General features: G+C 38.6%; 3 protein-coding genes and 1 long non-coding RNA gene across 8 annotated transcripts; 2 read left to right on the forward strand and 2 right to left on the reverse strand.

The window, feature by feature from the left end:
* Positions 1–19,800: 19,800 nt before the first annotated feature.
* On the reverse strand, positions 19,801–29,943 carry LOC126614530 (uncharacterized). 3 transcript variants are annotated; one of them, XR_007620412.1, is made up of 5 exons: positions 29,701–29,943; positions 29,451–29,516; positions 28,255–28,362; positions 27,052–27,090; positions 19,801–20,098 (listed from the first exon to the last, which is right to left on the reverse strand). It is a non-coding gene; the product is annotated as an uncharacterized LOC126614530 (long non-coding RNA). The 3 variants fall into 3 exon arrangements; XR_007620411.1 differs by lacking the exons at positions 19,801–20,098; positions 27,052–27,090 and adding an exon at positions 27,098–27,398 and having other exon boundaries at positions 27,769–28,362; XR_007620410.1 differs by lacking the exons at positions 19,801–20,098; positions 27,052–27,090 and having other exon boundaries at positions 27,098–28,362; positions 29,701–29,936.
* Positions 29,944–31,502: 1,559 nt separating this feature from the next.
* On the forward strand, positions 31,503–35,586 carry LOC126614376 (uncharacterized). Of its 2 annotated transcripts, XM_050282034.1 has the most exons (8): positions 31,504–31,992; positions 33,207–33,313; positions 33,409–33,501; positions 33,761–33,859; positions 34,047–34,145; positions 34,262–34,336; positions 34,434–34,641; positions 35,334–35,586. In XM_050282034.1, exons 1-8 carry the CDS (start codon positions 31,872–31,874, stop codon positions 35,366–35,368), a joined length of 837 nt encoding a protein of 278 aa, XP_050137991.1. In that variant the 5' UTR covers positions 31,504–31,871; the 3' UTR covers positions 35,369–35,586. The 2 variants fall into 2 exon arrangements, with proteins under 2 accessions (XP_050137989.1, XP_050137991.1); XM_050282032.1 differs by lacking the exons at positions 33,761–33,859; positions 35,334–35,586 and having other exon boundaries at positions 31,503–31,992; positions 34,434–35,120.
* A 3,599-nt stretch (positions 35,587–39,185) lies between these two features.
* LOC126616475 (OVARIAN TUMOR DOMAIN-containing deubiquitinating enzyme 2-like) lies at positions 39,186–40,928 on the forward strand. Of its 2 annotated transcripts, XM_050284537.1 has the most exons (4): positions 39,189–39,630; positions 39,732–39,777; positions 39,937–40,045; positions 40,644–40,928. In XM_050284537.1, the coding sequence occupies exons 1-4, from the start codon at positions 39,566–39,568 to the stop codon at positions 40,676–40,678; spliced, it is 255 nt and encodes an 84-aa protein (XP_050140494.1). In that variant the 5' UTR covers positions 39,189–39,565; the 3' UTR covers positions 40,679–40,928. The 2 variants fall into 2 exon arrangements, with proteins under 2 accessions (XP_050140493.1, XP_050140494.1); XM_050284536.1 differs by lacking the exon at positions 40,644–40,928 and having other exon boundaries at positions 39,186–39,630; positions 39,937–40,404.
* Positions 40,929–41,004: 76 nt separating this feature from the next.
* On the reverse strand, positions 41,005–45,506 carry LOC126616474 (uncharacterized). The gene is made up of 3 exons (XM_050284535.1): positions 44,901–45,506; positions 44,012–44,134; positions 41,005–42,866 (listed from the first exon to the last, which is right to left on the reverse strand). Exons 1-3 carry the CDS (start codon positions 45,300–45,302, stop codon positions 41,328–41,330), a joined length of 2,064 nt encoding a protein of 687 aa, XP_050140492.1. The 5' UTR covers positions 45,303–45,506; the 3' UTR covers positions 41,005–41,327.
* Positions 45,507–72,089: the final 26,583 nt, after the last annotated feature.

Genomic DNA, 72,089 nt, shown 5'->3' on the forward strand with positions numbered 1-72,089 from the left:
CATGCCCCCGGCCCAGCCCGTTTCTAACTTGAGGTAATTGGTTGGGATTTTATGATTATCAAGTCATACACTCTCCATTGTTGATTGGAAGTTTTCATTCATCTCACAGACTCAAAGTTTGAGTCTCAGACTGTCACGCTCCGATCCCAACATACATCCAGGATCGACACGTGATGACACCAATACCCGTATATCTAACATACCCCGCCTCTAGGATATGGTACAAAGCACAACTCGAGAATCGAATCGCATAGTAGTTTTTCGTATACTTTATGGCTACATCTAACCTCCTCGTTAGACTGCCTACGTACCCTCATTAGGGATCAAGCCATTCGTAGTTTGTCATTTCACTACACTCGAATATTCATCAATTAAATCGCTATGTCTCAACAATATATCACAATACATAACATGTAACATTACAAGGGACAAACAACAGAACACAATCATATTCACTAGTCATAAAGTTCAACGAGTCTAATCATAATTACCATAACCAACATCATTCCATAATCACATCCATCAATAATGCCAACCATCACATCATTAATAACACATACAACACGTTAAAATGCGGGCTAGAGTGCCATAGCTCGGCCGAAGACTACATCTCTGAAAAAGGGAATTTTGGACCACCCAACGGAACCAAGGCACCAAAGGGAATTCCAGACCATCACTCAACGGAATCCAATCAGGATATGATTTCGGACCATCACTCAACGGAATCGTGAAATAGAAGGGATTCCGGACCATCACTCAACGAAATCCAATCAGAACTCAGTTCCGGACTACTCAAAAGAACTGAACGGAAGTCCAGGAAGCATAACAACGGCTCAAAAGAATAAGACATGATTCAAGTTACTCAATTCACAAAGACTCAACGAAATGAAACAATATCGAGCAATAAATTCCCATCACAATGGGTTATCGGTCCATTACTAGACCTCATATCTCCCAAGCAATTTAATATGCATTTCAATCACATATCACAACCATTTCCAATACACAATTCACTACATCATACCAATCACTATGCTTCTAACATTATATCTCAATCCATAGCTTGTAACATATCAAGGAATCATGAAGCACAATATTAGTATTTAATCACGTTAATCAATCAGTGAGATAGCATATCATTTCACGAATTTAATTAAAGAACTCTACGTAATTCCTTACTTGGGTTATGGATAATAACATGGTCATTCTAATTTGTATTCATAAGATCCATCGTGGGTAATTCTCATTCACACGAATCTAGGATTCTAAGATAACCTTATGGAAATGAGCAAGAGCAAGGATTCTGGACCACTTTGGAATCAAAATATCGAACGGTTTCTCATAATTTACCCAGACCTGTCGCATGTGAAATAAGTGCCTACATCATGGAAATGGTGCATCGAGCAACCAACAACCCGGATAAGCTGCAAAACTCGTGTGAGCGATAATAATACAAAGCATGTAATAATAATGATGAAACCAACCATCAATCACAATTTATAAACTTTGAATATAAATCATTCATAAGAAATTAATACCAAACCTTTGCAAACTCCGAAGGAGTCACATAGACATCCAACAACTTTTCTAAATCAAACTCAAAGTTCTCGAAGCCAAAATTCACAGATACACTCAAAATAGAGCTAAAGAGACGTTGTTTGGCCGAAGCCTACGCAAGTAACCAAATATGAAGTGCCCCCCCCCCCCCCCCCAAAGTGAATCAACCAAGCAGAGCCACTCCTGAGAAAGTAACCAAGTAGGCAGTGACCCCCCAATGCGGATTAACCAAGCAAGGTCAAGATAACTAACCAAGCAGGGTCATCAATGTACCAATGCTACATGGTGCTATCAAACCAACACACAACTTACCTCCTACCTCCACACTTATGATTTACAACATGAGCACATACACCATCCATTTCTGTATTTCCCATCTAGGTTCCAAAGCATTGTTTCGAATTATTACTACAAGCATCCATCACCTCAATCAACTCCTATTCTCAAGTATATGTAATTACTAAATGCATCACTTCTGACTCTAGTCTTAATTAGATTACTTGGAACTACTAATTCACACTATGAGATCCAAGTACTATTTTGGTTAACTTGAATTAACATGATCAAAATAAATGTAACATTTGAATGAAAACACTTAGAGAAAATAAGTGAAGATGCTACTTATAAATATAGATGTACCTGTATATAAAAGCCTTGGCAGTTGGTGCATATATATATATATATATATCCAGGGATATAAGTAAGTTCCTTTGAATATGCATACATAGATATATGTATACGGTAAATAAGGAAACAAATTCATCCCTTCATTAATTTATACATACATATAAGGATTCGTTCAACTTCAGACATAAGCAGAAATGTCTGATAATGCTAAACCAATGAGATGGAATCAATATGCTCATCAACAATGTCTATTCACTGTCATCACAAGGATAAAATCTGGACCACATCTGACTAAATGTATACTAACAACTCTAGCAAAATTTTACCAAATATGAAGAGAAACATTTTCACATTATGGGACAATATAATTGTCGATTCCCCATCATCAACATTACATTAATGCATTCACTAACTTTAAAGCAACAAATGCAACATGATAAATAGGAAATTTTCAAATAAGACTATACATACATAATGTTAACCATCAGCATTTCATAAATCAGATGTCACACACCGGGAAATTTGACTTTTTCCAAAAATTCTCAAATTTTACAGGAATAAAGATCTCAACAAGTAGAGTAAACTTTATACCTGTGGCCAAGTCCAATTTGGCGAAGAAGACCCTCAAATTGACTCGTATCCGTCGAAAACCCTAAGGTGGGTGTTCTTCAATTCGGCTTCCTTGGTGTTCCAATGCCCCTACAACTGATTGGGTCTTGGTCTTGGGTCCAAGAGAAGTTGATCAAGGGTGATGGTGAATGGTGATACTCACCAGAATGACGAATCGCCGTTGAGAACCCCCGGGTTCTCCGGTGGAGTTTTACCCGAATTTGACCTTAAAAACCCTTCAATTTGAGCAAATAAGGTAGATGAGAGGTTGTGGAATAAATTGCAGGTGGTGGAGGGTTGAGAATCACCTGAAAAAATGGTGGAGATTGGTCGAAATTCAGCCGGGTTTAAGTCGGGTTTGTGGGTGCACGGGATGACGAAAATGGAAGGGGAAAAATCCCCCTTTTTTTTATTCTTCCCTTATTGGTCCTTTTTCCTCCTCCTAAAAATCTGATTTGGTCCTCTTTTAAATTAACTTAACCTTTAACCTACATGTGGGAATTAAATAATTCCCACAATCTATAGTTCACAACTTCAAACGTCCGTAACTATACCGTTATAACTCGGACTCGTAAACGGCTTTCGCCTATGCGTTCGTGGGTTCGAGATCTATTTAAAAACACTAGTTAAAACTTCAAAAAGTCAACAAAATATAAAGATTGATTTAAAAAATTCAAACGCGATAACTATTTGATTTAATACCCAAAATTTACGGAATTAAAATTAAGTAATAAAAATAATGTAAACGTGAAATACGAACTTAAATTACGAGATACATAATGAATAGTGAAATTTTGGGGACGGGATTTCACACAGACCCCTTCTCCCATTCATTCACGACTTGAGCCTGAGTCGAGTCCTCAACTGCAGCCATCCATCAACAACCACCATCTCTGACCACAACCCTCGACTTCGTCCTTGTCTCCCTTTTTCTGGCGAATCATGAGTGACAACCACCATCATCGTCATCTCTCCAAATTGCCACCACTCCATCACTGCCCAATTTAAGGTAATATAATTATGAACACAGAAAATTCCTGAAACGAAAGAGACAAGAACAACGTGCACAAAATAATATTTGTGTTTGATGATTTTGGGTTACAATCTCTCTCAAATTTGATCCTCTGATTCGATCTCCGTAAGGTGTTGATTTGTGGATGTTTCGTTGATCCAAGGGCCGTCGAGGCTTGATCTTGGATGAACTGTTGGAAGTTTCTTCAAGGGGCCGTGGGCTTGATCTTTGAAGGTGGATTTGAGCGGATCTTCAAGGAGCCGTTGGGGCTTGATCTTGAGGATGAGTGTTTCTTCAAGGGCCGTTAAGGTTTGATCTTGAATAACGGTGATGAACGGATCTTCAAGGGTTTTTGGGCTTGATCTTGAAGAACGGTTGGATGTGTGGATTTGTTGATGTTGTTGATCCAAGGGCCGTCGGGGCTTGATCTTGGAAGAACGGATGATGAACGATGGTGCTTTCTTCAAGGGCCGTCGGGGCTTGATCTTGAATTGGTGGAAGTTCTTCAAGGGCCTTTGGGACTTGATCTTGAATTGGTGGATGGTTGATCCAAGGGCCGTCGGGGCTTGATCTTGGAAGAACGATGAACGAAGAACGAAGAACGAAGAGAGCTTTCTTGATTCTTCGGGAACCTTGAGAGCTTTAGAGTTTCAAAGCTTCAAAGATTTGGGGGATTCTCTTCCAATTTGGGAGTAGAGAAATGTATTTGTGAATTGGTTCCTTGATTCTTTGATGGAGGAGCCTATTTATAGGCTTTGGGAACGAATCACCACCATCCATTTGTTTTGGTGGATGTTGTAGGTGAATTTTGGTGGATGTTGTAGGTGAAACTTGGTGGATGTTTGTAGGTGAAACTTGGTGGATGTTGTAGGTGAACTTAGTGTATGATGTAGGTGAAGTGAATGAAGGTTGTAATTTTAATACAATGGTCAACATTTATTTCACCAAAATTTCAATGTTTACAAATGTAATCTTAATGCAATGGCTAACATTTATGCCACCGAAATTTCAATGTCTACAAATGCCCCCACTTCAAGGCGCGTTGTATACATGTGCTTGTTACATGTAGGAGATGCGTTTTGAAGTCCCTTAATGTAGTTGTCAATCCAAGGGCCATCGAGGCTTGATCTTGAATTGGGCTGGAGATTTCTTCAAGGGTCGTTGAGGCTTGTTCTTGGACTTTGTTTGAAATTTCTTCAATGGCCGTTGAGGCTTGATCTTGAAGGTTGAAATTGGACCACAAGGAGCTTTATGTGGTAGATGATCTTTGGATTTGGTAGTGGATGTATCGACACGTATTTGTTTTTGCGCTTTGTTGACTTTCCACAGCTTTGATCTTGAACTGGGTAGGAGGATTTTTTGGATTCCTCCAATTGTTGATTTTCCACAGCTTATTCTTGAACTGGATTTGATTCAAATATGGTGAATGCTTGATCTTGAATCAGACTTGTGATTTCCTCAAGGGCCGTCGAGGCTTGATCTTGAATTTGGCCGGAAACTTCTTCAAGGGCCGTTGATGCTTGATTCTTGAAGGTTGACTCGAACATATGGCAAGCAGGCACGAGGTGAAGGTGACGACTTGTTGCTTTGTTCAATCTTTCTAATTCACACCTGAGCAGTTTGGTCAACGGTATGATCTTCAAGATTAATGGGCTCTTCTTCCAGTTGGTGACTTGATCTTTAAGGACTTGATTCAAGGGTGGTGAAACGACACATGCAGCCCACAATGCCTAGCAAGTCGACCCAAGAATTTTGAGGGTCAAAACGAGTCCTCCACCCATAGTGATTGCAAACCTGATGATATGAGATACTTTTGATTTTGAAGAAGTAGCGGATGAATCGACACGTGCTTTGTTGTGCTTGTCTCCATATGCTTCAATGTATCATTTTCCCTTATCTTATCTATTCTTCTGGTAGAATGTAGCATCTTCTCGAGTTCTTCAGCTCAGACTCATTCTGCTGAGCTGACTGTGCAGGCTGCATTCTTCTCTGCTTGTTTCTTCAGGCAGATGTGGCAGCTTCTTGAGTTCCTCAGCTCGGACTCCTTCTGCTGAGCTGACTGTGAAGACTGCATTCTTCTCTGCTTGTTTCTTCTGCACGTTGTCTCCACATGCTGCAAGGTATCATTTTCACTTGCCTTATCTGTTCTCCAGGCAAATGTGGCATCCGAGTTTGAGTGGAGGTTCCGGCATATTGTTTTCTTTATCCTTGTCTTTGTAGGTAAGAACAAGGAAAAAGGAAAGGACAGGGAGAACACATGATATGAGATACTCTTGCTTTCTACCCTGGTGATATGAGATACTTTTGCTTTGGTGTCATTTGTTTGCAGAGGTACCCCAAGGAATAAGAAACACTGAGTGACTCGAGAGGCTTTGTTGGGAAGGCATTCTCGGAGATGAAGAAAGGTTCTCGGAGATGAAGAAAGGTTATGTATGTCTGCCTTGCTATGGAGGGTGAATGTGGACAGTTATAGGAAATTCTTTAGTACCTGTAGAGGTACTATTCTTTTACTCGTGTCGGCAACCAATGCGTGATTGATCAGTATGGCTTCACGTGCTTTCTTCTTTATCAGAAATATTCGACAAATTGTCCGTAATTTTCGTCAAGCTGAGTGTGCACGTGACATGTGTTGACGAGGCTGAAAAAGACTGGCGTCTCTTAGATATCTGGGATCGGCGCTTCGACAAATTGCCCGTGATTTTCGCAAAGCTGAGTTTGTGCATGACGGGTGCTGACGAAGCTGAAAAAGACTGGCGCCTCTTCGATATCTGGGATTGGCGCTTTAACAAATTGCTCGTGATTTCCGCAAAACTGAGTTTGCGCGTGACGGGTGCTAACGCGTCTGGAAAAGCAAGATGCTTCTCCGATTTCTGAGCTTGCCTATTTGATTTTTGAATTGGCCTCTTCAAATTCTGAGCTCGCCTCTTCGATCTTTGAAATCCCGTCGAGTGTTGATCTTTATAGAGGCACGCAGTTCGTTTCAAAGCACACTTGAATTTTCGCTTGTAGAAACTCCCTTCTTGCACTTCTAAGATCTTGATTTGTCCGACCTCTTCTTTCTTCAACACCTTTGAAAATGTCTGGACCCTCCGACCGTCGTTTTGATTTGAACCTTGGTGAAAAGGTAGTCCCGTCTTCTCCAGATAACATATGGCGCCCATCCTTCATATCCCCTACTGGTCCTCTTACCGTTGGGGATTCAGTGGTGAAGAATGATATGACCGCTGCGGTGGTGGCCTGAAACCTTGTCAATCCCAGAGATAACAGACTACTTTCCAAACGGTCTGATGAGTTGGCTGTTAAGGATTCTCTGGCTCTCAGTGTACAGTGTGCAGGTTTTGTGTCTAATATGGCCCAACGCCTATTTGCTCGAACCCGTCAAGTTGAATCATTGGCGGCTGAAGTGATGAGTCTCAAACAGGAGATTAGAGGGCTCAAGCAGGAGAATAAACAGTTGCATAAGCTCGCACATAGCTATGCGACAAACATGAAGAAGAAGATTAACCAGATGCAGGAATCTGATGGTCAGATTTTACTTGATCATCAGAGGTTTGTGGGTTTGTTCCAGCAGTATTTGCCTTCGTCTTCTGGGGCTGTACCGCGTAATGAAGCTCCAAATGATCAACCTTTGGCTCCTCTTCTTCCTGGAGTTCCGCTGAGTGGTGTGGCTTCAAACAGTCAACCTCCGGCGCCTCTCATTTCTGGAGCTCTGCCGAGTGGTGAGGCGGCACCTGATCGTCCTTGAAGATCCCCTCTTGTAAATTTGATTTGATTTTTTTTTTTAAGTATGTATAATGCAAATTTATGTAAAATTTCCAGAAAAAATAAATAAAAACGGACTTTATTTCTCTCAATGCATTTGTTTTGTTTTGTTTTGTTCTTTCTTTTTTTTTGTTTTTTTGTAAATACATAATAACATATGTATTTATTTATTTATTCTTTTGTAATAAAATTGACTTTCTTTAATACAAATTTTATATATATTTTTTATTTTGATATGACTGAACTCGAAATTGAATGTTCGAGCCGCCTACGTACCCTTCCAAAGAAGAGATCAAGCCATAACGTAGTTCAAATGAGTGATGAATTTAACAGTAATTTTGATGATGATTTTGTCGTACACAGTTTATGCTCTTGCGGGCCAGGAGCTTTGGTTCATGCAGTTTAGGCTCGTGCGAACAAAGAGCATGAGTTGTCGCCTTTCAGGGGTAGTAGCGCTTCAAGAATCTGCCATTGATAGGGTCGATCTTCAAGCCGTCTTCTGCCATGATTAAGTAGGCACCATTGATGTAGACTTCCTGTATTACATATGGTCCATCCCATTTTGACGTGAACTTGCTCTTTGTCTTGTGAGTTGTGATGATAGGCCTACGCAATGAAAGGACGAGATCTCCCATTTGAAAAGAACGAGGGAAAACTTTCTTGTTGAAGGCCTTGGAGAGTCGTGCTTGATAACACTCCAAGTGTTGCTGGGCTTCGAGTCTTTTCTCATCCAAGGCTTCCAGCTCTTGAAGGCGCAACTTTGCATTCTCTTCGTCAGTCAAGCCTTCTTGTAGAGCCATCCTTAGCGAGGGGATTTGACTTTCGAGCGGTAGAACAGCTTCCACGCCATATATGAGAGAATAAGGTGTAGCTTGGGTAGGCGTTCTATATGTCGTCCTGTATGCCCAAAGTGTTTCGCCTATTATTTCATGCCAGTCTTTCTTTGTTCTGCCGATTACCTTCTTTAGGAGGTTGCACAATGTCTTGTTAAATGCTTCTGCAAGACCGTTGGCCGGAGCATGATACATGGAGGATTTGTGCTGCTTGAACTTGTATTTCTCGCAGAGCTCGTCCACGAGTTGGTTGGAAAACTGTTTTCCATTGTCAGTGACAATGTAGCAAGGCACGCCATATCGGTGGATGATATGTTCCTTGATGAAACGGACGATAGTTTCCTTCTTGACTTCCTTCAGGGGTATGGCTTCAGCCCACTTGGAGAAGTAATTTGTTACAGCCAGGATGTAAGCTTCTCCTGCAGATGACTTTGGCGCAATTGGTCCTACTACGTCTAATCCCCATGCATCGAATGGCCATGAAGTAGCTGTAGGTGTAATGGTTCAGGAGGTTGATGTATGAAGTTGGCGTGAAATTGGCAGGCTTGGCACCTTTTGGCGTGTTCTAGGCAGTCCTTTACCATGCTTGGCCAGTAGTAGCCCATTCTTTTGAGCTGGAAATAAAGCTTCGGTCCGGACTGATGCGCTCCACATATTCCTGAGTGTGCTTCTTCCATGGCTTGATTGGCTTCTTCCTCGCCTAAGCATCTCAGAAGTACTCCTTCAAAAGATCGTCGGTAGAGTGTCCCTTTGTAATAGAGGAAGCGCTGCGCTCGTCGACGTACTTCAGAACGGTGTTTTGGATCATCTGGGAGTATTCCATGCTCCAAGTAGTTGATCAGCGGCTGTCTCCATTCTTCAACATTGATCGGAAGTATGGAAATAACATTTGTATCACTTAGTACCATTTCAGTGACAGGCGGGATTACCAATCTTTAGCAGACTGGCACGTTTGTGGCTTCGTCTTCTCCTAACGTTATGCTTGAGGCTAGGTTGGCGAGAGCGTCTGCCATTTGATTCTCTTTTCTTGGCACGTGTTCTAGTGTTACGACCTCAAATCTTTATAGCAATTGCGTTGCCAGCCGGAAGTATGGGACGAGATCATCTTTCCTAACCTCATATTCAGTCAAGAGTTGATTGATTATGAGCTTGGAGTCGCCATATATCTCAAGGGCTATGATTTCCATATTGATTGCCATTTGAAGCCCGATGATCAGTGCTTGGTACTCAGCGACGTTGTTGGAGCATAATTCGCTTAGTTGGAATGAATAAGGTAGTATTTGCCTTTGTGGCGACATGAATACTACTCCTGCCCCCGCTTCGTCTGCTCGTGCAGATCCGTCGAAGAACATCGTCCATGTCGGAAATATGTCGATGTAGAACACCTCTTCGTCAGGCAAGTCGTTTGAGATTTTCCAATCGGCTGGGATTGGATAGTCGGCAAGGAAATCTGCTAGCGCTTGTCCCTTGATGGCTTTAGCTGGGACGTAGATGATCTCGTATTGATTGAGAAGCAATGCCCATTTAGCTAGTCGTCCTGTCAAAACTGGCTTGGACATGACATATTTGACCGGGTCAGCTTTAGCAACCAAGTGGATGGTGTAAGCATGCATGTAATGTCTGAGCTTTTGGATGGCAAACATCAAGGCAAGACACATTTTTTCTATTGGGGAGTAGTTCAACTCAGCGCCGGTGAGCGTTCGACTGAGGTAGTAGAGCGCTCATTCTTTCCGGGATTCGTTTTCCTGTGCCAAGAGTGCTCCAACTGAACTTTCCTGAGCAGCGATGTACAATATGAATGGTTTCCCTGGTACAGGTGCCCCCAGGACAGGTGGACTTGATAAATACTTCTTTATGCTTTCAAAAGCATTGTTGCATGCTTTGTCCCATACAAATGGAACATCTTTCTTCATGAGTCGACTGAACGGTTGACAACGCCCTGCAAGGTTGGAGATGAAGCGTCTGATGAAGGCTAGCCGTCCTTGTAGACTTTTCAACTCGTGCAGATTTCTTGGCTTGGGCATGCTTTGAATGGCCTTGATCTTTGATTGGTCCACTTCAATGCCACGATGCTTGACAATGAAGCCGAGGAACTTTCCAGATGTGACGCCAAATGCACATTTTAACGGGTTCATCTTGAGGTTGTATTTTCGCAACCTTTCGAACATTACTCGCAAATCCTTCAAGTGATATGGTCTTTTCTTTGTCTTGACCACCACATCGTCTACATAGCATTCTACATTCTTGTGTAGCATGTCATTGAAGATCTTCTGCATTGCGCGTTGATATGTAGCTCCAGCATTCTTCAGGCCAAAGGGCATCACCTTGTAGCAGTAGATACCTTTTGGAGTGCGGAAGGCTGTTAGTTCCTCATCTTCAAGAGCCATACGAATTTGATTGTATCCAGAAGAGCCGTTCATGAATGATAGTGCCTCATGGCCAATGGTCGCGTCCACCATGATTTCAATGATTGGCAATGGGAAGTCATCCTTTGGGCAAGCATAATTGAGGTCTCGGAAGTCTACGCAAACACGTATTTGTCCAGATTTCTTAAGAACTATGACGATGTTAGAGATCCACTTAGGGTATTGCACCTCTCGAATGAAGCCTGTTTCGATCAACTTGTCAATCTCAGCCTCGATTTGTGGGATGGGCTCGGATCGTTAGCGTCTTTGAGTTTGCTTTATTAGTCGCGTTCCAGGCTTGACTGCAAGATGATGCACAACAATGATAGGGTCGAGGCCGGGCATTTTCTTGTAGGTCCAAGCAAAGACGTCCTTGTACTCTAATAGCAGCTGGTAATACTTCTCTATCTCGTCTGCACTTAGTAATGCACTTACGAAGATAGGCTTTGGTTCCTCACTTGTGCCTAAGTTGAGTTCTTTGAGATCGTCAACTGTGGCTTGCCCCCCATCTTCGAGTTGTGACGGTGCTGCAATGACATCTTCCTCGAGGATTTCATCTTCTTCACCTTCTTGGATTGTGATGTGGAAGACGTCTTGGGCCTTTTCTTCGGTGTTGACCTCTCGAGCTTGTTGGCATGAAGATTGTCCAGTGTGGATGATGGTGCACCTTTTCACTTTCAGTGATCCAACTGTGTTAACCTCTAAAATTGCTTGGCGCTTCATTCTTGAAGGAATGGAACTTCGAACGTCATCCTTTTTTGCCAGACGATCGATATTTTCTACTTCTGGTGTTGTCTTTCTCCTTTTGGAAGGCTCTTTGGCTTCTCCAAGTCTTTCCATAACTGACTGTCGTGGAGGAAAGCTAGTCGTATCGCTTTGCTTCTTAGGTTTCGATAACCTTTTGAAAACAGAGCTTTGAGATACTGAAGTGTTAAGCCTTTTGAAGACGGAAGTTCTGTTTTGACCGCCAATGAGTTTAGGTGCCGAAACTCTGGTCCTTGAACGATTCATTCTATCGAATACTGACGTCTGAGGGGCAGTTCGAGGCTCCTCTTTATCTTGTATAATGCTCACGCTGATGTGTTGAGCGCTAGCATTTTTTGCCTTGCTGGAGATCTTCACCGGTGCATTTGGTGTGAAGCCAAGTCCAGCTTTGTTGTTGTTGACCCCGTAACCATGCTCCTCCAACTTCTTCTGAGTTTTAGTAAGATCACGTTCGTTGTCTTTGATGGTGTTCAAATCCTTCTTTCCTAAATTTACAGAGGAGGTGAAGTTGTACCCAGCTTTCGACATGAGTTTGTAGGCGTTTGGATCAAAACCTTCTTCGGTCCTCTTGGTTGGGAGAAAGCTTGGTTCTACCCCCTTTGGCAGGCCTTTTATGAAGCCTTGTGATGGCCTTGCAACCTTAATGTCGCTTAGCTGTGTCAGAGGCAAAACTGCATTTGTTTTGAGCAACTTTACATTATCCATGTGCCGCTGTGTATCGGCTCTGCTTGCTGCAGTTTCAAACGGGGATTGACCATTCTTTCTTCTCGACGTTGGGATGTATCGAAAAACGGGTATGTTTGGTCCATTTGAAGGCGTCCTATTCCCTCTGGTTGTTGCAGGTTTAGCAAGCTCATCGTCGTTTTTGCTTGAAGATGGCATAACTTCTTCTTCTTGCTTATTGGGCACGGCTTGCCACTCCTGTTTTTTAGGTGTTCCTTTGCCCATGGATTTGATCTCTTTTGGAAGAGTTTCGGGCACCATGTCTTCATCCATGTAGAACTTGGCGTCTGCGAAATATGATTCGGCTTCGGTGAATGGCTTGGTGTCGCCATAGATCACCTTTAGTCCTTCTCGGTAAAATTTTAAGCATTGGTGAAGGGTGGACGGTACTACTCCATTCGCATGGATCCAAGGCCTTCCTAAGAGCAAACTGTAGGAAGTTCTTGCATCAATCACGTGGAATATTGTGCTTGACTTGAGTTCACCAATGGTCATCTCTACTCGGATCATGCCCATTGCTCTTTGTCCTCCTTGGTTAAAACCTTGGATTAGTAGACGGCTTAGGGATAGTTCATCCACCTTGATGCCGATTGTGGTCATTGTTGACTTTGGCATGATATTTATGGCTGATCCGCCATCCACAAGCATGCGGCTGACTTTGTGTTCCCTTACGTAACCAGAGATGAAAAGAGGTCGGTTGTGAGGCTTGGATCCTAGCAGCAAGTCTTCGTCGGTGAAGTGGATTGCGTCCTCGGCGACACAACATGTGGCACATTCATGTGGTTGAAGCTTCAAGCTTTCGTTCTTGCTTTCTTGCACTTCATGGTCGTCGGAACTTGCCAAGACCGTTGCCAGTGCTTTTCGCATCTTTTTTGGCAACCGGAGCGCTCCCTCGATGCTAAAGTGTGTTGGCAGACCTTCTTCAGTTGTAGGAGTCTTTTCCCCCTCAGTGGTGACAGCTTTGCCTTTTGAGGGTTCTTCCATTTCTACTTCGACCATGTGACATGCAGTGATAGTGCACTGTTGGAAGAAGTCCTCCAGGAAGTATTCGTGCAAAGAGACAGGAATACGTGGCTCTTGCTCCATAGGTTCCCCAGCATATGTTGACTTAGCAGCTCTTAAACTTCTTTTAGGCTTCCTATTGTTGCGGCGACGATGCTTTCTCGCTTGCTCCCCCTTTGGCTTTATAGCTTGTGGTCTTGGCTTCCTCGTCTTCTTATAGGTCACCAATGTCCACCCTTCTTCATCATCGATAGGTGCATCCTGGTCGTTTGCCCCCAATGATGGTTGTGCAGAAGGTGCCGTGTAACTTGTCCATTGATAGGAATGGTCGGGTATTTCTTGAAGAGGCACAGGATCAAAGGACCCGAACACGATCGTAGTGGTATGCGTTGCGGCTGTGTCTTCTAGGTCGAGCTTAATCCGCCCTTGCTGTGCCAACTTCATGATGAGTTCTTTTAGGATGAAACATTTGCCCACATGATGACCCACGATACGATGGTACTTGCAGTACTTGGGATCGTTGGTACGATTCATCTCTTCAGGGCGTTTGCATTCAGGCAACTCAATCACCTTCTTTTCCAGCAAGTCGTCCAGCATTGCATCCATGTCGGAGTCTGGAAAAGGGTATACCTTCTGTTCCAGTTCCCTCAAAGTGTTTTTGTACCTATCTTGGGTGTGGGAAGGCTCACTTCTTTTTATCTCCTTTGCTTTGTTATTGAAAGAGATTTTGACGGGTGCTGACGAGGTCTTGATAGGGATGGTTTTGGTGGTAAAAGCTTCCTTGGCGGGCTTTTTCCCATGATTGTCTGCTCTTGAAGTAAACACCTTATCCATTTTGAAATCGGTGATTGGCTCATTCTTTCCATGGTGGGCGATGCTCAGTTCCATGTCGTGGGCACGGGTGGCTAATTCTTTAAAAGTCCGTGGCTTGATACCTTGAAGGATGTATTGTAAACCCCATTGCATGCCCTGGATGCACATCTCGATTGAAGAAATCTCGGAGAGCCTGTCCTTACAGTCGAGGCTTAGATTACGCCATCGGTTGATGTAGTCCATGACTGGTTCTTCCCTCCATTGTTTCGTGCTCGTCAGCTCTAGCATGTTCACAGTGCGGCGGGTACTGTAGAAGCGGTTGAGGAATTCCCTTTCCAACTGTTCCCAGCTGTTGATGGACTCGGGCTCCAGGTCTGTGTACCACTCAAAGGCGTTTCCTTTTAACGAGCGCACAAACTGCTTGGCGAGGTAATCTCCATCCGTCCCTGCATTGTTGCAGGTTTCGACGAAATGTGCGACATGTTGCTTTGGGTTTCCCTTTCCGTCAAATTGCATAAACTTCGGCGGTTGATAGCCCTTCGGCATCCTTAAGGCGTCGATCTTCCTGGAGTAAGGCTTCGAGTACAACGTTGAGGCATGAGAGCTTCCTTCATACTGTGCCTTGATGGTGTTGGTGATCATCTCTTGCAGCTGCTGGATAGAAAGAGATCCCATGAGTGCCGCTGCTTGGTCAGGCTCTGGCTTCACATCGATTTTCTTCACCAGGGGCTCGTCTTCTTCGTCGTCTTCCTTCTTCAGATGATCAATCTTCGGGTTGGGTTTCTCGCCATCCTGCGGCTCCAGTCGGTTGACGAGTGCTACAATTTGTAAGTTTTTTTCTTCCACAGTTCGGGTTAACTTTGCAATTGCTTCATTCATCTGAGCCAGCTGCTCTTCGATTGAAGTTGCTCCGGTAACCATAACTTGCATGGATGTGCTGTCGCTTGAGTCAGCATCGGAAAATAAAGACTCAGAGTACTTCTTCGGGGTTTCCTCCCTTGGTGCCCTTAGCGAGGCCAGGGTGATCACAGGTTCGTACCTCGGGTACTCTTATTCCTTTGGCAGGGTTGATGTAGGGGTGGAAGAGGAGGCAACAAAAGCTCTTGCCTTGCTTCGAGTTATGATGCCTGAAATGGCGCCGCCTGCGGCAAGGATGCTCTTGTTCTTCGTGTTGGTTGTGGGAACAGCTTGAGCCTTCCTTGATGCCATTGATTTTAGAAGTGTGCTCGAATTTCTTGAACGGAGAAAGAGATGAGAGGTAGAGATGGTCCCACTGGGCGTGCCAATTTGTGAACACGAAAAATTCCTGAAACAAGAACAACGTGTACAAAGAAAGATTTTGGTGTTAATGGATTTGTAGGGTTACAATCTCTTTATCTTGATCCTCTGATTCGATCTCCGTAAGGTGTTGATTTGTGGATGTTTCGTTGATCCAAGGGCCGTCGAGGCTTGATCTTGGATGAACTGTTGGAAGTTTCTTCAAGGGGCCGTGGGCTTGATCTTTGAAGGTGGATTTGAGCGGATCTTCAAGGAGCCGTTGGGGCTTGATCTTGAGGATGAGTGTTTCTTCAAGGGCCGTTAAGGTTTGATCTTGAATAACGGTGATGAACTGATCTTCAAGGGTTTTTGGGCTTGATCTTGAAGAACGGTTGGATGTGTGGATTTGTTGATGTTGTTGATCCAAGGACCGTCGGAGCTTGATCTTGGAAGAACGGATGATGAACGATGGTACTTTCTTCAAGGGCCGTCGGGGCTTGATCTTGAATTGGTGGAAGTTCTTCAAGGGCCTTTGGGGCTTGATCTTGAATTGGTGGATGGTTGATCCAAGGGCCGTCGGGGCTTGATCTTGGAAGAACGATGAACGAAGAACGAAGAACGAAGAGAGCTTTCTTGATTCTTCGGGAACCTTGAGAGCTTTAGAGTTTCAAAGCTTCAAAGATTTGGGGGATTCTCTTCCAATTTGGGAGTAGAGAAATGTATTTGTGAATTGGTTCCTTGATTCTTTGATGGAGGAGCCTATTTATAGGCTTTGGGAACGAATCACCACCATCCATTTGTTTTGGTGGATGTTGTAGGTGAATTTTGGTGGATGTTGTAGGTGAAACTTGGTGGATGTTTGTAGGTGAAACTTGGTGGATGTTGTAGGTGAACTTAGTGTATGATGTAGGTGAAGTGAATGAAGGTTGTAATTTTAATACAATGGTCAACATTTATTTCACCAAAATTTCAATGTTTACAAATGTAATTTTAATGCAATGGCTAACATTTATGCCACCGAAATTTCAATGTCTACAATAATTTCTGAACTCTTAATTTTTAACTCTCTTGTTAATTTTTTGGATTTAGGGATTTAGGGTTTATGTAATCTCTGATTCTCTCTAATTAATTTTCTAGATTTGGGAGTTAGGGTTTTCTGCAATCGCTCACTCTATTGACCAGTTCTTAATACCCCAAACCCAGTTCATAAATTTGCCTTCATAGGAATTGGGAATTTGGGATTTAGGGATTAGGATTCAAATGTTTATACCGTACCTATTGGGCATTTCATATTGTTTGAAATTTGAATTGGGAATTTATTATTTATGTTTTGTTTAAATTTGCAGACTTGCTTGAATCTACAAGCCTTGTGTTGAACCTAATGGGCATTTCAGCAACCTGTGCAATCTTTGCGTTGAATCTTCAAACTTGGAAGGAAAATTGAGTATTTTATTGATAGTGGAAACTATTTGCAAGTTTTGTAATTTAGAGACTATTTACAAGGTTCAAAGTTCTGTAATTGTTAAATTGTTCTTAAAAATAAAAAATAAAAAGGACCCATGCACCTGCCCTGAACCGGCCCGTTTTTAGTTGGCCGGGTTAGGTCCGGTTCCAATGTTCAAATTTCTTATACCCGGCCCGTTCCGTTTTAAAACATGTCCAGTCCAATCCTTCCAAATTTAGGCCTGGCCCTATATTTAGTCACGTCTCAGAATTCTTATCGATAGAACACGTAACTTACATAAAACACATTTCCCAAAGACATTCTAGAATGATTTGAGACCCATTGACCAAAAGTCAACCGTCGATCAAAGATCGACGGTAAGGTCCACAACCCTATGTAACTCGATCCAGAAGATCTGCATCACAGATTTTCAATTTGTAACTTCCAAATATCCACATTATGCTTTTAAAACATCATACTAAAGTTTCATTACGATCCAATGGTCGGATCTCTGCCAATTGTAAATTCAAGTGGCGGTCAACATTTTATTTTACGAACTTAGGAATCCAATTGGGAAGATCCGCACATCAGATTTGTGATCCGTTAGTTCCTATTTTTCTCAAATATTATTAATAATAACCTACTAAAGTTTGGTGACGATTCAATAGTTTGATCGTCGATTCAAATAAGGATCAAGTGGCAGACCTTAGCGAAATTGTACCCAAACAATGGAATTTCGTTAATCAGACTTCACTTATGCAATTGGAGTATCAGACTTAGCTTAGGAATGTCATGTGGGGTCTCGGCTCACACGCCGCCGCACACGGCGGTCGGCCGCCCCGACTTGCCGAAAAAAGCAACTATTTCTAAAAATTCCCAAATTTTGACATAAATGAAGATCTCAATGAGTAAAGCAAGTTTCATACATGTGGACAAGTCCAATTTGACTGGAAAAAACCTCAAATCGCCACGTACCCGTTGGAAACCCTAGAAATGGGTGGTAGTGGTTGACGGAGTTAGCGAAATTGTACCCAAACAATGGAATTTCGCTAATTAGACTTCACTTATGCAATTAGAGTATCAGACTTAGCTTAGGAAGGTCATGTGGGGTCTCGGCCCACGTGCCGCTGAACACGATGGTCGGCCGCCCTGACTCTCCGAAAAAATCAACTATTTCTAAAAATTCCCAAATTTCACGAAAATGAAGATCTCAATGAGAAGAGTAAGTTTCATACCTGCAGCCAAGTCCAATTTGACCGGAAAAAGCCTCAAATCGCCACGAACCCATCAGAAACCCTAGAAATGGGTGGTTTTGATTCGACTCTAAACAAGCTTCGATGCCCCAACCAATGCATGGGCTTTGTTTCTGAGGTTAAGGAGAGTCTATTGGTGGTGGTGGTTGATGGAGTTAGCTTCACGATCGTCGGATTTCCGTCGTGGCACCCCCGGAACCCACGAATTCCGTTCTTCATGAAATTAAGGTTAAATCTAATGAAATTTGATTGGAAATGGAAGATGGGAGATCATGGAATGTTTTTCAGGTGGTGGGTGGCGGCGATTTGATGCGAAAAATTGACGAAAATCACGTCGGAATAGCGCAGAATGGGTATGGTCGATGGGGAGGAACAAGGTCAAGGGTGATCCGATGCTCCTCTACTATCTCTTTCACCTTTCTCTCCTTTATATTTCATCTCTACCGCCCATCTTTTCTTCCCTTTAATCTGGGCCACACACCTAGCTTTCCAAATTTTGCTCCAAAAATCTGGAGCATTCTAGAAAATATTTAAATGACTATTTTGTCCCTATTTTTACTCGCCCATAACTTTTGTTATAACTCCAAATTACGTTCCGTTTACGCCCATGCATTCGTAGCCACGAGTACTACGAGGATACGCTAAGAAAATGGATCTTACGTGACTCGACAAGGTAGTCAACAAAAGTCAATGCATGTGCCTCGAAGGGCATTTTCAAAATTTCACATTTTAAAATTATAAAAACCATAGTTTTCGGGGACGGGTTGTTACACAAAGGACTAATAATTTTTTTTTTAAAATAGAGCCAAAATTTAACATGACATACAACATTAGAAATCTCTTGAAAATAAGTTGGCATGAAAAAGAGTCAACATTTTTTTATTGCAATATCAATCCACCGGACTAATTTTGAAATAACATGTTTAATTCATTCAAAAGAAGGGGAAAAAATTTAGTTATTTAAAAAAATTGTACGGTAAATGACAAAAAAACTACCTCAATTATTGGTGTCACGACACTTTCATACCTCATCTTTTAAAATTGACAATGTCACATCTTATCTTACGAATTTATGCTAATGTTATACCTTCCGTTGCTTGGTCGTGAATCACCCACCCACCCACCCAACCTGCAAAAGAAGAAGAAGAAGAAGAGAGAAGGACAAAAAAAAAAAAGGAAACCCAGTTGCAGGAAGGGTGGGTGTGAAGGTGGGGAGGTTGGGTGCGGGAAGAAGAGGGGGTGGGGGGGGTGGAAGTGGGGAAGACAAATTGGTTTTTTTTCTCTTCTTTTTTCTGGGTTGCAGTTGTAGGAAGGGGGAGAAGATGAAAATAGGGAGAAGAGAGAGAATGGGGGAAGGGGACGAACTGAGTGTTGGTTTTTTTTTTCTATTTTTTTTTAACTTTTATTTATTATTTTAATATATAACAAATATTAATTTTTTTTTTAGTTTTTAATAATTTTTTAATAGAAAATAGGCCCCGGATCAAGCCACGTCAGCATTTAACTAAGAAATTCACGCCAAGCTAACGGAAGGTATAACATTGGCACAAATTTGTAAGATGAGGTATGACATTATCAATTTTAAAAGATGAGGTATAAAAGTGTCGTGACACCAATAATTGATGTAGTTTTTTGTAATTTACCCAAAATTGTATGAAACAGTATGAAAAGAAACTAACAACAACAAAAAAATGCAAGGAAAGGGAACAAAACTCACAAAACCAAGAAAACACAGAAGTCGGAGAAAACACGGGAGTCCAAACTAAAATGAAAGTCGAGGGAAAGAAGAAAATAAGGGACGAAAGCTAAAAAAGCAAACCCCATTAGATCACCGACACGTGACAAACACTCAACCTACAGAACGAAACAGTAGTTTCGAAGGCTGGGAAACACGTGGCAGCCAAGATAATAGAGGGGTAAAAGTGCCCATTCACTACACATTCAGTAAAAGGGCTAAAAATTGCTCAGCAACTGATGGGCAAAACCGGGCGTGGCAGACATGACAGCACGGGAATATTGAGAAAAAGCTTTGATAACTGCATGAAAATAGAGAAAATGTGTTAAGCAAACTAAAGAAATATCTAACATCTTGTAACAAAGAGTTTTAACAATATAGATAAAAGATTTTATATTTACCAAAGTAAACTATATATTTTGTGACTTGGATTTATATACAATGTAATAACCAATAAAAGTATACACGTAATCAAAATTTTGTAAAAGGAATTATTAAGGACAATGAAATTAAGAATTTTCCTGTAAATTTTGCAAGACATCTTTAAATACAATATTTATAGTTTAGTTTTTAAGATTGTTTTCTGTTGTTCTATTAAATTTTTTAAACCTTCTCTTGATGACTCTTGACAATGCAACATATAATTGACCATGTGTGAAAACAGGTTATGGAATATATAGACCAACTTGTTTGAGAGATTGTCCTTGGCTTTTGTTTATTGTCATTGCATAACATGGTCTAACTGGAAATTGACGTCTTTTAAAAATGAATGGCTACTTGTTTTCTGTAGCTGTAAGAGTAATTCTTGGGATGAAAACTTTGTGATCAATATTTGCTCCAACAAGAATTTTAGCTTCTATAATTCTATTAAACAATTGAGTAACAACTAATCTAGTTCCATTACACAAACCCAAAAATTGATTTAAATTTCGTAACAACATAATGGGCATTCTGATTTTTAAAACCAAATTATGTGTAGGTAAACCGTTGAACTCAAGTTTGTCTAAAAATTTAATGGGATACATTATTTCAAGATTTTCAACATTTGCATTTGAAGAACATAAAGAATCATAACTCAAAAATGTATATTGTTCTCTAGGCAATAAATCAATTATATAATTATTCACTTTTGTAACAGTTGCATTCCGAGGTGTTATAATAGATCTTTCTCTTAAATATGCTAAATTGTTAAAAGAGTTATCAAAATTGGGGTAAGTTGCAGAAAAAATTGAATGTATAGAAGTTGTAGAACAATTAACTATGAAATCTTCAGGTATCTCAATTAAAGATGTATCTCTATCATTTATATAATTTGTATTATTTGTATTATTTGTGTTGTTAATCTATCCATTACCTATTTTTAAAATCCAATTTGCAAAAGAACTTATTTTATCTTTTTCTTCCATGCTTAATCTGTTTTTTTTTACAATCTCATATTTTCTTTCAAACAAAATTTTTTGAAATGGAGCCATAAATAAGAATTATTTATGGAAGCATTTATTATATCTTCTCTGGTTCCACCAAAAAAAGTTTTTCTAGTACCGTTATGTCCATAAACAAAAAATAGACCTCTTTTCTTTTCTTTTTTTTTTCTTTTTTTTTTTTGTATTTACAACATTTATAATAGAATTATAAACTTGTTTTTGATATTCATTAAGCTGTGATTTTAAAACATTGTGTTTTTTGTTAAGTTCTTCACAATCATAATTTAATTCTTCTCTCACAAGCCTGTTTTTTATTTCCAACATTTTATCTGTATCTAGCATGAGTAGGTGATATTTTTTTAAAGAGGTAGATGCATTATTAAAAAGTAATTCTAATTCAAATAACATAGAATTTTTCAATTCATTTTCTGGCACAATCATATTTGGAATTCTAAAAGTCTGACGCAATTTGTATAAAATGCCATCATACATATTTTGTCAATGATTATCAAAAAAAATTTGAGGACTGGCTACATCACAAAATAAAATTATTGTGACAAACAATTGTCTCAATTGAGCAGATGATGAATTCACAACATTTGACAAAGCTTCAATTCATTCTTTATCATCACCTAATAGTCCTAATAATTTACATGCAGAATGATACGAATACAATACCATCAATGGTTTTCAAATCATCAAAACTCATTGCACCTTTTTTTAAATTTAAAAGCATTCTTAAATAATATAATTCTCCATATGTTGGATGTACATATGCTATTCTACCAATCGATCCCTTATGTTTTCTCAATTTCCAAGTTTTGTTTCGTGTATCATACAAAATTTTTGTACGAATTTGTGGATAAGTTAGTTCACGTGCTTCACTGAAAATTTTGTTTGTCTCGAACCAACTTGTTAACATAGTGTGTTCAAAAGCTTTTTGATTAAATGATTAATTGCAATGGTTGATCACCGCTAAATACAATATTTTGTTCTAATTAGGGGTGGGCGCGGTTCGGTTTGGTGCGGTTTTGAGTGAAACCAAAATCAAAACCACAAGTTTTTGTGGTTTGGTTCGGTGCGGTTTTGAGACTAAAATTGAAATGAAACCAAACCATTTGGTTCAGTTCGGTTTGGTTTTAAATGGTTTTGGTTTGGTCTCATTGTTTGAAAAAACTATTATGGTTACCTAGTTGTATCTCATTTCATTTTCCTTTGAAATACACTTCAATTCTCTTCTATGAGCAACATTATTGTTTGTTTTTCATTTTGCATATCTTCTATGAGCAACATTTATAACGTTTGCACATCCTGGCTGTGCTGCCATGTACCAAAAATTATGTGTAGCTTTTTGTACTTCGTGTCATCTGATAAATTTTCTTATTCTTTTCTTTGCTTTTCAAGACACACACTTGTGGCAATTTGAACATTCAATGGGAGCTTAGATTAATCACAAGAATGTGTGTCCCGCGTTGTAAGAGTCACAACTAATTTTTGACTAGATCTCCAAGGTGAACAAACAAATGGTTTGAATTGACAGCTACAGCAGTTGGTCCTCCCATGGCAACCCATCTCTCATTCAATATCTCCTTAATCAAGGGGGCATATTCAATTCGTGTAGGTATGTGTATACAGTTTACTGGGCGGAAACCTATCTACCCATTATTCCCATGTCACCAATATGCAAATATCATATATGCTTTCAACTCAAATCCATGTAAGTGCAATTATTTTTAGGATTTTATGGGAATACCAATCAACAACATTCTGACATTCTAATGTTTATGAACGAAGAAAAATCGAAGACTAACCAACAAAAAACCAAATCCCCTTTTGATTCAAAACCCAACCCTAAAATTAATCTCAAATGTATGAGTAAATTTAACTAAAACAAGTGATAAATCATAGTTCTTATCATATTAGCACTCTGAACTCTAGAGGCTAGGAGCTAGAATGAAGTGGAGGCCGGAGGGAAGACCAAGAGAGAGGGAGAGTCTGGAGAGTGGAGACTGAGAGAGAGAGTTAGATGAATAAAGAAAGAGTACAGACTAGAAGAAAGAAAAGAAAGAAATTATGTGGCTGTGTTATGATGTGGTTGAGTCCATACTAAATGTATGGACTCAATGAAATAACCAATTAGAATTTAACATTTAATAAAGTTATGCGGTTTTGGTTTTGGTTTGGTTTTGGATGGCCGGAACCGAAACCAAACTTTTTTTCCTTCATTCAGTTTGGTTTCAAACCGAAACCATTTTGAAACTACAAAACCAAACCGTTCAGTACGATTCGATTTGGTTTTGGTTTTGGTTTTCGGGTTCAAGTGCCCACCCCTAGTTCTAATGGTAAATGAACAAGCAATTATTCAACTGAAGGTTGTCTATGATGTATAGAATATTGAAATAATCTCCAAACAGCCTCATAAGGCGATATGTATCTACAATTAAGATATGCTAATATCTCTGTTGGAAATTATATATTATAATTAATATTATAATATTTAATTTTTGTATGAATGAAAAATAAGAGTCATGTGTCATAGTTGAATACAAATTCATGAGTTGTATCTGTTCATTGAAACTTTAGACAACAGTCATATTGTTTCAAAAAGGGTGGCTTGAGTTCTATATAAACTCAAGCATCCCACATGTCTAACAGAAAAAAAAGAGAAGAGTTTTCTCCAATGTCCAAGTAGAAATCCGAGTCGTGTCTTGAGAGTACAGAATATATGAAGTTCGCCAGAGTCCGAAGATTGAAGTGCTTTGACTTCGGATTATAGATTGTTGAATCCTGGGAGACGGACGCCTACCGAACTACAAGCACAAGAGTAGGGGCGAAATTCTGTCTTTAGGACATTGCATTTATGCAAGCCTCAATCTTCAAAGTTTGTCAGTTTTCCTAACTTTCACTCTAGTTGTTTATATTAATCTTGTATACTATTGATGTTGTGATTTTCTTTATGATTTTCATATTTTCTAATATTGCTCCAACAATCTCAATATCTGAATTTTCCTGTAGAACTAATCGCGCTCTATCGGAACCTTTATTTATATATTTGAACTAATATTTTTTAAGCATTGATTGACAACATGATTCAATAGTTATATGTGCATTGTATTTTAATAGCAACTCTGTACTGTAAGGAACAACAAAACTGTATTGTAAGGAACAACAAAACTATTATCAACTTTTATTCCATTTTTAATCACAAATTTTTCATCATCTTCACGACGTCTGTACACCAAAAAACCATTTGCCTAAAAAATTGTTTTGCTTTTGCATGGTTTAGGAAAATGTTTAGAGCATTTATTTTCTCACTTGCAAGGAGATTTTGGATTATTGTCACCACAGGGACCATGAACCCTAAATTGATTAATTAACTATTTCCTATATTTGGAGATTAACAGTTTTGTCTGGCAATTCAGCTGAAATAATAGAGTCTATATCTAATGCAGAAAAGCATTTCATGTTTGTTTTAAGCCATATTAACATATGGAAATGAGGTAAACCTCTTTTTTGAAATTCAATTGTACAAACATCTGCTTGTGAGAAAGGAAAAATGAAAAACAAACAAAAGAAAAAAAAGTCAATTTCACAACAATAATAAAACCCCAAAAAAAAAATTTGACATAAATGGAAGAATAAGTTTTGAAAACTTACATCCTTCCCAAAAGGCTTTCCAGATTTGATAAAATCAAGCATGTGATCAAGTTTCATTTTAAACACTCTAAAAATTATATCAGGTCTATCTTCAGGTTTAAATCCAGGTTTGTTTTCAAATTTTCTTGTTATTTCTAGCCATTTAACATTACAGGTAAATGTTATGAACAAATTAGGATGTCCATATTCTCTACAAATAATCATAGCATCTTGATAATTATTGATCATATATCTAGGATTTTCTGTATACGAAGCGAGTAACACAATTTTATGTCCTAAATTATTTGTATCATTATCACCTTTTGAGAATGCATCATATATTCCTTTATAAACTTTACTTCTCAAATTCTTTTGATTTTGTCTAATGTAATCTAATATATCTTCTTCAAGTGTTGCAAAAAAATTCACCAAATATTATTGAAAAAGTCTACCTCTTCTTAACAATGCAGGTAATGGTAGTTCTCATTCTTGCATTTGATAAGCAATAAAAGCTCTCATGGGCGCTCTCTGTCTCTTAGTTTTTTTACCTTTATAATTTTCGCTCCATTTTAAATCTGATCTATAACCATCTTCACCGAATGGAAAAAGAATAGGATACTGTAGAAACATAAATTTAGGATTCAATTTTGTGACACGTTTTAATTCTTCACTTTTAAACTCTATAATAATATCTTCATTGGAATCAAAGAGTACTATATCTCCAACTACCAAAACCACCTATTTTATCACTTGTAGGTTGGTTCCTCATATTGTTTTCCACCATTTAGTTGTCTTCCTAACAATGTCATTTTCAAAGAGCAAAGGCCATCATTTTCAAATTTATCTCTCGTTGTTCAAATATTTTTTACCAATTCATTTGATTCATCAAACATTCTAATCAAGCCTTCTACAATTGTTGGATCAAGTCTTTCATTCCTTCAATCAGAATTAAAAGATCTAAGACGATTTTCCACCTCATTGTATGTATCATAGACATAAAATTGAGCAAATTTTGGTGACTCATTATTAACAGATAAAAGAAATCCCATTAAATGACAAACTGAACTGCTAATTTTAAAAATGTAAGGACCTGAACTATTGTTAATTGAGTTATCAACTTTGGCTCCCATTGAAATAAATGAAAACATAAAATTGTAAGCTCTAATATTTTCTCGAAATGATGAACATTTAAGGCCTTTAGTTGGATCAAGCAAGTAATCTAAAAAAGCTGGCGGCGATTTTGGATTTGGAAACTTTATTTTTCCTTGTTGGCAGCAAAGAGTAAAAATAGGCTGATCATTTTTACACTTTTGTTTTAGAGACTCTTTTAACAAAAAATGAGCACTACAATAAATGCATTTATAACTTTTATCTCCTAACATATTCTTTAAGAACTCCTACATGATAGGATATGCACAAAAACAAAAACAAATGAACAAATGATGAGTATAATATTATTAAGGCAGTGTTAAAATCATAATTTACAATAAATTAAATTAATTTATAAATAAAAAACGCTTGACCTCTATTCATAAAATTGTCATCCTGGTTATGAACAGTTTTTTTAAACACTGTTTGTTGGATGATCTAATGCATTGACAACATTTTTACCTTTTTTTTATTACGAAAGCGAGAAGTTTTTCAAACTGAAGTTATATGCTCTAATTCATTGGAAATTGTTGAGTTACTGGAAATTGTAGAAGAAACATCTTGCTGAGCATGACACATGCTATTGCCATATTGATATTTACTTTGTGAATTTTGAGGAACAGTGGGACTACTTTTGGATGAGACAGTGTTGACACAGTTTTCTATGCAACTTATTCTACACACTCTTTTACACTGATGGCTATATTCAGTAAAAACATTGTCTTGACCATTGACAAAATCTTTTTGTTGCTCTAGAGCATCAGTTGTTAAAGCATTTATAGGTCTTTTTGATATGATGGAAAATAATTTTTATAAAACTTTCAACCAAATCACTGCAACGCAAACCATATTAAAGAGGAAAAAAAGAGGCAAAAAGAGGTGTCAACAAACATATAACACAAATTTCAAACAAAAACACAACATAGATATATAAATGCTTTAAAAAAATCAATTATATATTTCCAGAAACTTGAGAAAAATATAAAACAACCATGAGATACACAAAAACTTAAAACTGAAGAATTCAAATGCCTAAATTACTTACTTTAAGAGCTGAAACTCCAAAAACACAGCAGCGTCAATCCTTGGAAAAAGTCAACCAATTTTTTATTACACATCAAAAAATAAAATTCTATTCAATAAACAAAATCTTAATAAACAAAATAGAAAACAGAGAACTGCAACACAAATTTTTTACATCGTATGAAAACAAATAATTATAGTTGAGTTTCTAAACGAAGACCAAAACAGCAACAAACAAAGAATAATATCGATCAACAATAACCAATTCACAAACAGAAGAATAAACAGTCAAGCTTAATCCACTTACCATAAAATGCAAATACCAATATTATCAACAATATTGACACTCAGTGACCAAAAAAATGCAACCTGTTTATACCATATTTAGGGCCTCGTATATTTGGGCCTTGGGCCTTGTATTTGGGCCTCACACTAAAGCCCATACTTTGTAAAGGAGGAGGAGCCCCTTATTCTATAAAAGGGGACTCCTACCCTCATTCTAAAGAGGCTCATTCTCACCCTCAGAGGCCATTTCTGAAGCCTCTCACCCCCTCTCAAAGCTCCTCACATCCCCTAAGCTCTCTCTCCCTCTTCAACAGAGAAATACAATACAATCAGTGTGGACGTAGCCCAAACCTTGGGGTGAACCACGATAGCTCTTGTGTCATTTACATTTTATGCAGATTCACGGTCGGATTTACGTTGTTCCAAGACATCCAGTTTTGTGCATCAACACAACCAACAACCAAACATTTACAAATAACACATCTCGTTGACCAAACACATATATTAAGCCTCAAATTACAAATAAAAATGTGAGAAAACAGAAGACAATAAATTGTTTTGAAAGAATATATGAATTCCCAAAAATAGATGCATGTGTTTACGTGCATCTGTCAATCTCAACAAACATTGTTCACCTAAAATTATAATCTGAATGTAGCTCAATCCTATTATCTAATTGAGAAATAGGAACATAGATAAAGTACAGAATACATAAATTCATTGATAAAACCAAGCCCATTTTTCATGCAGAACATAGAGTTGAAATTATAGTTTGAATCTAGCTGAAGCTTGCAATGCAATTAAAACATTTCTAAAAAGAAGTATCTCATGTATAATAGAGGCTCATGCCAATCACAATCTCACACAAAATAATTATACAGTTGACCAAGAAAAAAAAAGAAATATAATATTTCATACAATATATGCAGAGAATACTTACAAATATAGAGAATGGCCAATCAATTTGATAGATGAAAGTAACTCAGTGCAGAAGAATTGGAATCCAAATTCAAACGTAGCTTAAATTTTTTATTCTGCTAATATTAATCTGCAGACAATTCCAAATAGAAAAAGATAAAATCTCCACAAAACCATACAAAAAAGCTGTAACATCAGTCACGCTACTCATCATAACAACAAAATGAAGCCACTCATTTTAACAACAAAAAGAAAATTCAGGTCCCATGAATATGACTTTTAAAATTTATGTACTTTAGAATAATTCAATTCAACTGCAAAGACAGAGAACTGATAAAAAAATTTAAAAAAATAGACCCAAAATTTTAACATGACAGGCAACATTATAAATCTCTTAAAAATAAGCCGGTATGAAGAAGAGTCAACATTTTTTTTATTGCAATATCAATCCACCTTACTAATTTTGAAATAACATGTTTAATTAATTCAAAAGAAGGGGGAAAAACGATTTTTAGTTAGTTTATATAATTTTTTTATACAGAGCTTTAAAACATCTTGGTTAATTCATTCAAAAGTAGAGAAAAAAAGGGGAGTTTCTAGTAAAATATCCTGTTTTGGTTCAATACTTTTGGCCACATGGACCAAAAGTTAAATTGGTCTTCAAATGGCATGCTTCATTGAATACAAAGTACAAAAAAAATCCGCTTTTTAGTTCGTTAACATAATTTTCCACATGAAGTTTGAAAATGCTATGTTCCATTCCTTTAAAAGCAACCAAAAAGGGGATTTTTCCGATCCTATCCTAGTTTAATGGTTCAGATAACAGGGACAAAAATTACATTCATTTTCAATTGGTTTCTCTTTACATAGCTACAAACCAAAAAATTTTCAATCAGTTTCTCAAATAATTTATAAACATATTTGACTAAGGATTTAAAGGCTACAAAACAGAGTAAAAACCAACGGAGAAAAAAAAAAAAAAAAGGCAAACAACCGTGAAACACACACCTTAAGCACCTGGAACCGCATATAAAAAAAACCAAATCTTATATCTACACCCAAAATCGAAACACACAAACACAACAGCGAAAACGAAACATCGCTATATTTTTTTTTTTATTGAAAATAGATTCCCCAAACGAAAAACAACCCAAAAAAATTCAAAAGTTACAGTGGTATTCAACGAAAAATTGAAGAGAAAGAACATAAATTACATACCTTAATTGGAAAACGACCTGCAAACACGAAGGAGCAAAAACCCTAAAATTGCAGCACCAATCTTTCCTGAAATAAACAACGCAATCGAATCAAACAGCCACATGCAAAAAACCCCAAAATAAGAAATCACTCAACGCAAAAGACCAAGACTGGAATCTAAAAAAATGAACTTGAAAATTTTCTTGATAACCAAACAAAAAGTGTAAAAAAAAAAAAAAAAAAAAAAAAACAAACAGATGAAGAAACACACCTAAAACGACGCCATTTTTTTACGAAAGATGGCAGAAACAAATAGAACAACCAGATTTCTAAGCGATGAGATCGGATTTAAGAGAGAAAGATGGAAAGAAAGAAGCAGAAAAAACGATGGCAATTGCAAACCCTTGCAGTGACTTCGGTGTGAAGAACGACCAAGACACAACCACGATGGCCAACACGTGCACACCGCAGACCAAATCAGACCCAAAAAAATTGCTCAACAACAGAGGGGCAAAACCGGACGCGCACTAGTAATGAACAGTATGAGTCCGCTGAGTTTTAGTAAAGGAATAATATGAGGCTTTAAAACTTGACAGTTTTAACAAAAAGTTCACAGTATTGTTCATTTTAACGAAAAATCATATTTTTGCACTAAAAAGTTAAACCTGGTACTATTCATTTTATCCTTTATTTTGTCCTTATCATTAAAACTCAAAGTTTTCAAGCCTTTTTCATTAGTTTTCTTTTAAAACTTTCCCAGGATGAAATTTGCATGGCTTTCAGTTTTCACGTGAGGGATTTCAAAGGAATGGGCTTCATTTTTTAGGCTTCTCATTACTAGCAGGAGTCCCGCGGCCGTTAGCACCCTTTTTAGAACTCGTTGAGCTAATTTTTTCATTGTTTTCGTGCATTAAGCACATGAATACGTTTATTTGCTATTATGATGGCCGTTCATAGTTCACTAAAGATTTGAAGACCATGTCAAAAAGAAGCAAAAGACATTAAGTGTTCACCAATAAATACGTAATATATGATGTGGCAGCTGAGTCATTTGACTTCTTACTTTTTAGCTGTATTTTTTGACACAAAACAAAAAAGGAGTCAAATATATTTAATTTAATTTTTTTAATGCATGGATCTCATTGACAACCAATAAAATAAATATTAAAATCAATTTTAATTATTTTCTAATGGTTAATGTAGATATGGGCCCTCAATATAATAATAAATAAATATTTGACAAACCAATCCGAAAAGAATAAGATTTAAAATTTTTTTTCAATTGGTCATATTTGTCATCAAATAAAATTTTGACATATTATATTTGACATCTTTTTTTAAGATACTTTAAATGGGTTCACTTGGACTATGCTATATATTAATGATCTTTTTTTTTTAAGATTTTTTTATTTTTTTTTTATAGAAGATCCTGGTCCTTGAGACTATTTATTGAATATTCTCTTGCTCTTTCAAACCCAAAACACATGCTAGTACATTATGTGTCACTATATAAGTGAACGACATGATTGATATGTCTTTTTTCAAGGGACAAGGATTGTCTACCCTCCCTTTCCGGTGCCCTCCTCGTGTCCTCCTGTTTTATGTGATCACGGTTAAGCCACGTCAACATTTTATATTATTTTTTTATAAATATAATAAGACAAAAATGAATAGTAATATAAAATGTTCACGTGGTTTAACCGTGATCACATAAATAAGAGAACATAGAAAGAACACCAGAAGTGGAGGGCAGACAATCTTTGTCATTTTTCAAGACCTATGCTTTAAGTGGTTTTACTGGCCCACTTCCAACCAATCCTAGATTTCGGGCCTCCTTATAATATTACCCTTCAAAATACTAGAATTAACTAGTTGTCTTGGGCGGTGTGGTCAGTAATACGGAGTGAATTCTCTCCTTTCTTTTTTTCTCTTCCCTTTTCTCCTCTCTTATTTGAACTGTCAAAGCCACGTTAATTTCTAATATTAATTTTTTAAACAGAAAGAGAAAGCTAAAATAAATAATGCCACCTTAACTTCCTATATTAATTTTTTATAAAAAGAAAAAGACAAAATAAAGAATTTGAGTGGAGGGAGAAGATCCTAGTCCCAGTGGTAGCGCCGGTAAGTTGTAAGAAATCCAATGTCGCCAATATGGTGGTGGAACTTAAAGTCGACTAGTCTTGAATCTCCATGCAGTTTCAGCGGAGTTTCCTTACAATTCATTTAGGAGCAATGGACCAAGTGATCAAGTTCTGAATTAGGGTTTAGGGAGTAACGCAGAAGTTTCCTGTGGATTCCGTTTTTGAGTGTTGGATCAAAGCATGTGCATTGTGCAGGTGCTTCTCCGACGACAATCCTACTGCCACCAATTTCTTATCCACCTCTTCTTCTGTCTCTGCCAGTCTGCAACCTTTTCTCTCCTCGGAAAAAAGGGCGGGAACCATGTTAAGTCCAGGACCGCAACCTCTGCCAGCCATGGCGCGCAGCCAGTCGCTGTGCTTTCAACAATCCCAATCTCTCCAGGAATCACGTTGGAGGTTCAGGTCCTTCCCGTACACATCAGGTTCGTTTTTATATCATATTTTAGTCCTAGAGCAAGGAGAACATGAGCCTGATAGAAAATACAACCGTGGTCAAAGACATTCTCATTCATTTCAAATATAGAAGGAATTTTGAATTATATTTCGCTTTTGTTTATATAGTAATTATGCTGCTTAAGCCAAGTTTGGAATCTGATCTTAACTGTTCATTGCCCTGCCTAGTTTAATGTTTACTATGCGTGCTCTTTTTGGTTCAATTGATGAGCTGTAGAGAAAAGAGGAGAGACCTTCGTGTGGCGATCATTGTTGGACGAAATATGATAGGGTCTCGAGTAGAGAGATATGTGGTGCATTTTACAAATGAACTAGTGAATTTTACCTAATACGGCCACGTTTGTGCCTAAGGTTGGATTGTATTTGACAAGTCGCTAGATTGAAGGTATGTTGAAGCAAGAAGTGGATTTCAAATTTTGTCCAAGTTGAGAGTACAAGATGGATTAGTTCTGAAGAAAACTTATCCTTTACAATCCTACCAGTTTGTTGGGATTGGAAAGGATAAGTATCATTCACGACTAATTCATTTAATTCCTTTAGCTTGGACAGAATTTAGAAGTTAGCGTTCATTTCTGCAGTGTTACATTACCGGTTGACCTTAAGCCGTTGTTTAACTGCCTTGGTTATGGACGACTGTTATGCTGTTCAAATATGACATACCTATTTAGGATGAAGTGTTCAGTTAGAAATTCACAATAGGCTGCAGTATGCTAAGCAGATGACCCCTAGAGTGATCATTTTTGGTACTTAGAGTTTGATATTATACTTTATGAAGGAGAGATTAGAGAAGGTTATCACATAATTAGAGTGCGATGTTGAGACAGCTTTTTGGCGGCACTTGGAAGGATAGAATAAGACATGGGATTTTCTTAACAATCAGGAAATATTTCCAATTGAGATGGTTTAGTCATAGACAGTTAGGGATGCTCCGGTAAGTAAAGAGTGATCTGATACAGGGGAACGCCTAAAATAACATGGGAAGGGTTGTGAAAATGAATATGATCACAACAATTGACGAAAAGCATAGCCTAAGATAGGACTGATGGAGGAAAAGGTTCAATGTAGCCAACGCCAACTGGTTAGCATTAAGGCTGAATTGAGCTGCGTTTGGCATGTGTACTTGAAAAAAGAGAACTTCTGAGAAAACTTGTATAGGATTTTTAGTCACTGTTTGGTTGTGCAGGGTTAGATAGTTTGAACACGGAGGAGAACCCCAGCAGGTTGCCTTTGCTCGGAAAAGGTTCCGGTGATGACAACAGCACCTATTACAAGGAACACAACCAGACAACGGTAATGTTAAAAACTCATAATCTTGATGAAATAATTTTGTTTTGTACATATCTTGCCATAATTTTGTAATTAACTGCACACACCTATGATTTCAGGGATCAGATGATTACAACCTCAGTGAGTCGCCTCAACCTAGTGATAGCCCACATGCTTACACTGACTATGACGAGCGTGGCAATGTGGCAAATGTAGTGGCAAAATCTCATAACCGTATCTAGACCTTCTTTTTCATGTTTTCCTGCACATTGAAATAGTTTCCTGCACATTCTAATCCAAGCAAATCTCCTTTACCTTGCATTAGTCCTCATGCTGATACCGACTATGACAAGCCAGACAATGTGGCAGGGATAGTTGAAAATCTTATAACCATAATTGAACCAATTTTTTTATTGACATATTGTCTTGCAAGCTCTGTATAGTTTTAGTTGAACTCATTGACAATTTCAGGGCTCTGATGATTCCAACCGCAGTGGGTCACTTTTACCTAGCGTTAGTTCACATGCTAATACGAACTATGGGGAGCAGGGCAATGTGGCAAATGTAGAGGTAAAAACTCATAACCATAACCATGACTAGACCGTCTTCAATCTTCATATTGTTGTGCACATTGAACTTATTTTCATGTGGCAGGGATAGTTGAAAATCTTATAACCATAATTGAACCAATTTTTTTTATTGACATATTGTCTTGCAAGATCTATATAGTTTTGGTTGAACTCATTGACAATTTCAGGGCTCTGATGATTCCAACCGCAGTGAGTCGCTTTTACGTAGCGTTAGTCCACAGGCTAACACGGACTTTGGCGAACCAGGCAATCAAACGACGACAATGGTAAAAACTCAAACTATAATTAATCATTTTTTCTCACTAATCCTGTGAGATAATTGGTTTTATCTTTTATTAAGCGTACAAATAGTTGAAGGGCTTCTCACAGATCATATTTGCAGGGCCCTTCTATTCCAATCCTTGTGCTTGATGTTGATTATGAAAATGACTTTAACCACCCACGTCATGGAACAAGAGTAATGCTCAAAACTCACTACCATATTAAACCAGTGTCGTTTAATCTTTTGGGAGGTTTATTTGGTGATTTAATAACTTACTATAACTTCCTTGTAGGTTACCATATTACAGTGGATCTTTATGCTTTTTGCTCTCAGCCTAGAAATGTTGTCAGCCTGTTTTGATCAGTTATCCTCCCCAAATAAGTCTCATTATGCACTGGTTAGTTTGCTGTTAGCCATTGCAGCTGTGCTTACTTGCATCTTGGAGCTCATTCACAATGGTATAAAGGAAGGAATTGAATCTACCAACGGCATGGTTTTCGGTACTTTGCCTGATATCTTTGGATTGGGTCTTTCCGTTCTCCAATGCCTTTGCTCAGCAGAGCAGTATTATTTCCTCCATAGGCATAAAAATAATCCTATGAAACTATCCCCTGTGCCTCTCTTCTTTTTCTGCTGTTTGGTGGTTTTGAAATTGAAAATAAACTAGAGCTACACAGTCATCCGAAATGCAAACCTGGTGACAGTAGACAATATGGCACACTGATTGTGTGCCCGTCTCATTATTCATTTGTCACACCATTTATATATTAGAAGACAATTGCCAACGATTAGATTTCGATCTTGCATATGAACTTGTAACCATGGTCTAAAATATCCATAATATCCCGATATTTCCATCGAAATGTCCGTGTTTTTGGACTACCGATATTTCCGATATCATCGATATTTTAGACCTTGCTTGTAACCACTCGATGAATATATATACATATATATACATGCCTAATGTTTTAACTGTTTATCTTGTTTGTTCTCTTGCTGGATCCATGCTTCGGTGGATTTTACTTTTATGGTGTTTATATGTTCTGGTGTGTTCATCTTCTTTTCTTTCAGGCTTTTTTGGTGTTTGTTGGTTTGGCTTTCAGCTCCTACCCAATCTAACCTGTTTGTATTACGCGTTTCCGTTTCAGCTTTTTAATGAATGCTTAACCTCACGGACTTTGTTTGAAACTAGGGTACCCGGAAGTTGGCGCCTCTCTAGTTTTATGAAACGAGGACTGAGCCATTGAGGACAGAATCGCAACGTTGCCTTTCGTTCCTGGTACCGGTAAATGTGCAGACTGCTTTGAAATCATTTAACCTGGGAAAACATCTTGTGTGTTCTTGGAGTGCTTTTACGTTTTCAACATCCAAACAGCACTAGCTTGTAAGTAAGAAGTTTTATGTTCAAATCTTGTGAATGACGATTTCGATACCAAATTAGGATACCCAATGTGTGGCTTAACCGAACTCTCCCTCCCCCTTCCCCTTCCCCTCCCCCTAGGGTAAAAATATCGATGTACTAAAAAAATAGTACTAGCTTGTAACATCCAAAAGTAGTTCCTCAAGCAAGTGATTGGGTTGGGGGAGGAGACTTTGGAAAAAAAAATCAACAACAACAATCACCACCACCTTTCTAACCCAGAAAGTAATAGGTTGTCTTTCCGAGGAAGTAATTTATGCACTGTTCTAAAAATTCCTGCCTAACGCTGCCTAGGAGCTAGGCGGCTAGGCCACCGTCCTGATTAATGCTTAGGCGTTTGAAAATTAAAAACGCCTAAACCTGTTGAGGCGCCCGTCTAGCCCTCCTAGACCTGCCTCGGTTATGACTTACATAGACAGAAAATAGATAAATTTCATTTTGCATATTATTTTTTTTCAAGAAATTGTAAAAGACTTGGTGAATATTTAAATGAACACACATTATATGTTTATTCCCCATATTTTCATTATGTTCCAATACTTCATTATATATATGTCATTCTATTTTGTAGTTTATATATATTTTAAGTATAAACATACACTTATTTACACGAAATATAATAAATTTATTTAAATCCACCTAGTTCGCCTAGGCCCTGCCTAGCCACCTAAGCGCTGTGCTCTAGCTGCTGCCTGACTAGTGCCTAGTGCTTTTAGAACCTTGAATTTATGTGTACACCAACTGCACATGGGAGGGGGAAACAAGGTGAGAAAAAACCCTAGGGATTCCGCGTTTTCCGTATTTTCGATATTTTTTGGTTATCCATGCAGAGCTTCAACTAAGTTTGGTTATTGTTGATTATCACTTTTTTTTTCTATTCACTAAACTCATAATCTAATTATGCCTAAAAATATCTAGCAACCAGTATTACAGTTCAAGTAGTATTTTTTTTTACTTATAACTGAGAGATTTTATGTTCGGCTCACATGAATGGCGAAGACGTATTATATTTATGTTAAGTTCGATACCTAATCAGTGATTGGCCTATTGTGGTCTTATCCAATTCCCCTACTCTTAGAATAGTATATCAATTATTAAAAATGATTGTGCTTTTAAACTAAAAAAATAAATAAAGAGACCACGTACGTCGTTATAGCTAACTTTTTTTTTTTTAAAGGAGTACGATATTTATTGAAGATTAAAATACGTACAAACTAAAGATAGGGTGCTTACAATGGGCCTCGATAAAAACCCTGTCGGGGCTTTCAACCTGAACGAAGGGAAAAAGAGCGTCCTGCACCAAATTAACTACTAGTACTATCATCTAATAATAAATTAGAAATTACATCAGGAGGTTCTTCAAACCAAAAAACTAGGTGATCAACAATGAGACTAAACCGTACAAGGCGGTGGGCCACCTATTCTGTTGGATGTATGTCAACAATCTGTGATAAATTTATATATGCTAATAAATAATAAATTTGAACAACTAATTAACAGTGTATGAACAATGAAATAATATTAAACAGAAATATTGAAGATCAAGGCTTGCGTACCACAATGTCTTTGAAACAGAAATTTTGTCTCTACTCAGTGCTTGTAGTTCTATGGACATCTACTTCATCAAGATTCAACGATCAAGTAAGAATTCCAACATCGGAAAACTGACTTCTGGCGAATTTATGTGTGATTCTCTCAGTAAGAAGGTTTAGGAATGTAGAAGAAGAATTTGATATTTTCTTTGTTTTAAATCTCATGCAGATGGATGTATATATATTGGGATTATGCATGTTCGCAATAGATATGAGAATGAGATGTGATTGTTGGGAGACATCTCTTCATAAGGGTGTTGTGCTCTCTGCGTTTTTTCATTGACTTAGACTTCAGACTTCATCTAAAAAGATGAGTTTGTTAAAAAATAATTTAATTAAATTTGAAATTAATTAAAGAATTTAATTTTCAGCTAATTAGTACACTCTAAGGCCCATCTTTTGATAATTAATATATATTAATTATTAATTAATTATCAACTAATTAGTATACCCCAAAGCCCAACTTCACGGGTGAGCCCAATTTCATTCTCAATAGTCCATTACTTCAATCACTATTTATAAGAGACAAAACCTTATAAAGTGAGAAAATCTTTGAAGAATAGTTAATGTGGGACAATGAAATTTCTACTCAAAATTTCTAACATATTCTTCTCTCGTCGTCCAAAGGTGATTTTTCATTGCTTGAAATCCTACAAAAGCCGCCTAGTATCATCAAATATATGTCCATAGTGCCCATGAATTGTCGTTCCTGCATTTTGAATTGCAGAAGTGACCAACAGTGCATCCCCTTCCACATGGACCTGCTACGTGATCCACCAAGAGAAAACCTACAAGACGTTCATATCATAATATTACCAGAGTCAGCATGAGTTTCTTCTTTTCTTTTATGCCTTTATGCCATTACTAGATCTGGAAATTTCGTTATTGCATTTATTTATCTATCCTTTTCTTATATTTATGCTTTTGGATGGTTTGATTTCAAGGTGGATTTGTATTATCACTCTTTCAGAATCTGGAAGGTCGGTCTCCCTTTCTCAAATAGTGTTGTGATTTATTGGAACTATATGTATGTGTGTGTGTTTGCACCTAAAATGTGCATCATTTCACTTATTTAGGCCATTTGAGTAAAATATTGCATTTGGATGATTAATATGCAAAAAAACTAACTTGGAAGATATTTAGCTATCAAGTGGGATAGTTTGGCATTAAAATAATAATTTTCCCTTTTTATGTGGGTGGTGGAGGTTTGCCAAGAACCTTGTTTAATCAAAACAAATATTTGCTTTTGGATTGGAATATAACATGCAGACACGGAATTGGACATATGGATGAAACAAGTCATCTTGCTTCTTTTAAATGTTAGTTTATTGCAAATGGTGGAGACATGTGGTGGAGATACAAACTTGCTTATTTTAATATTATTTCACAATGCAAGCTGCAAAGGAGTTTCTTTTGGGCAAGTTCAATATGCTCAACAATGGCTCTTTTAGATCTCTATATAATGAAGCAGATGCAGAAAGATTATAGACACTCAAACAATCAATCAATCAACTCTACTCAAATCAGCTCATCAGCTTCTTTGTAGACATTTAGCTTTAGCTAAGAATCATTTGCTTTCCTTGTTTATTAGCTCTGCTACTCACCCAGTAGTATCGATCTCATTTGTAGTTTTTATGTACAATTCATTTCCAGTCATTCAATTTATAAGCAATCTGCAATAGTAGTCATTCACTTTCCTTTGTCATTTACATTTCCAGCAACCTTGTCATTTACATATTACTCCATCTCTCCATATAAGTAAAGTCCTTATCTTTAAGGCCAACAAAGAACCTTGATTTGAGACACTCCTACTCAATGACACAATCTCTTGGTTTGAAGTCAAACGCAGACACAACCTCAATCATTCAAAACCCGTCTACTAGCGGCATCTAGTAGTGGCACGCCCACACCCACCAATTTCATGTTTGAGTAAATTCTCAGCATGCCCGCGAGGCCATGGCGAATGTAGGGAGCAAACAATATTTATATCTCCTTAAAGAAAATTATATGACCATGGATTTCTTTGACTCGTTTTTGTAGATTTATTTCCTTATTTCTGTTCACTATATTTGTTCCCTTTTTTTTTACATTTATGTGTTCAATCATGGACTGCTACCAGTAATTGATTCTGGTTGGTCATCATCAACTGAGTACGTGAAGCTGGGTTTTGTTCAATTCCTCCCCTTCTTTCCGTATTGTCTATTAAAGTTTAGGATTCAGTCTTAACATAAAAATTTCGTTCATGTCTCTGTCGATGTTTAGTTTGAATGGAATCCTAATCTCAAAAGGGTTGTTCTTAATCTTCGTAGAAATGTTTTTCAATTTAAAATATGTGTACTTGGATAGATAAAACCGTCATTGTTTGAAATTTCAAATTGTTATAATGCTTCAGATATATAAATAATTTACAATATGGAAGGTATGGTAGTAAGGAGGGTTATTCCCTCAGACAATAGTTGCCTCTTCAATGCAGTCGGGTAAGCCCCAATACAACCCTCTATTTTATCCGTTGTCCCAATGAAGTGAACTGTGTCATTTAGGTCAAATTTTCTTTTCAATTTTCGCCCTTCGTTTGCAGGTATGTAATGGATCATGCCCAGAAAAAAGCTCCTGAATTGAGACAGGTATTTGAATATTCAAGGCTTAAAATTAAATCATACAACAATAGATAAATCATGGTTGTATGTGCATAAATACCTCCACATTTGCATTGAGCATGCATAAGTGCGGTACTTCCTAATCGATTCTTGTACTTACATTTTATGACTATCTGCAATGTGAAGGTTATAGCTGCAACGGTAGCAAGCGATCCCACTATGTATTCAGAAGCGTTTCTTGGTAAATCAAATGAAGAGTATTGTGCTTGGATTCTTGACTTAGAGAAGTGCGGAGGTTTGTTTAGAAAACTTCCTGTTCTTATGCATCTGAATCTTGGTTACCAAACAAATGCACATGAAAAGCTTTTCTTGTAATAGTTTGGGTTATTTATTTCTGATAGCCAACTAAGAGTTCATATGGAAAGTGCTTTTAGAGGAAATGTTTTTGGGTTCCAAAAGTACTTTAAGTGTTTTTTATTTTCAGGATTAACTTGCATTTTTACTAAGATGATCCCAAAAACGTTTTTTCTAAAAGTGTTTTCAATCATTTAAAAGCAATTCTTAAACGAGCTCTAAGTAGCCAATCATTAATTACGCAAGACAGATATATATCTTCTAGGGTATTGAGCATTATTGGATTTATTAGTTGACAAAGTGTTTCTGCCTTGACTGCTTAAAAGATAGTTTATTCGGCCATTGTCTAGAAGATTAACTTGGAAGTCACTGTCCCAATAAATCAATGGGACACTATTAGATTCGTTTTCCAGACTACACGTTGCGATTTGTCTAGTCAGGTTAGCATTAGTAGTGAGTTTTCGTGCATATTAATCTTGTCAGCTTGCCAGTTCTGACTGTTTATGCCCATTTTTGTATGTGGTGCTGTTTGACAGGAGAAGAAGTATTCAGAAAGGGTTATGTTGATCAATGACGGACTTCATTACGATGCTTTAGCTGTATGTGTGTCTAATTCTATTTACTGGGGCTCGTACTTAACACCAGACTAAAAACTAGAGTTGTGGTTGATCCCTTATTTGTATGGTTTCGGGGGATTTTCCATATCCCTTCTCTCCCGTCCTAATTTTTCTCCCCTTCCCTCCCCTTCCCTCCTCTCTTACTTGAACAGTTACGGTAAAATCACGTCAACATTTTATACTGAAAATCCATATTCTCATTGCCAACTTTTCTTTCAAACATCTGCTTTTTTTCTTTTCCAGTTCTGATTAAGCAGGCAATTTTTGGACCAGAGATCTTCCATTTCCTATAAGAAACTAAAATGAAACATTTCTCATAACCAAATACATCATATTACAGAGGGAAATGCTATCGTTTTTCGCCTACCATTTTCAACAAATGCTGTCTTCTAGATTCGAAATGATACAAATAATGATTCGCGCTTTCTGAATCGCTTGCAAAGACCCCCAAAACCAGATGTGGGAGTCCAAGATCATCTGCACTTTATTCAGAGACTCCTCGCGACCGTAGCAAAAAGTTGTACCTTGCGCGGTGAGAAATGTAACTAGTTATTCTAGCCTGGGTTTGTCATTTTCGTTTTATGAGCAACCTCTGCCTCACTACTTCTAGATCTTCTGTTTAAGCACATGACGCAATTGGACCTTATGATTGTCCAACCTTGCCTCCAAAAGCTTCGCCTTCAAACTATGCTTCTGTGCCCCAAGCGGGATGCACCCCTTCATACCTCGAATGTGATGCCCCGTCTCAGGAGAACTCCACTGCCCCACTAAATCAGAGGGGCTAAGCCCGCCCTTACCCGAACCCCGATCAGGGGATACCATACCCCCAGTAGATATCCTTCCATTCGAAAGCCTACCATTTATTCCCTCTAGCGCGATTATCTTGTAGTTTTCCCCATTATTTTGGCCGGATCTCCAAAGCCTTGCTATTGACGATACCTTCTTCGCCTGCTTTGTTGGCACCGAGCAAACCTCGCTGATTTCAGTAATTGGTGTTTCCTCACCTTCTTCTTCCCATTCTGTTCCACACTCTGAGACATTACTCTCTCGGCGATTCTTATTGACAGATGGGGCACTCCCGTCTGGCGAATAGCTTGAGCCCTGATCCTCGAAATGGCTCACAGTTTCCCAACCACTCTCATCTTCTTCTATATCACCATTATGACCAACAAATGCAACTGGATGTCTCAGGATCCGGTCGCCATTGATTCCATTGCCTTCAGGACTCACAGTATGAATTTTCGAACCATGGCTAGCAGGACTGTAAGCAACACACTGCTCAATCTCCCTCTCATTAGGCTCACCGAAATTAACTTCTTTGAACACAGAAAAGATATCATCAGGATTATGGGGTTCATAAGAAAAGTCCTTGACTTCTTGAATATTTACAGCAGCAGCAGCCTGTCGCAGATACTCTACTTCTCTCATTTCCTTCACATCTGGCGTTACACTTCTTGATGTCAGAAAATTCTCCAGATCTGCCACAAGCTTGTTCATCAGAGAATACTTCTCCTCAACTGCCACCTTTGCATCAACAAGCTTCATTTGGACACGTTCCTCCCGCCAGACTTCTGCAATCTGCAACATCTTCCTTTCCTCGTCCACTTCCTCTCTGAATTTCATGGATTCTCTGTTCAATGCTTCAACTTCAGCCTTGTCTTCTCCAATTTCCTTAGCAAGCTCATCACATACTTCCTCAGTTAATTCTCTGGCCTTTCTTTCTTTCTCGTAGTCCTGCATGTATCGCTTTGCTGATAACTTGACATCAGCAAGCTCATTAACCAATTTGGAATTGAGTATCTCAGTTCTCTGACGACTCTTCCGTTCCCGGTTCAATTCAGACTTGATGTCATCAATAAATGCACGGACTTTCTCATGCTCTCTGCTCCTCCATGAAACTCTTTCCTCACTGACATTCCTTAAGAAGTGCTCAAGTTTCTTTTTTGAGGAACGCCGTTCCATCTCAAGCTCCTGAATGCGAGCTCGAGCCTGCTCTAGCTCAGCTTCAAGTACAGATACAACTGATACAGCACTCGCTCGCTGGTCAAGAAGCTTCATTTGGCTGTAAATTTGCCGTACCTCATCTGATGTTTTCAAGCAGACTGGATCCCATTTTGTTTGCCCCTCCATGACAGAGTTGGATAACTGAAATGAAGGTTGAAGCTAAAATTAGAAGTAACACCACAGAAGAAAAAACAGACCTTAAAACAGTTTTGGGGGAAACAGATGTAGAGTACAAAATTTAAAGAAAAACAATTATAAGGACGAGACAGCTTGTTATATAATTTTAAGAGAATATATATGAGTGACATGTTTCTTAGCCAGCTGAGATACACCCGAACGCATTTCAGCATTCCATATTTGAATTTTGAACCAACAATCCATACACGTACATATGCATATAATAAGAAATTTTCATATTGTAGCCTTTTCTTTATTTGGAAACCCACCAAGCCTTAGTTGCGCATAATCTGAAATTACCTCCTCGTGATTCTCCCTCTCACAAATTTCCATATTTTCCCAAGAGTTTTCTAGGATTGGAATTTGGAAATGCTGCTTTTAAACAGCTGAATCTTTTGATTAGGTTAAAAGAATTCGGTTTAAGTCCCATTTACACCAAATTTCTCTTTTCTACTTTTTTTCCATCCTTACATGATCACTACTGTCTATTTCATAGTTGTGTATATGTCCAGTTAAATATTTACAACAACAAATCCTTATCCCACTAAGCATAGTCGGCTGCGTGAATCTAGAACACCACTGTGCTAGGTTTTCTGCCAAGTCTTCTGTTAACTCTAAGTACTCCGTCTTTTCTTAAAGTCCCTTTCCAGTTAAAAATTTAAAGGGAAATTTTATCTGGACCCACATAATTTCACTCCACATGGGTGTAGAGAGTAAGTTGGGCGTAGACTAAGATTATATAGATTCAAATAAAATTTCTCATATTAGCCCGTAAGCAATCCTATGAGTAACACTGCTTCAACCTAATAACATAATATTCAATTTCTGGGGACAGCAAAACAGATGACAAGAAACATCTTTTTTCATTCCAAAAAGACGGTTCTTAATGAGTATGCATGACGCCAATCCTTGCAAAGTAAATCATCTGCCAAGGTTCATGCCAAATAACTTGCCTTAAATGGAGTGCTCGGCATGTGTCCCATGTGCACAAGATGATAAGGGTGTTGTATTGTACTTGCTTTAAAAAAAAATTAACTATATCGCATTGTACTTAAGTTCATAAATTCAGAATTTACAGATCATTGTAAGAATTCACAGAAGAGCCATACCTTGGATAAGAATCCATTTCTTGAGGTGGACCTAGGGCTTTGTAAAAGATCATTTGCTTCAGAAGCATATGTTTTACTGTTGCGATTACGGAGAAATGGTACCCCAATATGGCCAATGTCAGGCTGCAAAGAAGACATCAACAATGAAAATCAAAATCCAGAGTATACCACAACATTAATACCGGCTGATGGGTAAAGCATGCTATGACAAGATGTACTAAAACAGCACGCAAGAACCCAGAAATCCCAAGACACAGCAAAAGAATGTGTGACGACCCGGAACTTTCAGAATGCATCAAACCATTGCATAAATGTCTTTACCACCGTATCTTGAAGATCACAGTTCCAATTTTTAATACATTCACATAAACTTAACAACACTAATCAAAATTAAGAAAAAGGTCTGAAAAGATCTTAACAATCAATTAATTACCAAATAAAGAGATACTCAGCAGGAAATTGATGGAAACATACAAGCATTACCACATTAGTAAAGATTTCACCTCGAAACCCATAAGAACACATTCGGAAAAGAAAAACGAGGACCATTTCTTGCTAATTTTCGAACACATTTCCTCAGTAAGATCAATCAGAGTTGAATCACAGCTCAGTAAACCATGAAATACACAATGCCGGGTTTCTTGAACCCGAATAGGGAAAATCGAAAGGAAATGCGAAGACAACAGCATTAACATAGATATCAGCACCAACAGTACTATTTATCAAACTAAAAAACAGCAAATTTAACAACATCCAATGAATTAACGAGAAAATTAAACAACTTTGGTTGACAAAAATATGGTCAAACTCCAATCAAATGAGATTCAACCAAGTTTGCAAAGCACACCCATTTGACCAAAAAATTACAGATCCTTGAAACCAAGCTCACCTGAAACCCTAGCTGGTCATTCCGTCCCGGTACACCGGAACCCGTCTCCAGCGATTGCAGCCGCCACAGTCCGGCGGCGAGCTTCCTGGCCGACAAGGGGGCCTCTTTTCCCTTCCTGCCCTTCCTCCTCCCTTCGTCCACTCTACCCTCTTCAGGGGCATTTTGGTCGTTTCGCCTCTCCCCGTGCCCCTGGCGCTCTTCTGGGCCTTGGCCGATCTTCCACTTGAGTAAAGGCGTCTCGGGTCGGCTCCGCTTTCCTGTCGGAAGTCCGGCCCGCTTCAACCGGGCCGAACCGGGTGCCCGGGTCTTCTTGCGGGTGGTTGTGGGTCTGTGGAGGTGAAGATCCGAGTCCGGCGGTGGGAATGTTGGCGAGGGGTGGCGGGGCTTGCTGGGTATCTTCATCTTCTGGAGTGAGATTCAGCCATTTAGAGAAAGTAAAGGATTTTGTGGTGTGTCTGCAGTGTGGGTGCAGTGTAATTGGAAGGAAGTACAGAAGAGAGAGAGAAGGAGATGATATGATGAGGGGAGAGGGAGAGAGAGAGAGACAGAGACAGAGATTGACGCACAGCGACACTGAGACAGAGACGCACACAAGCACACAGACATGTACAAGGAGGAGGTATTTTAGGTATAAAAATACAGTGTTAGAGGTAGACATATACGAACGTGAATTCCTATGTATGTATTTTCATACGGTCAACTACGTATCTTACTCGTCAGATTTCGAGGGTGACAACGACAGCTGTTGCACGATGTCCTTTACAAAAATAGACGACGTAGTTTAAAGGGTTTTAATTAGCGTATAACCCTTTTAATAATAAAATTTAAAATTTAAAATAATTATACTGTAAAAAATGTTTTATTTTTAGCTAAAAGATTCACTTTTTTCTTTTCTTTCTCAAACGATCACGTTTTGAGAAAGTTGACTAAATATAAATTGCTTTTTTTAGGTCAAAATACTACACGATTATAAAGTGAATACAATTTTCTTTTTAAGAGGTACTCGAATATTATTCCATATCTAGGGTCGGATTTATTCAATGGTTTGCCCACCCAAACTGAAAAAATCCCCCTACTGGCCGGAATTTTGCCCACCCAAACTAAGAAATCAACCATGGTGGTGCATGTAGCCTTCCTCTTTTTAGTTTAAATTCTTTTCCTTTTCTTAGTTTAAAAGAAAAACTAATGAAAAGGGTTTGAAAACTTTGAGTTTTAATGATAAGGACAAAATAAAGGGTAAAGTGAATAGTACCAAGATTGACTTTTTAGTGTAAAAATGTGGTTTTTCGTTAAAGTGAACAGTACCGGAAGCTTTTCGTTAAAGTTCCCTAGTTTAAAAGCATATGGGCACACACAAGTTGTGTGATAAAATTTTTTATTTTTGTTTTCGAAATAGAAGAAGAGATGAAGAGAGTGATAGAGAATGTGGGAGTGGGAAGTTTGTTTGTTTGTTTTTTTTTTTTTTTTAGAGATATATTAGGATTACATGTAGGTGAGACTTTGAAAAAATGTAGGTGAGGCTTTGAAAAAAAAAAAAATTTGGTTGTATGAAATAACATTTCTGTCCCATATTTCTTATTCATGTTCTATTTTAATCAGAGGGTTAAACTAGTAATTTCATAAGATTTTGATTGACAATGAGTGTTTTATTAATTAGTAGAGATTAGTGTAGAATATCGTTTATACTTAAAAAATGTATATATTATCCTTTATCATTTGATACAATGTCCTTTTAAAATAGATTTATAGATCCACACACGCAACCGCTGCCATAAGCATTGCATCAAATAGGGATTGATAGAGGAATCCTTCATGAGATTGATAGGGAAAGCATCTGATGTGAATTCACTTCATATGACCCCTCTTTGTAGAAACGCATTATCTCCATGATAAATGACCTTCAAATAGAATCTACATGTATGGCCACAACATATTGTAATTCTTCTTTTAGTTATGTCAAGAAAATAAGGTTTCGTATATATTTTGTTCACTAAATTCTAACAATAAAAGTGGACACATTATGTATAGCTTCCTTGTAAAAGGTCACTTGAATGATTAGATGTTCTTGAGTAAATATCAAAGTGGTGAACTAGGGTTGCCGCTCTTTTCCATTTAATTTGTTTTCTCATATATATTTTGGCCCAAAGTTTGATTTTTGGGTGGTTTTAATAGTGACTGTATATTTAACTCATATAATTTACTAATTGTTGAAGTTGAAGAATATTGATTTCATTTGGGAAAAGAGATCTTTTTTGGATTTCTTCCACCAAGGTCACCGAATCAAGTGACCCAGGCCTTTAAAATTTCATCCAAGGTAAAAAATTATTATAGTTTTAAGGGATCAAAACAGGTGGGTCATTAGATGAAATTTAAAAGGACCGGATTATTTGATCCAATGACCTTGGTAGAAGAGATCCGAAGAGAATCTCTTTCTGTTCTTCACCGTTATTGTGACGTTTTGTTAGAAAAAAAATGATATATGTAAGTGTATAACATGCGATATTATTATATTATTTGATCGAAACACAGTAGAGTAATAAATTGATTCCATATAAGTTGCATTGCGAGGATTTTTTTTTTTTTTTATCAACGTTTGATAACTTTTTTTGAATTACCTATAAGCAACTCATTTAAAGTTGGGAGTTTTAATGAAACACTTTTGGTACTGTTTATGTGACAACCCGTCCCTAAAATTTCGTTTTTATTTTTTTTAATCAAAGGAATTGACGAAAATGCCTAGAAACAAGGATTTTGATTGCTGTTGACCATTGCCTAGAGGAATGTATGACTTGTTCTTTTAGCGTATTTGTGTAGTACTCACTAGTACGAGTGTATAGGCGAAAGCCGGTTGCAAGTCCGGATTATAACGGTATAGTTACGGATGTTTGAAATTGGTTACTTACATTTTAGATTTCTAAATTATTTGAATTCCCACCTTGTGGGAAAGAAGCTAATCAGCTTCAAGGAGAGAAAAGGAATGACCAATCAGAGAAGAGAAAAAGGAGGGGAAAGGAGGGAACCCAAATCTCCCTCTTTTTGGACCGATGCACTCGCCCACACACCCAACCCATTTGGCCGGGGTAATTCCAGCCAATTTCCACCATTTTTCCGATGAAATACACCCATCCATCACTTGAAACCTCTCTCACAACCTCCCATCTACCATTTCTACCCAAATTTTGGGATTTTTAAGCCCAAAACCTTGTAAAACCGTGAGGAGTGGCCAAAAGTGTTCCACGGCGATTCCGCCGCTCTGGTGAGTTTCACTACCCATCACCACCCCTAATCTACTCCCCTTGGACCCAAGAATAAAGCCCAAACAACCTTGAAGGCATCAGAACACCGGAGATGACAAATCAAGAACACCAAAACCCTAGGGTTATGACGGATTCGAGTGAAATTGAGGCTTTTTCCGGCCAAATTGGCCTTAGTCACAGGTATGAAAGTTGCTCTACTTACTGAGATCTTCATTTCTATGAAGTTTGAGAATTTTTAGAAATAGTTGAATTTTCTGGCGAGTCGGGACGGCCAACAACCACTTGCGGCAGCGCGTGGGCTGAGGTTTCCCCTGACCTTCCTAGAATAAATTTGAATACCTTGGTTGCATTTGTGAAGTCCGATTGACGAAATTCCGTTGTTTGAACTTAGTTCCATTAAAGTCCACCACTTGATTAGTATAGCAACCGACGATCCAACTGTTAGATCGTCACCCAACTTTACTATATTATAGTACGTGATATTTGAGGATATTAGAAACTTATGGATTGGAAATCGGACGTGTAGATCTTCCCGAATTGGATTTGTAAGTTCGTAAAGTAAAATGTTGACCGCCACTTGAATTGGCAATCGGCGAAGATCCAACCATTGGATTGTAATAAAAATTTAGTATGATGTTTTAGTAGCACAATGTGCATATTTGGAAGTTACAGATCAGAAATCTAAGTTGCGGATCTTCTGGACCGAGTTATGTAGGGTTATGGACCTTACCGTCAATCTTTGACCGACAGTTGACTTTTGGTCAATGGGTCCCAAATCATTCTAGAACCTACTTGGGGATATGTTTTATGTATGTTACGTGCTCCATTGATAAGAGTTCTGAGACCTGATTGAATAATTGTTCTAGGTGAGGATCGTTCATGACGTCTCGATATTCATGCTAGGGAGTTGTAGCGCGAACCTCAGGTAAGTGGGTCTTTTCCTTTCTATCGTATATATGTACATATATACATATATATATATATATATATAATTGATAATTCCACAAACGGTTATAAATTGATTATTGCATATAATTACTATGAATGCTTTGAAGTACTAATGCGAACTACAAATGGCTTGATCCTTGTTTAGGGTACGTAGGCAGTTTAACGAGACATTAGATGCAGCCATACCATAAATGAGACTAAATAATTGAGACAATAGCCTTGTTTGGGAATTTGTGCCATATGAGGGACATTTGGTGGAAAATGTGAGATTTAACCTTATGATTTAGTGATTGGATGTGGGTCATAAATCATTGTGTGAAAGATCAAGAAATTGAAGTAAAGAATCGTAAATATTGATAGTTAGTTAAACTAGTGTTTAGTTGAGCTTGTCACCAATAATTATTCCCAAAAATTAATAGTTTGGGAGTAGGGCATTATAGATTGTGCATTTTACGCCACATTATTGATATATATATATTTGGAAACACTACGACATGATTAAGTTTTGGATTTGCATCAGGGCATGTCCACAAGTATATTATTGCACATAATTATTGTGAATGCTTTTAAGTACGAAGGTGAACGCATGATGCATAGATAAGTTTAGGTGAGTATATGTTCTGAAATGTGGGATGCATGGTTATGATTACATTTTATTTGGAACAATTGAGTGATGGCATGACTATATTATGTTTTAAGCAACTCCAACATTGTCGTACATGTTGTCCATAAGTTGTACATGCCATATTAAATGCATTTAGAGCTGATTATCCTGCACTCCGGTGTTAGTGTTCTCGCCCGAGGACATGGCCCAGCCTTCATGTGATCGTTCACTTCCCGCACCATACGCTCACCTTGGATTCAAGGTAGGTGTTAGCTTGTCATACATACCACGTTAGGTGGTTTCGACTCGTAGGTGACTTGCGATACTTCGCACAGCCTTCACGTGATCGTAGCATTTGAGTGTAATTATTTACACCCAGCCTGTCGTACAGACCACTAGAGGTGGTTCCGACTCGTGTGAAGGGATATGTGATGAGCTATGGGTTCAGCTGTATAAGCCACAAGAGGTGGATTCGGCTGACATATTACTAGGATATTGATTAATGAGATATGGATAAGTCGTACAGGTCATTATAGGTGATTTTGACTTATGAGCTAACATTGACTAATGAGATATGAATAAGTCGTGCAGGTCACTATAGGTGACTCCAACTTATGAGCTAGCATTGATTAATGAGATATGGTTGTAGTCGTACAGGTCATCATAGGTAACTCCGACTGGCGTGCTAGTATGGGTTGTGAAGCACATGATTATTTATATTGCTAATGAGATGCTGTGTTGTGGTATACTTCTGGATTTACTGTTAGTATACTTTTGATTTCATACCTATCTGTAGTATGATTTTCTGGAAACTAAACATGTGTTATAGCGAGGGATTATATCGTTTAGAATGTCTTTATTAAAGCTTTATTTTATGGCCTACTCATTCTTTGTTTTTATCCCTCCATGTCTAGTGGCAGAGCTTTCGTATCGACGAGGATTCGTGGCAAGTCTTGGTATTAGAGATTACCTTCGATGGTATGATTTTCAATCAACTCTACTGTACTTTACTTATGCTCTGACATCAAGTGTGAATTGGGTTCATTTTAGCTCACAGCGCACTCTTGTATTTAGGCATTTTTAGGTTTAAATTTATTAATTTTTTCCACATCATTACACTTTATGGCTCCGTCACCTTCCAGGTGTTGACTAGCACAGCTTGATTTAGAGTCCCAGTTGACATTCCTGGTCGGGATGTGTCAGTTTACTTTTAACGTTGTTAATGCACAAAACCGGAGGGGTCTTGGAACAATGTAAATCTGCAAGAAAGTAAATAACACAAGATACATCGTGGTTCACCCAAATGTTTGGGCTACGTCCACACTGATATTGTATTTCTCTGTTTGTGAGAGGATTATGAGGGAGAGATAGCTCGAATATAAGAGTGAAGCTTTGCTTTGAATCAGAGCTTGAGGATTGTGAGGGTGAGGAAGCCCTTTTATAGACTAAGGGCTCATCATCTTTTTACATATTTGCCCCTTCATTTATTACATAATTACATTTGAGTCCCCCAAGTATTTATACGAGATCTAAATACAGAGGCCCTAAGTATGGTACAAACAAACGTTAAAGACATTTTAACTCTAAAAAGTCACTCTTAGTACTTGTTTGTACCATACTTAGGGCCTCTGTATTTAGATCTCGTATAAATATTTGGGGGACTTAAATGTAATTATGTAATAAAGGAGGGGCAAATATGTAAAAGAGGAGGAGCCATTATTCTATAAAAGGGCATCATCACCCTCACAAACCAGATGCCTCCTCACATCCCCTAAGCCTTCTCACTCTCACAAAGCTCATCTCTCTCAAGCTCTCATGCTCACAAACAGAGAGCCCTCTCAAACTCTCTCTTTCTCTAGGGGACTCTCCCTCATCCTTGTAATCCATACATACAGTCAGAAAAATACAATATTAGTGTGGACGTAGCCCAAACATTGGGGTGAACCACGATACATCTTGTGTTATTTACTTTCTTGCAGATTCACAATCGGATTTACGTTGTTCCAAGACCCCTCTGGTTTTGTGCATCAACATTTGGCGCCGTTTGTGGGAATCGACATGAAAAACTATGTCGGTTCTCTTTCATTTTTTCACCTCCACCTTGAATCTGCAAAATCTGCAAAATCTGGAAAAACCCAATAGCTCAAAACCTCAGTGCCTGTCCTTTGTTCCGTCACCACATCAAGATAACTCCCAAAATTCCACCATCACTCTACTCTCTAGAGAGAGAAACAATACACACAGAGCAGAGAGAGATGAGGGTGTACAAAAATGCTTGTTGTGTGATATTGGTTGCCCTGCTTACGGTGACCTGCACAAATGGGGAAAATCTGTACAGGTTATATAATTGGAATGTCACCTATGGTGATATTTACCCCCTTGGAGTTAAACAACAGGTTCTTAGAAGCTCATCTTCGCGCGAAAAAGTAGCAGTAGCAACGGACCCCAAACCGATGTTGCTTTTGACGAGGTAGTTCACAAGGCCGAGCGTCTCAGCCTCGACGCCAAGGCTCGGGAGCATATATTGGGCATTCTTCAAGCCCATCTCTAATGCCATCGCTCATTTCCTCACTAAACGCCATGCCAAGATCTCCGTCATCGGCGCCGGCAACGTCGGTATGGCCATCACCCATAGCTGGATCTCGTTTGAGCAATGGTGGAAGCTGACCCAAGTGTTTTGAAGCTGAGCAAAGGCCGCAGCCGGCTGTCTGCTCTGCATGTCACCAATCATATATATATATGCACAGACCAGAGACTTCATCACTTTCACTGTCCCTCATCTCTCTCATGTCCCTCATCTCTCTCCTATTATTGGGCGTCCATACCAACGAAGGTCTCTCTCTCTCTCCCTCTATCTAAAAATGTTGGTGGTGGTGATGATAACTAAAATAATATTGTTGGTGTATTCAACTCCAAGTTGAACTGTTTCTCCGTTGCTGCTATCACATTGCTTGTACTATTTCATTTCCTTCATCCTTTCTCTCTCATATGATCTTTTTCTCTCCTCATTCGCTGCTGCTGATACTGCTTCACTGCCTTGGTTTTCTTCTCCCCGCACAAAGTTTGATCTTTAGAGATTAACTGAGCTGGGATACCACACCACCCACCACCACATTTCATTTCTTTCATTTTCGTAGCTTTGACTTGAAGGTTGACTCCCTGATCTGGAAGAGGAACAACAGTGAACAGTCGTAACGTGAGCAGTGGCTCGGAGTTCGAGGACAGGAAGCTGGATAATCTGAGGTGCCCGCCGCACACGGACTCGAGCTGCTCGAAACAGGTAGTGTCGCCGGAGTGAGCTCAAGTAGAAGGATTGGGAGAAGGCGCTCGAAATCCCGTACAGTTACTAGGAGCTTCCGATGCGAATTGTCGGTATCATCTAAAATTTGTGTTTCCTGTACAGTCAGAAGATTTTGTCTTAGATATGGCAGAAGAGTGGAAGCTGTTCAGATGGAACCATTCCCATTCGGAGAATTCGAAGGTAGGACTTACTAAGAGCTGCTTCACTTTAACACTTTGGAAAAAAACCGGCAAATTCCTACTACTCAACCAACGATGAGAAAGGCACTATAATCATCAAACAACACCAGAGTCAAACTCGGTCCTCAAATCAATCATTTAGTAAGCTCTGGTATGGGTATGTTTGTTGTAAAGCAAGTCCGCAAAAGCAAAAGCAAGTCTGCCAGATAGGGTGGAGGTGGAGAGACAGAGAGAGAGACGCAATGGAAAGCAAAAAGGAAAAGAGAAAAGAAAGAATTATGCTTTCTTTCGATAATAGCGGTTGGTGCTTTCTTTATTTTGTCGACCACCCACAGAAAAGCTATGGATAACAGGCACACAAATCTGTAAAAGCAAGGAATAAAGGGAGCAGATCATGTTGACCAAACCCCATGATGTAAACCTGCAATGGGAAGAAAAGGAATATAAAAAGGAAAAAGATGTCTGGGGAGAAAAACAAGAAGGTGCCAACCGTTGGAAGAAGATAAAAAAACTCTATTATCTTTATCAGGCAAAATGATGTAATTTATTTTTCTTGTCTTTCAGAGATATCTGTATAAACCCATCAGAGGGTAATAATAGTAAAATAAAATAAAATAAAAACGGCAAAGCCCAAAATAAATAGGCTGGAATGTTGTGTGGAGGGCGAAAGCCTATAAACCCAAAAAAGCACAAACCAGGTGATCAAAAGTACGCCCAGTACTCCAAAAATTATTTGGCAACATGCCTCTATTATCACCAACCGGGTGATCAAAAGTACACCCAGTACTCCAAAAATTATTTGGCAACATGCCGCTATTATCACCAACCAGGTGATCAAAAGTACGCCCAGTACTCCAAAATTATTCGGTAACCTGCCGTTATTACCACCAACCAGGTGATCAAAAGTACGCCTAGTACTTCAAATTATACATGAGCATTACTCATGTCAATCATACATAAACATTCATGAGCATCACTCATATCAATCATACATAAACATTCATGAGCATCACTCATGTCAACACTCATGAGCATCACTCATGTCAACATCCATGAGCATCACTCATGTCAACATCCATGGGCATCACTCATGTCAATCAACATAAACATTCATGAGCATCACTCATGTCAATCAGCTTCAAAAGCTTCATTTACAGAGCTCTAGCTTCGAAAGCTTTATTTATAGAGCTCCAGCTTTCAAAGCTTCATTTACAAAAAGCTCCAGCTTCAAAGCTTCACTTGCAAAGCTTCACCTACAAAGCTTCAGTGCAGGGTATACAAAATACTGCCTCCGAACAACCGCCACTTCGGCCCATACATGGATTCAATTTGAAGTCTCCAGCCAATAGACTCTATTGACCGAAGACTTGGGGGACTACATAGACTTGGGGGACTACATTATGTACCATATATTGGGCCTCAACTGGGCCTCATGAAAAATATTTGGGGGACTTAGCCCATTATTTATGTATTGAGGAGCGAGCCCTTATTTTATAAAAGGGACTCCCTCACCATCATTAGAGAATATCAACTCTAGCCCATCATTTATGTATTGAGGAGCAATCCCTTATTTTATAAAAGGGACGCCCTCACCTTCCATGCCACAAGCCGAGCCAACCAATGCAACATAAGCCACAAGCAGAGTAGCCTCGCAACATGTGCTACTTCTGGTTGAGCATTACTTCAGATTGGGCACCGCCTCATATCGAGTATCAGTTCTAAACGACATCTAGTTACTTCGGCCCACACATGGACTGAATTTCAAGTCTTCAGCCAAAAGGCTCTCTTAACTGAAGACTTGGGGGACTACTGTTTGTACCATACTTAGGGCCTCCGTATTTAGATCTCGTATAAATACTCGGGGGACTTATATGTAATTATGTAATAAAGGAGGGGCAAATATGTAAAAAGGGGAGGAGCCCTTATTCTATAAAAAGGCCTCATCACCCTCACAAACCAGAGGCCTCATCACATCCCCTAAGCCCTTTCACCCTCACAAAGCTCATCTCTCTCAAGCTCTCATGCTCACAAACAGATAGCCCTCTCAAACTCTCTCTTTCTCTGGGGGACTCTCCCTCATCCTTGTAATCCATACATACAGTCAGAGAAATACAATATCAGTGTGGACGTAGCCCAAACATTGGGGTGAACCACGATACATCTTGTGTTATTTACTTTCTTGCAGATTCACGGTTGGATTTACGTTGTTCCAAGATCCTTCCAGTTTTGTGCATCAATAGTACTATTCACTTACAACACCTTTTTGTCCCTTTGGTTAAAACTCAAAGTTTTCAAACATTTTTCATTAATTTTCCTTTTAAAATTTGAGACGAAGAAAAAGTAACTTTGTAACTACTAGAGAATATTACTTTGTGTTATTGAGTTTCGATATAATTGAAGGGTAACATAATTTACATCCCCCTTTTAAGAAATCAAATGAAAATACAAGAAAAAAGAGAGGACGTAAAGCTTAAATTTCTCTGAAAAACATAACTTAAAAGGTATAAACATGCAAAACACAAAAAATAAAAGTTTACATGAAATAAGTTCATTGTTACTATAACATTATAATCCAATAATACAATGTTAGATATTTCTTTTTATATTCTATTATATTATTGAATCAAGACGTCACGAAATGGTGAACCAATAAGGCATGCGATTTAAGTTGCTGCCCTTAGCATTAATGGTTTGTGAGGGTAAATTAACATGAAAATTTTAATTACTAATTCCGTTTGCAAAGTGACCGATTCAAGGGAAGAGATTTTATCTGAATCTCTTCCACTAAGATTACCAGATCAAGTGATTTAGGCCTATGAAATTTCATCGAACGGTCCACTTGTTTTGATAATTTAAAAGCTATAATAATTTTTGATCATTGGATGAAATTTCAAAAGTCTAGATCACTTGATCCGATAACCTTGGTAGAAGATATCCGAAAATGATTTCTTTCCGTGAAGAACAACCTTCTCGTGAGGTTGGTGATGCCTTTGCATTTTTGCACTTGCTATTTTAGTGAAATGGTTAGATTTGCTGGCTTCGCTTGACAGTCACAGATCTACTTGCACTGTTTTTACGTATTATTGCATTTGATATTTTAGTCCAACAAAAAGGCATCCAAGGGCGTCACCACGTGGCCGCTTCAGCATACTACACGTGGCGACCATGGCCAAACCTACGTGTCCTGCCTTTTGCATCCTATGCAAAAATTTGCTTGGCGACGAATGCATGCACGTGGGCAGGGAGGAGGGTTTAAGTTTTAACTCGGGTTCCGAGCCAAAACAACACTAAACTAAGCTTTGAATGGCCGCGGACTCATGCTGCCGTTAGATCGAAACCCAATTATTTTAATTTTTAACCCTAACACTTGCCCTTCTATTTAGGTCAACTATATTCTATATGTACTTAGGCTGTTGGCAATAGGGAATCCAATGAACAATTTCTCCTCTTATACTTGAAATTGTTAAGATGATTTAGATTCAAGACTTGACTCCATAAGACTATAAGAAATAAGAAGCATGTGATGAGATGCAGGTCATGAATTGTCCTGATGATTAGATCGACTTTTCTTTTTAATTCACTTTGTTCTGATTCAAAAATTTCCCCTCCTCTTACTAGAGAAACTTGGTGTAGAATATCGTTTATACCTAAAAACAACATTTAATGAGTTTTTTTCTCTCTTCAACATTTTAAGGTGTAACATGAATGTCAGATTTGGAAAATGCACAAATGCAAGTTCTAAGAATGAAAATCTTAAAAATGTGCAGCGAATTGGGCTTCATAACTTTGGGGGGAAGGTGACATGGTTCTCTTGCCCAAAAACAGCCTAAATTCTCAAAACCAAACCGTTCAACAGAGATATGGTAAATAAAAGGTGGTGATATCCATTATCCACACATCTCTTTTTATTTTTATACACTCATTTTTAATTTTTGACTGTTAAAGCGAGTGAATTGAAGAGGATCACAAGTTCATTAACAATTTCAGGCTCTCACCATCTTCATGTCAGTATATTATGTATATGAAAAAAATAAAAACCTAAATAAATCAAACAACAAGGCTTAACAGGGATTTGATAAGGTTGCAATTTAATGCTGAAACCAATCCAAACATGCACACTGCTACGTCTAACTTTAATAGGCGCCACAGATTTTAGAAAAATTTCAGATAATACTAGGGATTTTATTTTTATTTAGATGAATTTTTGTAGATCATATGACCAGGATCAGGTCTTGAGAGTAGTCGGACAAGACAACCGCCTAAAGCCTCCGATTTTTTGGGTGCAAAATTTTTGTATTATATCTATTTGTGTTATAAATCTGATGAAAGTAAGATAGATATGGCACAGAAAGCATGTCGGCATGGTGGTTAAGGCGTAATGGCTGCTTATTGTCCCCGATTCAAAACTCAAAGAAGTCGTTTTATATTTTAATTAATTTTGTATTAACTAAAATGGCCACACCATAGCCTAGAAGACTCTTAACAAAAATATTCAAATACAATTAGAAAACCTAGTCTAATAAGAATTTTTATTTTTATTTTTGGTCTTTGTATTAATTTTTACTTAGAAAACCTAGTCTAATAAGAATTTTTATTTTTATTTTTGGTCTTTGTATTAATTTTTACTGGTATTAGTTGTAGAAACATTTTTTTATGTATTTAGCAAATATTTTTCTACATATTAATGTATAAAATGTTAGGGATCAGTGCACTGTAGGGCCTCAATCAGAAAGCTTGCCTAGGACGACCAAATTTTTAGAACTGGCTCTGCTGATAATTAAATTATCACTAAAATATGAATGAATATGTTTATTTCCTATTACTAACCTATCATATAATTTACAACCAGCATTGCTGTATAGTAAAAAGCATGCGTACGAATCCAAGGGCATTTGACCCCAGGTCACCGTCAATCAACTCAATCCTAATTGGTACGTGTGATGTGGGCGCCTCACCAATGAACTGCCATACAAGAACCAAGTCGCAATACCTCTGCCCACTCGTGGGCTGATGTGAGAGTTGCACAGTGCATTATTTGTTGTAGTCTGAACTGAAGTCGGTTAGGTTTTGAAACACACCTACGTAACTACATACATATTCAGGGACTCACAAATGCAATACTACTTCAGTTTCCATGCGATTATATCAGCATATTACATATGGTTTTAATGCACTATTTGTTTCCAACCTACAACATTGGCTTCTGTTCTGTCTCCGCCTTTGCTAAGAAAACATGGAGAATGAAGGCATGCGCTTGAGCAAAACAAGACTGAGCGTGAGGCGTGTATGCTCAAACGGGTTTAAGATAATATTCCGTCAGCAACTGAGTGAGTTTATTTATGTATTCGATTTCATATTTTCTTATGTTCCTTGTAAACAAGAGAAAATAATGATGCTTTAAATCAGATAAAATGGAGCAAAGTTTTCATTTTAAATCAGATAAAATGGAGCAAAGTTTTCATTTTATCATAAGAATAAATGGAGTAGATGATTGAGCTCTTATGTTAGTAATTAAATGTTAGCATAGCAAATGTACCCTAATGTAATTTCCAATCTCTTATGCTAGTAATTCTAAACAATCTTGTAATCTCGTATGTTATTATTGTTTATAGTAAGATGTATATTTCCTTTCAAACAAGCAATTTTAGTTAATTGACAGTATAACACGACAAACAAAAATATTACTTATATAAAAATTAACATCGTTTTCTTTTCTTGTTTAAGGATTTAATTATGACCTGTTAGTCGTTTTTAAGGATTAATTATGGTTTGCAAATTTTGACCTATTAATCGTTTTTAAGAGTAAATGGGGCAGATGATTCTTATGTTAGTAACTAAATGACAGTGTTTGGATCTAGATAATGGATTTGGGCCGAGTATGCTTATGAGCTCTGCCCAAAATTGGACAAACTCTTAATTCTCATGTCTGTTTGGATGGAAGCCAGCCCAAGGAGGGTTAGCCGAATTTGAATCAATCTTGTTGGATCCCTTGAGGGATCAGGATTAAATTCGGCTGAATCCTGGTTTGTTTAGGAGTCTTCGAGGATTAGGACAACATTATTAGGATTCGTAATATTCCAAGGATATGGGTGCAAATTTGATTAGAATAAGGAATGAATTAATTATGAAGAAAGTACTAGGTTTCAAAGTCCTAAGTCTGGTAGGAGTGACCAAACTAGGTTTATCCGATAGTTTGGGTCAAGGAGTGCCGAGGAAATACAATCCAAGTGAGCCTCTACTTCGGAACCAGGTGAAACTCGCTCTTATAAATAGAAGAGGGTATGCAACATTCAAAGGACCTTCAAATTAACATACAAATCCGCCCTGCACAATTTCCCACTCTACACAAAGCTTTCTCACTTTTGAGAATACAACTGACCTCCCTAACTTCGTCAAGCATACCTCTCAATTTGCGTTAAACAGCTCTGGAACTGTAGAGTCAGGCGATCAAGGAGCATCTTTCAGTTTGTATAAACAGTTTTAGTTTGTATATATAAACAGCTTTACTCCGAGTTCAGTTGACTACCTATTCAAGTCTCTATCAACAAGGGATCTTTGAGTCCTTGTTGGAAGAGGTCACTTCATTAGCTTTCTTGGCAAAGTAAGGTATTACCAGGTTACATTGTTCGACACATTGAAAGGTAAACCTATTTTTCTAGTTATATTTTTCTCTCCTTTTTCTGACTAATCACCACTTACTAATCAAAACTCTCTCTAGTTCTATTTTTCTCTACTCCTTTTTTGACTTAGACATTGGAAACCCTTTGGCGGACACCCTCCTTTCTTTTTCAGGGTGTTCGTCAATTAGGCTAACGATATTTGTTCTCTTGTAGGTGGAATTTCGTCAAATTAGCCATGTACAAAATTTGCAGTTTCGACGACCGTGGCTGGCGTAGCTACTGAGATCAACGCAGCCAATTATGTTTCTCCTAGAAGTTGGTTAGCTACTCCTCATTTAGTTCTAGGATTCTTCCTATTCGAAGGTCATTTATGGCACGCGGCAAGGGCTCGTGCAGCTGGCGTGATTTTAAAAATGGTTGATTGTACAATAAAAAAATGAGTCTTTTATATTCTTTTAAGTAAAATATTTTATATTCTTTTAAGTAAAGTAAATAAATTGGAATTCTATTATAACTAGATATCTTTTGAATTTGTGAGAACCATTTGAATCAAGTAATGGAAATGATTCAAATGGTTCTTGATTGTTGATAGGATTAAAAGCACACCACAAAGTAGCACACAAATGTCCTATTGATTTTCCTTATTAAAGCTAAGATTTGTCAATTGTAGCATATGAAAATAAGGGTCTTTCCGGCAGAAGATTGTTTTATCTAACTACTTAAAACGTCACAAAAACTGGGCTGCTGTCCATACTGACCAGCCACAGAAAAATAATTATTAGACCGACTTACGCTTATCTAAAGTTTACGAAATTTTATATGACAACACTAGACACACAGAGCTACACTCATACAAATTTTTGGGATTTTTGGAGTTGATTTTCTATTTAAATTAAATTGAACAAAAACAGGACATAAACAAATTTTAAATAGTTCATAAATTAAGAAAAACAAGTTAGGGGAATTACTATCCACCACCAAATAATCATGCAAACATGTTATGTTTCATTCAAATTCCTTTTATTTCCGGATGAAGATGCTCAAGTTGGCTCAATGTTAGAACTCAACCTATTACTCTTTCTTACGTAGTATGTTAAGAGAATGACGTTTTCAACTTAACTTAGTCCTTAGCAGGCAATCTAGAATGGTGTGTTCATAGATTTAACAAGTAGAAATCATTAAGAACGAAAAGAGTTTGAGTCATCACAAGGCATCGTAAGTACTGGTGTTGCCTTACTTATCCTAGAAATTGATTCACATGTTAATCGCAATTAACAAGTACTACTCTAGAATATATGTAGGTCCTCATTCGACAAGGGCATACACACACATATTCATAGCATTAGAATCCTAGATATGCTTACTACGTATGCATCCATAGAAAACAAATAAAGAATTCATCAATGAGACAAGTAGTGAACCAATTTTCATCCATTCATAAAAGTAATTCAACGAAATGTCATAACAAAATTGCAATCATATTCGGGGCTTCAAAACAGCCCCTAACTACTAAAAATTTAGTTACACACAATCCTTAAGTTAAAACAAAAGATAGACATGAGTTTGAGAAGATAGAACCGAAAGAAATCGACTGAGGCCTCCTCTTTCTTTCCTTCCTTCCCCAATGCTGCTTTTAAACCCATTCTTGCTGCATCATTTTCTTCTCCTTAACTTACCCACTAATAGCCATTTAGTGATGACAATAAGTGAGAGGAAATGTGGTAAAACAATTGTAACACTTTAGGTAGCCTTTATGCCAATTACTCCCTCTTAATTCTCATTTTTAATTCCATTTTCTCTGATATTTGAATAGGTGTCAGCTGACTTGTTCTTGGCTGCATCAGTTTTGGCTGCTAGATTTATTGGGTTTATTGCTTCCATTGCAGTTACAAACTGCTCAACCTCTTGGTAACCTTTTAGTGTTAAAACGGCCATAACTTCTTCTAGAAAAATGATATTAGCAATCCACGAAATGATCCAGAAAATAGACATCCGTAGCTTTCCAAGCATATAAGGCTTGTTCTCTAATTCATTCTGAGCTGTTCGCAACTTGCTTCCAAAGTCAGCTGATCTGCACAGGCAGTTTTGACGAATTTGTTACTAAAAATCCTACTTGTGCTATTTTTCTTTTATTTGCTTGACAAATCCCACAAAACACAAAACCAAAGTAAACAGCTCAAAAATATAAGGAACTAACTAAGAAAAGACAAGTGAATTTGATGTAAAATATATATAAATATGAGCTTATCAATTGTTTACATGAAGTTTTTCGTATATATACATGTATGTCGTCCTATCTTTATATTCGTCAAGTCTTTTATTCAATTAGATGTTAATGTAAATGAACCATAACTATGCAACCCTATTCCTATCCCCCCTTTTCTTAAGAATGAAATAAAGGATTTTTTTGTTGTAAGACAAGAACTATTTCATTCCGAATTAAGACCTAAGAATCTTCGCAATTCTGGAATGAATCAATAGACAAATTGATTAAGGAGTCATTATCAATATCAATGTGATGTATCTCAAATTAAATGGACTAGAGAAGTACCACAAAAATGGCGAAATAAATTGAACATTCATGACACAATCTTCTTTCTAGTTAGTCCCAACCACAGATTTAAATATCGATATTATCGGCGATATTTCGCCGATAATATCGATTTTTCCGGTCGGCGATATTTTAACTGGTTTCCGTGGGGTTTTCGGCCAAATATCGCGATATTATCGATAATATCGATAATATCGCGATATTTGGAAATTATCGGCGAAATATCCATGGACGGTGGAATCGGAATCCGAGGCGACGTCGGAGAAGAACGCCGGAGACCGTGGGGCGATTCCCGGGCCGGTTTCGTCCCAAAAACCTTGCAAAAACACAAATCTTAACATTAATTTCACAAATATACATCAGATTTCACAAATATACAAACGATTCAAGGCAAGGTGAAGTCGGAGAGATTAGGGTTTAGGGTTTCATGGAATCTCACCTGACGAAGCGGAATACGAACGATCCTTGCTCCGCGGCGCACCTCTGACTTCGCCTGAGCCACGATCAACGGCGATCTCTGTGTGTGTGTGTGTTTGGGAGAAGAGAGATCGAAGAAGATGGATCCAGAAACCCGATCGAAGAAGAAGGATCCAGAAACCAGATCGAAGAAGAAGGATCCAGATCGCGGGAGAGACGAAGACGGAGAGACCGAGGGAGAGACGGAGACGGAGAGACCGAGGCAGAGATGGAGACGGAGAGACCGAGGGAGAGACGGAGACGGAGAGACGGAGACGGAGAGACCGAGGCAGAGACGAAGACGGAGAGACTGAGGGAGAGACGGAGACGGAGAGACCGAGGCAGAGACAGAGACGTAGAGACGGAGATGGCGATGAGGTGGTGTCGCCGTTGATGTGGTGTGGAAGTGAGGGTGTGGGTTGTTCACGGGGAGAAGGAGAGAGTGCAGAGAGTGCAGAGAGGGCGAAGAGGGAGAATGAGGGTTGTTCACGGGGAGAAGGAGAGAGTGCAGAGAGCGATGAGGGGGTGTCGCCGTTTAAGTGGTGTGAAAGTGAGGGTGTGGCGTGTGGGTTGGTTCACGGGGAGAAGGAGAGAGTGCAGAGAGAGTGCAGAGAGAGAGCACGGTAGAGATGAGAGAGTGAGGGAAAAGAGAGATCTGAGAGAAAAGAGAGACGGTGACACAAAAGCAAGGTGGGCCCTGGGCACACCTATTAAGATCAAAAAATAATTTTAAAAGTAAGATAAATGAAAATACAATTTAAATTGGGGGTGGGTGTAACAATCTACTCCTCTTAAAAGAATTTCGTCTCCGAAATTTAAAATTACTTACTAAACTGAAATACTAGAAAATAGGAAGAAGAATATATGTATAAAGAGAAATCAAGTCCAAATAATTACATCATATTAAAATTTGATTAATTTTTTTTTCAGTTACATATATTCTATATGATAAATTTCTATTTTAAATCAAGTCCAAATAATTACATCATATTAAAATTTGATTATTTTTTTTCAGTTACATATATTATATATGATAAATTTCTATTTTAAATCAAATCCAAATAATTACATCATATTAAAATTTGATTATTTTTTTTTCAGTTACATATATTATATATGATTAATTTCTATTTTAAATCAAGTCCAAATAATTACATCATACTAAAATTTGATTAATTTCTTTTCAAGTATCTACTTTTGAACTACTCACCACGTTCATTCTATGTGATGCTAAGTCACTCATGTATCTTACCATACAATGTATAAAGTGTAAAATATTGTACTAATTCATTATATATAAATGATTATGGTGTGTTTAAACTTATTTTATTAATTACTACATATTTTCTACACTTACAATGTTTGCCAGCTTGCTATATAATCAACTTAAATCAGTTAAATCCATCATGCAATGCATTTCCTTCCAATTTTTTGTGATAAACTAATAGATAATTGACTAAATAAACATCCTGCAAAGTTTCAATAAAAATTTCCAAGTTTTTCTTACAATTTCCGTGGTTTCCATGTAATTTTTATCGATATCGATATTTTACCGATATTTCCATCGATATTTCCGTGTTTTCGGACTACCGATATTTCCGATATCACCGATATTTTCTTCCTTGGTCCCAACAAGCTTAATCCTAACTAGCTTAAGAGAAATTTTATTTGAACCCAATTTATGTATCTCTACATCAAACTAATAAGTTTATTTAGAAAACTACCAAATTTGCCCTTCGATGGATGAAAATGAAAAGGAAAAAAAATTATTAGAACTCAAAACCCATAGACTGTCGACACACTTTGTTTATCTTTACTCCCACTCCCCCATTTTTTTCCGGTGAACCAAACCACTTCTCCTCGATGTCATCGATAGCCACCATCCTCCTCCTTTTTATTTTTATTTCCGCTCCCTCTTTTTTCTTTCCTCTTGAACCGAATGGAACTGCAATTCTCCACCGGCTTTGCTGTCGACAATGACTTCGATGTATGTTACTGCGCCAACTCCCTTCCTTACGGACTCTCTTTCTTTCTCCGTCAGCCCGTCAGTTGGAACCTGTAGCTTCCCTTCATTAGTTGTTGTTTATTCCCAAGCTGTTGACATTTAATCCCACTCGGTTGATAACAAAACCAAAATACTGATTCTCATTGACCGAATTGACTTAATAATAATGTTCCATATTTATTAGTTTATCAAATTAATAGGCATCGGAAAAAGTTAACCTAACAAGAAAGACAGAGAGAGAGAAATGAGAGCAACGGTGGTTAAATGCGTTTGGGTTTGGGTTCACCGACAAAAATGAGGGACTGGGTGTAAAGATCAAGTGTGCTGATGGTTGATGGGTTTTGTGTTCTAATATTTTTTTTTTTCCATTCACCTAAGGGCACATTTGGTAGTTTATTAGGAAAGAATTATTAATTGGGTGTAGAGATACATAACATGGGTTCGAATAAAATTTTCCCTAACTTAATTATAACTTAGTTAAGGAAAGAAGCATCCTCCATCTTCTTAATTACTTATTAGTAGTCTAAATGTGGACATGGACGTCATGTGAGAGAAGAAATCCTTTATTACCTAGGTCTAAGTGAAGTAATACTTGAAAGACTAATACGATACAACCATTTTATTTTTTGTTTTTATTTCTTGTTAAGGTCAAAGTATGGGGGTGAAAGGAGAGGTGTGAGACGATGGTGGGAGGGAAAAGTGTTAGGCTTAGTACACTGCATTTGTATGAGTTTCCTTGAAACAAATTGTATATATTCCTTTGTCTCTCTTTTTCTCACACAAGCTAATTAGCTTTATCATAAGTTGTGAGCAATTTGTATGAGGTATGAGTGAGCATGGTTTGAAAGACACATGTACTTTGATGATGATGATGCTACAAGTCCATTTTGCCTTCTGCACATTCTAGGTATTCACTGCCATGTGAGTGGAGCCTAAAATAATCCCAAAAATTCTAGAGACGACACATGAACTTTTGCTCAAGAAAGATAATATTGCCCTTCAATAAATGGGCTGGTTCTTCAGATACTCACACGCACAGCTCACACCCCTAACGGTTTCAGCAGCTGAATACAATTGCCCATAGCTTACATGCCTTTGGCAAGAAAAAGTCAAAGCATTAAAGATAATGATTAATTACCCAAATCCTATCTTTAATACATTCCAATTGAAGATTGACTCCAATCAAGTAAGTAATCCCAATTTAAATCAATCTCAAGATATTATTTCGTATTTAATATCTTGAGAATATTTTTTCCATAAACCTTGGCCAATAGGATGCCACCGCGTGTAGGGTAAAACCCTAACACTATGGCCAGCCCTATCCCTATAAATACCTCATATTCTACTAAATTGAAAGAGCTTTTGCTACCCATAAAAAGCCCAAAACACTTACTCTCTCAGATAAACTGACTTAGGCATCGGAGATCCATTAGTCTAACCCCCCCACCTTATGGGCGCATGAGGCTTAGGTCTTTGATCAAATGTGTTAATTGTTTTGCAGGTGCATTTTCGTTAAGACTGAAGACGGCTGAAATTTGCATCGACAAATTGGTGCTTTCATTAAGAGTTGATTCAAATACTCAAATAAGCCTATTGCACTTGGTTTCTTGAAATTTTTGTTACATTGAATTTCTCACATGTTGTATCAACTAATTTTTCCTACAAAAGTTTCTTGATCAATCCCTAGAGAAAGGATACAATGGTAGGAAATTCAAAAACCACGACGAACAAGACCCCGTAGGTATAGGGATTTGGATCGGAGAGTGGAGACGAGGATGTCACCCCACGACGAAGATCCTCAAGGCTCAATGCGACGGCAGGAGGAGCCTCACTGTCGTGGAGCCGTGTCACCACCACCGCCGTGACCCAACAGCCACGGCAAAGCCACTAGGCCATAACCCAAGTTCGCACGTCGCTGCCCTTGTAGAGAACGGACCATCAAAACCCTGGCCAGGAGGCCCAAGTCCATCCACTAGCCTACAAGCAAGAGGCCCAAACCACTGCAGCCCAAGCCACGGTAGCCCAAGCCTAGCCAATAGCTCAAACTGCAGCAGCCCAGGCCCAGCTCGCTGCCGAGGCAGCTCGAGCCCACTTAGCTTCCAACCGAGCCTAAGCCCGAGAGGAGCAATATGCAGCCCAATGTTAGCCAGCCCACGTGTGACCTTCCAGCCCTGTTAGCCCACACTGCGACCTACTCCGACCAATCTAATCTAGGACCATCTCTGGTGATCCAGATTTTGATCACAAGTCCCATGATCGATTCAGGGTTATTTTCATCCTTTTTTTTTTGCAGGAATACCCGTTCTGGGCTCAAGTTTTGTACTGCAGTCTACTATGTTTCTACCACACAAGGAGATGCCCACTATCCAGACTCTTCAAATCCAAATGGCGAGCATCACCTACCCCAGCAGGTTGCCAATTTGACGAGCGTCCTGGCACAGCAGACCACTTTGGTGAACAAACTCCTTAAACATCTCGAGATGAAGCGTGCCCCAGACTAGGTGTCCCGAAGCAGGATAAAGACGAAAGAATATGACTCATTTGAGCGACGTCCTGGCAAAGAGCCGCTCAACCCACCACGAACCGTGCGTTCGAGTAGTGTGCACTCCCATTTGGGCTATTGGGGAAACATCTTCTCCTGCCTAAATGTGCAGAGAAGCATTTATTCCTGACTCGACTTGACTCACGAGTTAGTGTGCATTCGAGGTTAGGTCTACATTCTGACGAACACTCAAGACATTTAAAGAGAAGCGTCTACACGAGGCTAGACCTACAAAGAGATCCTCCTGCGAGGCACCAGAATAGGTAGCCGCATGACGGACAAATGAAAGCATAAGAGCAGTCCAGCTCAAGTTTTACTAGTAGCTTCTGCTAAGCGCGACGACAAGCAGTATAAAATGAACCACGTATACCGGGATCGCGGCACAGACGAGCATGACGTGTCAAAGAGCAACATGGAACAGTGGGTCAACATTGGGAGCAGTTGGAGGTTCCACTGCTCAACCAGGTGCAAATCCAGAAAAAAGTACAAAGGCTCGTAGCAGAGCAGCTGTGCGGATTTTAGCGCATTGATTCCATCGACGATGCCCTCAGTAAAGACGTAGCCAATTTGAACAGGTCACTATTTATAGACAAGATCGAGCAAACTGAGCCACTGCAAAAATTCAGCTAGCCACATTTCACATTGTTCAAGGGAGATGAAGATCCGGATAGGTACTTGATGCACTATCGAAGCGCCATGACCCTCTACGCCAACAACGACGCTCTTATATGCAAAATCTTTACCATGATGCTTTGAGGCGAATCACAAGACTGGTTCCACACCTTGTCGCCACGATTAATCTGGAACTTCAGTGAACTTTCCTTGGTTTTCACTAAGGAATATTTGTTCTATCGTTCGATCAAAAAAAAGTCTGACCACCTTTTCAACATGAAAAAGAACCTGAAGGAGTCACTCTGCACATACATCAAAAGGTTCAAGATGGAGAAGGCAAAGATCATCAGATCCGATGATAGCATTGCATGCTCAGACTTCCGAAAAGGGCTCCTAGCAGCTTACCAATTTTTTGAAGAATTGATCATAGGTGAGAACTTGACCTTGGCAGACTCTTATACTTTGGTAGAAAAGCACTCCCCCTGGGATGAGGTGAAGCACTCCCAAAAGCCACCTGACCAGCTGCATAAAGACGCAGAGCTGACTTAGAAGAAGACGAGCAACAAGCCGCTTAACGACAAAAATAAGCCATGAAGCAGACACAGGGACTGATTCTCGACGAAGGAAGGCATGACGCCCAAGACGTACACCAAGTTCTCAATCTCGATAAGCCAGATCCTTCATGACTTTAAGGACAAGCCGTGGTTTAAGTTGCCACCACCCATGAGGGGGGACACCTCCAATATGGACCAGACAAAGTTTTGCGCATTCCACAGAAGTTCGAGGTACACAACCAACTACCTTGAGAAACTCGTGAAAGAAGGCAAGTACGACTAGTATGTTGACAGATTAGCTGCCCGGCCATGGCGATAAGTATATGCCGATGCCGAACCCTTAGCCAAGATGACTCGAATCAACAGAATCTTTGCCGAATCCAAGCATCTGGGGGCCACCAACAGTTCTAAGAAGAGGAAGATCCAGCAGGCAAGATTGGTCTTTCAAGTTTAAGCCGTAGATGTTGTACCTAGACCAATCGTCGGCTTTACCTAGCAGAATGTTGAGGGAATAGACTTTCCCCACGACGACGCCTTGGTGATTTTTGTTTAACTGGCCCATGCCATTGTTAACAGAATTATGATGGGCAACAGCAGCTCAGTCAACATCCAACAATTGTTAGTCATCCAGAAGATGGGCTTGGAAATCACTATCAGACGCAAAACAAAGGTCTTGATTGGATTCAACGAACTCACCTCAACTATCATTGGCACAATCACGCTCGACACCAACCCTCCAATTGTTTCATCGTAGACCTTCATGATCGTCAGCGACCTATCTTCTTATAACGAGATATTAGGCCAACCCTGGCTAGTGAAGATTGAAGATGTGACCTCGATCGAGTATTAGAAGATCTGATTTCACATCTCGGGAGGAGCAGTCAGAGAGATCAAAGGCAACCAGGCCATGTCTTGGCGGCACTGTACAAGTTCTAAAAGAGTCGAAAAAGAAGTCTTTCGCCCCAACAGTAACAGCTGAAGTGCAAAAAAGACGATTCTACCTTCATCAAATATCAATCATAGTAGACGGGTCAAAAAGATGGCGTCAAGGTCGACAATACCCTGGCAGATGAATCAGGATGGAAACTCGAAGAAGACGCCAAACACATATCCCTTGACCCTATGCAGTGGTCAGACCATTCAAAACACATATCCAAAGAAGATATGAGCGATCCTGGATATGAAGTCCCCCACAACTCCAAATGAGATCCAAGGTCTGACCTGACAAGTAGCTGCATTCAGCCGATTCCTCTTGCGACTTACCGACCGATGCAATCCAAGCCAGAAGCAGCAAATGATTTATACATCTATATGGCGGTATCTGAAGCAGCAATGAGCTCTATCCTTATACAAAAAGAGCTAGGGGCCTGACCATTTGTATTTCACAGTTTAAAAGCTATCATCGATGAGGAAACCAGATACTTAAAAATCAAAACTTTGATTTTAGTGCTAGTTTTTGCAGCCCGAAAGCTTAAGTCGTACCTTCAGATGTACATAGTCATGGTCATGATGTAATATTCTGCACGATCCAGATGAATGACGTTAAAGGTGCAAAAACTAATGGATGTTCAAACCATAGCAGCAATTCAGCCCAGAAATGCCGAAAAGGCAGCCGAGCACACCGTAGCCGCATCAGCCTCACCTGCAGAATATTTTTAGTGCTTGTATGTCAACATATCATCTAACTACCTGGGATCGGGGGCAGGCTTAGTCCTCACTACCCCAGACAGTTCGATGCTCGAGCAGGTGATCACTTTGAGCTTTAGGGCGTCAAACAACGAAGCAGAGTATGAAACCCAACTAGCAGGTCTTTAATTGGCGAAAGACCTGACGGTGAAGAAGCTCGTGATCTATTTTGATTCCAACTGATCCCCAACCAAACCTCAGGGGAGTACGCAGCAAAGCGTCCAAGGATGGCCCGATACCTCGAGAAGGTACGACAGCAGTTAACGACATTCCAAGCGTACACACTAACTCAGGTTCTACGAGTAGAAAATGCCCATGCATATGCACTAGCAGGCCTAGGCTCTGCCTTAGACCATCAGCTCAGACGCTCTATCCCAGTCAAGTACTTGGAAAAGCCGAGCATATATGAGGAACTAGCAGTCAAGGTGGTGCAGATCAACACAACTTCGAGTTGGCAGGATCCTATTGTCGACTATATAGTCAATAGAACACTCATCGCAGATAGACTGGAGTCCAGAAAGCTCCAGATGAAAGCAGCACGCAACTACATGTGGAATGGCATGTTCTTTCACAGATCCTTCTCAGAACCACATCTCCGCTGCCTGTTGCCTCCCGACGACCTAAAAATTCTTAGCTCAATCCACGAAGACGTTTATAGAAACCATTTTGGAGACCATTTCTTAGCGTAAAAAACCCTTTACGCTGGCTACTACTGGCCAACCATGCATCAAGACACCAAGGAGTATGTATAAAGGTGCGACAACTGCCAGCGTTTCAAGCCCATGCTCGCACTATCTGCCAACGAACTCTACCCGCAGACGAGCTTTTAGCCATTCATGGAGTGGGCGATTAACCTGGTAAGACCCATGCCGTCTACCACTAGGTGCAGAGGCATGATTATCGTAGTGACAAATTACTTCATAAAATAGGTCGAAGCCGAACCCATGACTACAACTACCCAGACAGACATAGATGGCTTCATATGAAATAACATCATCTGCCGTTTCGACATCCCTCACTCCATCGTCACAGACAAGGATCCGTAGTTCGTGGGCAAGGATTTGGTGAAGTTCTTAAAAAAATATGGCATTAAACAACACATGTCCACACCCCGGTATTCGCAGGGTAAAGGGCAGGCCGAGGTGTCCAACAAGACCATCTTCGACTACCTCAAGAAGTCTCTTTCAGACAAGAAGGGCAAGTGGCCAGACGAGCTCCTCAGTGTTCTGTGGGCATATCGCACCACCAAGAGACGAGCAACCGACGAAACTCCATTTTCTCTAGCATATGGCTCCGAGGCGATCATTTCTCCCAAAGTCATGGTGTCAAGCATCAACACTGTACTACCAAATTTGGAGTAGAACGAGAAGGAAATAGCCACAAACTTAGACTTGGCAGAGGAAGAGCGCGAAAAGATTATCACCCACATTGCGGCCTATCAGCAGCAGTTTCTCTCCAGCTACAACAAAAGGGCGAAGATCCGGCAATTAAAAAAAGATGGCTCCCATCTGGGAAGGCTAAGAAAAGCCTTCATCACCGCCTGCCAAAAAGGCTAAAAAAAGATGGCTCCCATCTAGGAAAGTCCGTACAAGATCAGCCGAGTAGGCAGAAATGGCAGCTACACCCTCACTACTATGAGCGACAAAGAAATAAAAAAGTAGTGGAATGCTTACAAGCTGAGAAAGTACTATGTGTGACCTCTCACCATTCCTTAGACCCCGTTCAACATAAATATAGTTCAAAGACTCAAGCAGCTAGACGAACAAGACCTCACGTGCTGAGGATTATTAGTTGTTATGTCATTATTGCCTACCAACAAAGTTAATAAATTTCTCTATTTTCAATGAAGATTGAAGGAATTATTCATAAGACTA

This window comes from Malus sylvestris, chromosome 3, assembly GCF_916048215.2.
Source record: "Malus sylvestris chromosome 3, drMalSylv7.2, whole genome shotgun sequence".
In the NCBI taxonomy this organism is placed as follows: domain Eukaryota; kingdom Viridiplantae; phylum Streptophyta; class Magnoliopsida; order Rosales; family Rosaceae; genus Malus; species Malus sylvestris.

Coding starts and splice junctions, on each gene's coding strand:
- LOC126616475 (XM_050284536.1), top strand. CDS start 39,566: ATGGAAGGTATGGTAGTAAGGAGGGTTATTCCCTCAGACAATAGTTGC. Junction 39,631..39,731: donor TGCCTCTTCAATGCAGTCGG/GTAAGCCCCAAT, acceptor CTTCGTTTGCAG/GTATGTAATGGATCATGCCC. Junction 39,778..39,936: donor AAGCTCCTGAATTGAGACAG/GTATTTGAATAT, acceptor TGCAATGTGAAG/GTTATAGCTGCAACGGTAGC.
- LOC126614376 (XM_050282032.1), top strand. CDS start 31,872: ATGTTAAGTCCAGGACCGCAACCTCTGCCAGCCATGGCGCGCAGCCAG. Junction 34,146..34,261: donor GCAATCAAACGACGACAATG/GTAAAAACTCAA, acceptor TCATATTTGCAG/GGCCCTTCTATTCCAATCCT. Junction 34,337..34,433: donor ACCCACGTCATGGAACAAGA/GTAATGCTCAAA, acceptor ACTTCCTTGTAG/GTTACCATATTACAGTGGAT.
- LOC126616474 (XM_050284535.1), bottom strand. CDS start 45,302: ATGAAGATACCCAGCAAGCCCCGCCACCCCTCGCCAACATTCCCACCG. Junction 44,135..44,900: donor ATGACCAGCTAGGGTTTCAG/GTGAGCTTGGTT, acceptor TCTTCTTTGCAG/CCTGACATTGGCCATATTGG. Junction 42,867..44,011: donor GAAATGGATTCTTATCCAAG/GTATGGCTCTTC, acceptor CCTTCATTTCAG/TTATCCAACTCTGTCATGGA.